We start from the raw sequence: 70,865 nt of genomic DNA, 5'->3' as shown, positions 1-70,865 counted from the left end.
CATTTATTGGACTGCTGCATTTCAATTAAAAAACCCCTGTGAATGAACACACACACACACACACACAGAGAGACAGAGAGAGAGACAGAGAGGAACCGTATGCCTATTTATTCAGAATCCCATCCCACAGTATCTGCAGCAGGGGTAGGGAAGGAACCTTTTTCATCCTGAGGGCCACATTGCCTTCTGGGCAACATTTTGAGGGCCGAACACCGAAAACCTGGAAGGGAATGCTTCTGTTTTCGAACACGCCTCGGAAGTCAAAAGGTTTCCAAGACGCGTTTTTCATTTTTTTCTATTGACTTTGCAGCCAGCCCTTTGATCCTTGGTTTTCAAACGTTTTGGAAGTCGGACGGACATCCGGAATGGATTACGTTCAAAAACCGAGGTTCCACTGTAATAACTCCCTTCCAAGGCGATGTGCAAGATATAATAAAGATGGTTAAAACAACCGAAAGGCAAATGTAAAACAATATGAACCAGACATCCCGTGGCAGTGATCTATTCTTCCTGCTGGGAAAGCTTAAGTGAAGATATTTCCCGAAACTGCAGGCTGTGGGCACCTGTCTTATCTCCACAGGAATGCTCTTCCACAGAATAGGGGCAGCCGCACCAAAAGCCCTGCTCTGAGTTCGTGCAGAGCGGCCTTTCTCCGCAGACCACAGCAACCTAGATATCGCTCCATCTGTGAGGCGAACAGGGCTGGGTCTTGGATGTGAGACTGTCCTAGAAACCACCAAGACAGCTGCCCTCAGCTCCAGGAAGGAAGACGGGGGATCAAGCGCCATGAGTCAGCACCCAGAATAGCACAAACCTGCACTCCTGGGAGATCTTGTGGGGAGAATGTGGGTGGCCCTTTTTGGAAGGGCCGAGTTCACGGAGTCACAGTCTTCAGGGAGAGATGTGTCTATGTGTTTGGTTAGACGGTGGGCGCTGTGTTGTTCATTGCATTTCTGTGCCTCACTTTTTCTCTAAGGAGCTCAACATGGTTCTTCCCCTCCTCGTTCAGTCCCCAAAACAGCCCTGAGAGATAGGCTAGGCTGAGAGAGGCAGGGACCAGCCCGAGGTCACCCAAGGAGCTTCATGTTCGAGTGAGGATTTGAAGTCTGGTCTCCCACGTCCTGGTCTGATGCTCTAACCAGGCATGTCCAAAGTCTATTCCGGGGGCTTAATCCGGCCCACCAGCTGGTTAAATCCAGCCCCTGTGGCAGTTTATTTCTTGGGGTAAAATCCTAAAAAACCCTCAACAACTTCAATCCTAAGAAAAGGTCAACAACTTTGGTCAGCCCCCATGGCCCTTCACTTCATCAAATTTGGCCCTCTTTGAAAAAAGTTTGGACACCACACACCAACTTCCTAGCAGAGCTTACCCCACTTACCATCTACCCGCCCCCTCTAATTGTCACAGGGAGCCATGGCGCTGGTCTACCTCTGCGTAGAGGACATCTTCAAGCTCATCAATTACTACAGCTTCAGCTACTGGTTCTTTGTGGGCCTGTCGATCGCGGGGCAGCTCTACCTACGCTGGAAGGAGCCGTCGAGGGAACGTCCCCTCAAGGTAGGGCAGGGAAAACCCTCAAAACTCGTCTTTAAAAAGAAAAAAAGGATCCCGCAGCCAGCTGTTTTGCGCTTAAATTCACAAGGAACGATGCATGCTGTCCCTCGAATGCTCATTTAGGCGTTCTGCAGTGCTGATCACGCACCCTTTCCTGTGAACGGTGCAAAGCCTTTTGCTGCATTAGACCAAAGTCCACCTCGTCCGGTATCCTTTGCAACGGTCCCAGCCAGCAGGAAGCGGTCCACAAGAAATCAGCCTACGGTTCTTTGGGCTGCCTTCCTAAAACCGAGCTGCCTCTCTTGCAGAGCATATGCGTTCTGCCTGTGCCCCAGCATCCTTTGCAACACGTCATGGCTGTGGGCAGGTAGTCGCCGTGACTAAGATTCCTGCCAGGAGAGGGTGGGCCAGAATGGCTTTAATAGGCAGAGCAGTGAGCTCCGTGCTGGAAATCAATGGCCCCAGACTCCAAGAAAAAGAGTAGTAATGTAAGGCTGAGAAAAGTTGATGAAAAGTAAGTTCTCTCGCTCTGTATAATAGCGGTAATAATTTTATTATTTGTACCCTGCCCATCTGACTGGGTTGCCCCAGCCACTTGAAAGCGTGTGTGGCAATGACCATTAGCTTGAGATGGCTCCGGAAAGGGGATTGTTGCATTCCCAGTGTGGTTGCTGTGCTGGTAGCTAAGCAGAGCTTCCATGTTCAGGTGCAGTATACCCCGAGGACTAGTCGGCTGGAGGCGAAGAAAGTTCATGGCTTCCTTATGATCTCACCCAGCTGGCTGCTTATTGGAAAGAGACTGCTGTACCCGGTGAACTGAGCTTGTTCCCCCTCAGTTCTTCGGAGGAGAGCCTGAGGTAAAGGCAGGGAGGTAGTTTGAGATGCCAAGTGCCTGCTTGACGCCCCTTTTTCTTCCCCCACCAGCTCAGCATCGTCTTCCCCATCATCTTCTGCCTCTGCACTGTCTTCCTGGTAGCCGTCCCCCTCTACAGCGACCCCATAAACTCCGCCATTGGCATTGCCATAGCAGCTTCCGGACTGCCCGTCTACTACCTGGTGGTGAGGGTGCCTGAGCAGAAGAGGCCGCACTTCTTGCGCCGGGCCGTGGGTGAGTCAGAGGGAGAAACACCCTCCTCCATTTCACCGGTGGCTTCTTAGCTCTCCCTGCCCCACTGCTAGGACAACTACGCTTAAACTGCAGAACAGAAATTAGCGTTGGGTCCTGATAGCGGAGGGAGCTTTGTACTTTCCCCCACAATGTCGATAACAGCAAACAAATGTGCTCCGTCTCTCCAACACCCCTTCCAGGTCTTTGAAGAGAGCTACCGTGTTGTCTCTTAAGTCAGCTGTCTTCTCTAGGCTAAACATACCCAAACCCTCCGAAGTCCCTATGAGGAAATGTCAAAGGGAGTCTGGTGCATTTAGTCTTGGAGATGAGTAAGAGGGGACACGATAGTCATCTTAAACTGGGCTGGTTCTCCCTGAAATATTTACAGTGGTACCTTTGTTGTCGAACTTAATCCGTTCTGGGAGTTGGTTTGATTCCCGGAATGGTTCGAAAACAAAGACTCGGCTTCCGATTGGCTGCAGGGACTTCCAAAAAACGTTTGCAAACTGGAACACTCACTTCTGGGTTTATGGTGTTCAGGAGCCAAAACATCTGAGTACCAAGGCGTTTGACAACCAAGGTACGACTGTATTAAAAATGCAGAATCCACGTTGCCTAATTAGACTGTAATGCATAGGCAGAGTTGGAGGGGGATTTTATTATTATTATTATTATTCTAACAATAACCCTCAAAACCACCTGCTGCTTGAGGCTTGGACTGCAGGGGTTGCCAACCTTTCTAGGGCCCATTTGCAAACTGGAGAAACTGCTGCATCACTCACTGACGTAGAGCCTGCAGGATCAGACCAACGGCCCCTATGGTCCAGAATCCTGTTCTCAGGATGGGGCCAACCAGATGCCCAAATGAGAAGCCTGCAAGCAGGATCTGAGCGCAAGAGTCCTTTTTTCCTCCTGTGCTTTCCAGCAACTGGCATTTTGAAGCATTTATGTCTCTGACCGTGGAGAGAGAAAGCATAGCCACCCCACATATGCTCCCTGGCTCTCTCTGGCCTCAACCTGACGTGTCCCTATCCTCCCTCCGCAGCCTCCATGACGCGACTCATCCAGCTCGTATCCTTGTGTGTCCTGACGGAGATGGATCCCGACACAGAAGCGAAGGATCAGTGATGCGGACGCTGCCCAGGGGCAGTGGGGAGGCCGGCTTCTCCCCCTCGCCTGCTCCTTTTGTAACAGACTCTTTGGTGACCTCTAATTTATTGTTTGCTACTTGGCCAGACCCATTCACAAGGAAGTCCTTGGGGACTTTGCCGGGACGGCTGTTGCAGGAACTGAGAGACTCGCTCGCCTATTTTTGTTCTCGTCTGTGAAACGTGGGAGTGTCTGTGTGTCCTTTCGCCCTCAGCAGCTAAGTCCCAATAAACCCTCAGAGTGCCACAGGTTTGCCTGTGGACGTTTATTCTTATCTTCACGCCTGCAACCTCCGAATTCTTGGGCCTGCCGTCAAATGAGCCTCAAGGCAATCTTAAGACACCACCTTAAACAACCAGACCAATGGCTCACCCAGTTCAGGCCTGCAGAATTCTCTCCCTGGGGATTGAACTTGTGACCTCCCACATGCGAGGCAGATGATCTAGCTCCGAGCTCTGCCCCTTCCTGTCCACGCTTAGGTTTTGCCGCCTCCTTCCTTGAGTTCCTCCCCTCCTTGCTTTTGTTTCATTCTCAGTGATCCCTTTTCCACAGCCTGCCAAACCTATTCCTCTGGATTCCACTGGAATGTAAGTATATGTGGAATGTACAGAAGACGAGCCTGGTGGATCAGGCCCACGGCCTATCAAATGCAGCATCCAACCAGGTGGCTTTGGGACCTGAGGGCAAGAGCACTCTCTGTTCCTCTTTCCAGCAATTGGCATTCAGAAGCAGCGCTGCCCCCAACTGTGGAGGCAGCAAGCAGCCACAGATAGCCTTATCCTTGCCTAATACACTTTTAAAAACCATCACTGCCTCCTGTGGCAGTGAGTTCCATAGTTTGACTATCCACTGTGTGGAGAACTTTATCTGTCCCTGAACCTTCTGACATTCCGCTCCACTGGGTTTCCACGAGAGTCTAGTGTTATATGAGAGAGGGAGAAAACCTTTTCTCGGTCACCTCTCACCTTTTCTGTAAACCAAGTGCTCCTTCTTGATTATTTCGGTTGCTCTTTTCTGAACCTCAAAAATCATAGAGTTCGAAGGGACCATGAGGGTCATCCAGTCCAGGCAATCTCCGCCCGCCAGATGTTTTGGGACTACAACTCCCATGATCCAAGACAACAGGACACTAGTCCTGGTCAGGGATGATGGGTATTGTAGTCCCAAAACATTTGGTGGGCCGAGATTGCCTATGCCTGATCTAGTCCAACCCCCTGCCACGCAGGAATCTTTCACTCAATGCAGGGCTCTTTATATTCTTGCCCCAGGCTCATGGCCTAAGTTGGTTTTGGAATACTGAAGGTTTGCTTTAATCCCTCTGAAAGCGAGGGCAGGGAACTGGCATGCCAGGACTACAAGACAAGACCCCTAGCAGGATCAGACCAAGGAGTCTGTCGTACTAATCCTGCATCTCATGGAGGGTTGCTTGGATCTTGCCAGGGAGGCAACAAATGAGGCAAATAAGGCAACAGCCCCCTCCTGTGTTGGGCTCTGTTCTCGCAGCCCACACTTCCAGTATCTAGAAAAAGGATAGGGAACCCATGTCCCACCTGATGTTTTGAAACTACAACTCCCATCATTCCTGACCTTTAACCCGGGAGGAGTTTAACATCACCTGGAGGGTTCCTCCATCCCAAATTCAGAGGCTTACAACTCTTCTGCTAGTCTACATTCCTGTGTGGAAACTTTGCGGGACAAAAAGTGAGGTTGAGAGAAAAATCTGGGAAGCACCAAACGTGGGAGGAGGAAGTTCCACATCCTTTTATTACCTAGTCTCAGAAAACAGAGGAGTGGACCAGGGGTGGGGAGGCGGGAAGGGGATGGAGGCTCTTTTCCCTGTGCAAAGTCTTTTGGTTTGGTGGCGTTCGCTGCTCAGCCTAACGTGTCCTCCCAGGGCCTCTTTCGTGGCGCCGGCTTTGCAGGACCCGGCTGGTGCTGCTCCAAAGGGTTGTGGGAAAAGGTCTGGCGCAGCGGCCCTGAGCGGAAGAGAAGCACACATTTTGTTAGTTTGTTTCCGGAAAGCGGGCAAGGAGACTTGTCAGCCCCCGCCAGGGAACTGTGTCGAGAACAGAATAAACACAAGCAGAGCTGGGCTGAATAAGCAGAACACCTGTCTATCCAGCCCACTCACACAAATAGGGTCTGAAGGCGATGCCCCTCCCTGCTCATGTTCCCTAAAAGGATACAGCCGCCCACTGAGTCTGAACCCGGACCAAAGCAGTGGGCAACCTGAAGCCCTCCCCTAAGTCCTACCATCCCAAGCCAGAATGACTGACAGCATGGAATAAGGGGAGCTGGGAGCCCACTCTGACCTGTTGGGGCACAGATACTGCAGCCCCTGCCTTAGCTACTAGCCCACAACGCATCTTGTGGCAGTGAGTTCCATAAGTTAATCATGCGCTACGAGTTCTTCTGGCTGTCTTGAAGCTACCACAAAGTCAGTTTCATTGGTCTAACCAGAGTTTCTATTATGGTGTGAGAGAGAAACCTACTCTCTCCAACCCATAATTCCGCAAACCTCGATCACCCCTCCTTGCTCATATCTTGAGTTGCCATTTTGCTCAGCTGAAAAGCCACAAATACCGCAGGCTTTTCTAAGAGGGAAGGGGGTTCAGATGAAGCAGCCAGTCCCACTCCCCCAAATGATTTCGGCTGCCCTTTCTGTATGCTCCCCCCCGCCCTACAGTACCATGTTTTTAAGATGTGGGGGCCAGAATTACATTATGTAGGATCAAAAAGCCCACATGTAATTTGCAAAATGTATTCTGATGGCAAAATAGAGGTTCTTAGCACACCAGATTCCTTTCCTTTTTCCTTTCCTTTCCAAGTGAGCTTCTAGAATTTATACCACCTCAGACAAAATGTACAGGCACTTTTCTCATTTTTTTTAGTTATAGATTGGCCTAATCATTCCACCCCCCCCCTTTCAGTGTTTTTATTTTCCCACTGGGAGAACATGCCTCTTACCCCAGGAACTATTCCTGCAGACGCCCATGCTAGCAGCACACAGAATGTTACCCTGGACCTGCTGTGAAGGCCCATTTTCTGCAGGGAATGGAGGGGGGGGGCGCAATCCTGGAACGGGCTGTCCCTTCCCCTTGCTCCACTTGGCAGGTCAATATTCAAATTATATGTCACTTACTCATGTGGGAGGCTGACCTTCCCACAGTTGCTAACACAACTGCAGAGGCCCGAGTGAAATAAATGAAGGTGAAGAACCGCTAACTTATGAATAGGAGACGTATCAAAACAGTCGAGAACCTGCATAAAGGGCCTCTTCTCAAGCGACAAGATGACAGCAGAGAACTGGGAAAAGTAGTGCCCTCTGATTTGCACATTGACCTGCTGGGCAGAGCAAGTGGAAGGAACAACCCATCCCAGGATCCCCTCCTCCCTGCAGGAAAAGGATCGCACACAGGCCTAGCGGCTGTGGATGGCGGCAAATGAGGACGAGGGGGTGAAGGATTACCTTTAGCTGCCAAATTCAGGTGGTTTTTGATGCGCCGCTCCCTCTCTTCCAGCTGCTGAGCCATTTGTGCATTTTTCCAGCCTGGAAAAGGGGGGGGGCATGTGGAGACGCAAGTGAGTTAACCCCGTAGGAGCTGCAGGCCTTTGAGAAGCCCTTATCCCCTCCCTCGCACCGCAGCAGCCTTCGACCACCCTGCTCCTCCCAAGTCAGCTTTCTTTTTTGTTTTCTGTTTTTAAGTAAAAATAAAAAGTGGAAAAAAGGGTATACTACATCATTATAAGAGCTAACAATTACAGTTTTCTATATCTAGTATACAGTCGTGCCTTGGAAGTCGAATGGAATCCGTTCCAGAAGTCCGTTCGACTTCCAAAACTTCTGGAAGCCAAAGCGTGGCTTCTGATTGGCTGCAAGAAGCTCCTGCAGCCAATTGGAAGCCGCGGAAGCCGAATCAGACGTTTGGCTTCCAAAAATAGTTTGCAGACCGAAACAGTCACTTCCGGGTTTGCAGCGTTTTTGGGAGCCAAAATGTTCAAGAACTAAGCAAGGTACAACTGTATAGGTATGATTACCATCCAAATCCATATATGTTTATTTTTAACCTACTACGGGGCAATGACCATTTATGTTATCAAACTCCGTATGTAGTTCAAAAAAACATTTTCCTCTGAAAAATTTAGTTTTTCCAGCACAGTCATATTGATAAAATCTGCTCCTTTCTCCCCAAACCTAATAACTGTAGGACATTGTAAAAACGTGTGTTTTAAAAAACACCACTATCCTTACTGCATCTCAAACAACGTACTGCCTTAATCACCTTTCTTGAAGTTCTTTATGAAGCCTCCCTGAGCAGGCAGGAGGCTGGGGTCGTGTTGCACCCGCTCAGGGATGCCAAGCCGGGCGCGAACTGCGGGCAACCGCAGAAAGGCCACTTGCACCAGCGAGAAGAGGTTGGATGTCAGCCAGTAGGTGAAAACGGCCTGCAGGGAGGGAAAGAGAGAGAATCAAAAACCCCTTTCCTTGCCCCACCCTGTTGCAACAGGACAGCTGCCCTGTGGCATGAGAGGGGCTGGAGAATTGGGGGTCAGCGGGGAGGAAGTGGGAACAGCAGCCCCACAGGAAAAGGCGTTTTGGGTTCCCCTCCCGGTGATAAAAGTTCAGGAAAGTCCCCCACAGCTCCCATCTGCCCAAGCAAGCATAAGTAAAGGTAAAGGGACCCCTGACCATTAGGTCCAGTCGTGACCGACTCTGTGATTGCGGTGCTCATCTCGCTTTATTGGCCGAGGGAGCCGGCGTACAGCTTCCGGGTCATGTGGCCAGCAGGACTAAGCCACTTCTGGCGAACCACAGCAGCGCATGGAAACACCGTTTACCTTCCCGCTGGAGCGGTACCTATTTATCTACTTGCACTTTGACATGCTTTCGAACTGCTAGGTTGGCAGGAGCAGGGACTGAGCAACGGGAGCTCACCCCGTCGCAGGGATTCGAACCGCCGACCTTCTGATCAGCAAGTCCTAGGCTCTGTGGTTTAACCCACAGTGCCACCTGCATCCCGCCGAAGCAAGCATAGCCGATGGCAAAGAATGATGGGAGTTGTAGTTCGGCAACATCTGGAGGGCAGAATATTCCCTGCAGCAGCCGACGAAGAACAGATCCAGCTGAGCCCGCGAAATGGAAGCTTTATTTACACTTTTATGTTTCTTTTGGACTGTGTAGGTTAAATTGCAGGTTTCTGAATCGAACGGGAGCCAAGCCTGAGACAAAGGAACATGGGTTTGTGCAGGGCAAGTCAGAACTGGCCTCGATATGTTTCGTAGGAAATACGTAAAAAGCAATCGCAATCTGTGTGCGGCGGCACCTCACCGTCGGGAAGGAGATCGTGAGAGGCAGGATAGCGAGCGGCATCACCCGGAAAACGGTTTTCATAAGGTGGAGGTTCGGGTTCGACACTCCAGATTCTGCTCCTAGCTGCAGAGAAGGTGGACACTGTTAATTAACACTCCTGCAATTTCCCCCATTTTTCATTGCATTGTCCTCTCCTACATGAGGTTTTCTGCCAAGCAGGAATTTTGAAATTGTGGGGGTGGGGAAAATTTCTAGCGAGGGACAGGATCCCATCCCTCCAACAACTGGCTTTAGGAGGTTGACTGCAGCCTTATTATCTAGGCCCCAACCCCCCCCCCCAATTTATTTTGGGATAAAGCAAATTCCGAACATTCAGCTTTCTCCTTACAATCTCCTTTGGGTGGGACAATTTCGGAGCTTTAGGGACAGACCAGAGAAACACTGATCTATTCTCTTCTCACGCTAGCGTCAGTAATAATAATAATAATAATAATAATAATAATAATAATAATAATAATAATAAATTTATATCCCGCCCTCCCCAGCCAAAGCCGGGCTCAGAGCGGCTAACAACAGTAAAAATAACAACGTTTACATCGGCAAGCCGTTTCCCCACAGGTTCTTGCATGAAGGAGCTAAGGAATAATAAAAATAATATGCTGGCTAACTTTTCTGGGAGGCTGGCATCAGCTATGGTTGTCCTCTGGGTGCTGATGCCGGGCCTGCCAGCAGGGCCCTCATTGTGGTTACTATCTTGTAAACAACTTAAAATAGTCTTTGTCGCTACCCCTGTCTAATACAGACCCATAATATTAGGGGCACCAAACCAATTCACACATCTGTTCCTGTCTAAGCTCTGTTTCAGAGCCCATGAGGCTTTTGGTCTCTTTATTTCCTGTTTGTTCTGTGATATGCAGTCACCTCAAATTTCTTCATTGGTCCACTAATTCAGTTGCCTACCCCACACCCTCTGCCCCCATAGCATAGGGGCTAGTACCCAAAGAGAGGTTTGTTCTCCACAAACCTCTCTTAATCCCCATCATTGCCTCTTGCAGGATCCAATGCCTAACTATGCACTGTGTGAAAAAAACACTTTCCTTTGTATATTTATAATAAAATAAATAAAATAAAATAATAATAATATTTCATTTATACCCTGCCCATCTGGCTGGGTTGCCTAAGCCACTGTGGGCGGCTTCCAAGACATAAAAACATAATAAAACATCAAACAGTAACAATCTGATCCAATATAAAAGTCACAATAACTTTAAAATAAACCTCTTATATCAAACAAAGCAACATTCAACAACCCCTAACAGTAAACAGCAAAATTAAACATCAGCAAATAATACTCAAATAGTTCAACCACAATTAAGAATTACCAATCTATAATCAATAAAAATAACAGCAAATCACAAAACATAAAATACCACAAAACATACAAAAGGATCAAACTGAGAAACAAAGAAGCACAACTTATAAAGCTATTTTTTAAAAAATATATATCCCTGAACTCCTCTCTTCCCAGCTGCTGCTGCTGTTCTCAAAGTCATAGTCTGGGAAAGACTGGGTGGGGCAAGGCAGCTGGAATAGCCATTGCCTGATGAGGAACAGAAAGTCTCTCTCCCCTCACAGTTCTTCCTCTCGAGCAGCTCTCCTAGGAAGCTTCCAGAATTGGAGGTTCAAACGTTCAGCTTTGTTGCGTGCCCATGAATTCAAGCGTTATGGAGAGGGAGAAGAAGGGTCTCCCTAACTTACTTCCTCTACACCGGCGGTGGAGAACCTTATCGGCTCCACAGGCCAGATTCTTAACCCAGATTGGCCACGTGAGGCAAATCTGACAGCAATGTGATGTTACATGTGGGCAGGCAGCTGTCTCTAGTCAAAATCCATTGTATCCATGAATGCAGTAACAAAAGGACCTCTGGAGGGCCCCAAAGACTTACTTCCAAGATGGCCCACATGGTGACGGTCACTGTCAGGGGCAAGACATAGTAGGGATCGGCAGCCGTGAGATCTGAGAACCACCACAGACCCCCAGTTTGAAGGCTGGGCACAGGGAGCTCCGCCATTTTGCGCAGGGCAATGAAGAACGAGATGAAAATGGGTGCCTGAGAGAGAGAAAGGGAGAGAGGATGAGTGTGAGAAGGGGAAGACGCAGAACTGGGAGTAATATTCATACACCACACACACAATTTAAATATTTATATTTATTGACAATTCATGGTTTCCCCCCACCCCCGTAATTTCTATTTGCATCGCACGAATTGCTTCAGGGCACCCTGGTGTGAAAAGTGGCAAACAAATACAGTGAGTGATAAATAAACGAACAAAACAGATGTGAAATTCGGGGTGGGAAGCTTGTTTCAACTGATTTTCGTATCTGGTAGCTTGCATTAATTGCTGTGACTTGCCCTGAAGTCTACAGGCAAAGGGCAGGATGTAAGTTCGTAAAAATAGAACAAAAACAAGCCGGCCTAGCAGTGGGGCAGAGACTCACTTGGACCAAGGGAACAAGAAAACCTCGCAGCGGGTTGACATCGTGGGTTTTCTGGTAGAGGTTCAGGTCCGTATAAGCTTTGGCAACTGTGGGAGAAAAGCGGAATGATTTGCGGGGAAGGCAAAGGAGATTATCGCCCACAACCTCCTTCTACAAGCCCCTTGCCCTCCCCTACAGATCAGGCCCCACCTGCTGACAAAATGTGGGCAACCCTATTCCTTGAGAGCTCCCCTCTCTTGCCTCCCCAGCCCTGTCTCCTCCTATCACCCCAAGCACCACCTCCTCGATTCATTCAACGTGGTCCCTTCCAATTTGGTTTGTTTGCAACCCCAGCTGTGCCCCTTTCCCCCAGAGCCCTGCACTTTGCCCCATACACCGGCCAACTCACACTCAAATTTGTTCCCCGAGCGCTTGGCCTCGTTCATGCGGGTGGTCAGCTCTGAAATCTGCGGCATGTGGTTGTTGAGCTTCACTGCCTCCCTCTGGCCCTTCACGATGAGCGGGAAAACCAAGCAACGGGCCACAATCGTCCCTGAGGAGTTTGGTGGGGAGAGAGGAGGACACCCGTTACTCTCAAGTGCAATGCCTGCGACGTTACCCACAATGCAATGCCAGAAATCACTACCTTACCCAGAATGCACCTGGGTACTTCTGTTTGGAGGCTTGTGCAAAAAGGGTAGGCGGGCGAACTTCTCCTGCAGAGGATGAAGGCATCATTTACCCAGAAGGCAGTACTGTCATACCTCGGGTTACAGATGCTTCAGGTTGCGATTTTTCGGGTTATGGACCCGTCGAAACACGGAAGTACCGGAATGGTTACTTCTGGGTTTCGGGGGTCGCGCATGTGGAGGAGTGCTAAATCAGGCTTTGCACATGAGCGCCGAATCACAACCCATGCGTGCGCTGATGCGCCGCTGCAGTTTGCGAACGTGCATCCCACATAGATCACATTTGCCACCCGAGTGTCCACTGCAGTGGTGATCATTAGGTTACTAGCCTGTCTTATTAAACCCAGAGGTTTTCTACGTTACATATCTCCAAGCGAGCTAGAGGACACATTCCAGTCAAGCCAAAGAATGAGACAAAATGAGGAGCAGGGCAGGTGAGGGTATGCGGGCTTTGGGGAAGGAGTCCTGAGGGGTGCAGAGAGAAGCCTGGAAAGCTGAATTTGGCCCCAGTGCCCAAAGTTCAGCTGCGGTCTCCATCTCAGAGAACAGGTTGTACCTTTCCTGCTGTGTTCCTTCTCCGTGGGGCCGAGTCACCGCGGTGAAAGAGCCGAGGATGCTGGCTTAGCACTGCATCCGGCTATTTGTCTATCCAGCCCAATACGGTGGAACCTCGGCTCGTGAATGCCTTGGGACCCAGAACGTTCTGACTCCCGAACGATCGAAAACTGGAAGTGATTGTTCTGGTTTACGAACGTTCTTTGGAAGCTGAACATCCGGCGTGGCTTCTGATTGGCTGCAGGAAGCTTCTGCAGCCTATTGGAAGCTGCGCCTTGTTTCCAGAACTGTTTTGGGAGTTGAATGGACTCCCAGAACAGATTAAATTTGAGAACCAAGGTTCCACTGTAACCCCCAGGAGCAGCCCCCCAGGATCTTTGGCAGAGATGCTTCTCTCTCATCAGCACCAGTGACCTCATTGTTTTAACAAGAGATGCTCTAGGCTAGGGAACTGAGCTTGAGGTACAAAGTTTGTGTTTGGGGTGTGTGTATCACCTCATGTCTCTCTCTGGGCTGTGCACAATTTCTGGCAAGAGCATGTAACCCGCCAAGTGCTAAGCTCAGACTCTACTGCCAAGCTCTGGCCCCTCCCGGCAGCAGCATGCCCCAAGCCACGGAGCCAAAGTGCCCACTCCTCTGATGAAGCTCTCTGCCAGCCCAAATCTCCACCCGCTTCCCAAATACAGCAGGCCCCTTCACCTGCCACGATGGCTCCCCACCACGGCAGCCCAATATCCACGTGGAGGGACTCCAAGAAGCTCTGGATCAGACCCACCGGGGTGTGGGACCCCAAGCCCAGTTCTGCAAAACTCTGCTCTTGGACAGCCTGGGCAAGGTCCCCCGCAGAGAGAGCGCCCTCTAGCGGCGGGGAGGATACAGGCTGAAGAACCTGAAGAAGGAAGAGGCAGGAAAGTAAGTTAGCACTGATTAATCTGAATGCTCTCAGCTCCCAACTGCTAGGTTCTCTTCACTACCGTCATTTGCAACCCTCCACCGTCACCTTCCAAATTTCACAGCCATGCTGCTCTTACCTGTGTGCCAGCAGCAGCTGCTGTGCTTTGACATCTGTTTGTTGGCCTCAACAGGAGAACGTGGCAGCCATTTTGAGGACGCGGGTGAGGGGCAAAAGGAGATTTAACTCTGAGCCACGTGAATGGGACAGACGTTCTGTGGATCTGGAAGGCAAGTTTTGAGAATCAGCATCCTGACAATGGCACTTGCTAGGAAGATGACTACTTCTGTGATATACAGGAACGTGTGCAGAACAAATTCCTCAGATTTGTTATCAACGCTGTCTGATTCCGTTTTTTTTTTTTTGTGGGGGAACCACTTTAAATTTACAGGGAATCAAAATTCAGTTGTAAAACCATTTTCTCTCTTTTGTAAGTTTTAGGGAGCAGGATGTAATCATAGTTCGAAGTTAAGAAATTATTTTGGGTTGGGTGGAGGGTGGGGCAACTTTGGGCAACCACAGTCTCTCATTCTAACCTAATTCACAGGGTTGTTGAGAATAAACTGGGGAACATGGGAGAAACAAGTATGCCACTGTGTGCATTTAATATGTATATTTTTATAATTTTATAACTGTTTCTTCTATCTACACACAAGCACATATATTAATAATCTATTAATTCTGGACAGAGTTTAGAAAGCAATAAAACACAATAGGGCAGAAAGGGTGAATTATATTTTGATGGACAGCAGATGTAAATAAAATACATAATATAGATAAACCTACCCAGGTGTTTACGAAGTTGAAGCACTTTTAATTCCTCCCCCCAGCATTTTAACTTTTGTATATTTTATAGTACAGTTGTACATTTGTAAACTGCTTTGAGGTTTTCTTTTTTACAATCAAGCGGTTGTGTAGGTTTTACGAAACAAATAAAAGACTAGCGCATCTTGCGATTCATAGAAGGAATACAAACGTATGAAATGAGCTAAAAAGGAGGAACGAAGAGGCTGCACAAAACCCCTCCATCAATATAGCGCCACATAATCCATGCCATTTTCACATACATCTGCTAAGGAAGCTCTGGCCTGTTTGAATACCGCCCCCCCTTTATATCATATGGTAAATGTTTATTAAATACATCAATTGTTCAGACTGTTAGTAGAATAGTATTTATTATTACGGTCGGAGACCAGCTCGTGAAACACAAATAGAACTACAATCCCAAAAGCAAAACAAACATTTAAAACAATATACAACAATGGATTTTAAATTTTAAAATGCGGTAGGCATATAGAACATAAAAAATTTAAGATAGACTACTGTAGAGAAATGACCCAGAGTCACCCTTGGATCAGAGTTTGGGAATGTTCTTAACAAACTAGTTTGAATCGGGGGATGGTCTGTGCCTACAGATCTGTGCTCAGGATCTGGTGACCGTCCGGGTCGTCTTACGATCTTTGCCTAACAGAGGAAGATCGAATTTTTGCTTTACCGGGAGGTCAGCAAGCCTCACCAGCAGGGGGTCAATGGTTTCTCTATGTGCCTCATCGTAAAAGGGACATCTAAAAAATATGTGTTTGGAGCTTCCTATATCCCCCAATGGGCAGGTGCAAATTCTCTGGTCATATGGGACTTTTAAAAAGGATCCCTCCAAGTCCGGCGAGGGCAGAGCTGAGCTTCTGGCAAGTGTAAAAGCCCTTCTTGCATTTTTGGATACAAGAAAAAAGAGATATGCTGCCGGTGCAGCTATATATCTCTCGGTTTCTACAATTTTGTAGTCAGGGCACCTTAAGCAGTCCTGTTGTCTCTCGGTATCTATAATTCTTTGCCTAACCATAGCTTTTGCTTGGGCCAAGCCCAGACTTAGAAGGGCTTGAGGGGCAAAACCCAGTTTCTGAAGGGTGTTTAGGACTGCTGTCTGCCAGCCCGGCTGGGTACTGGTCGCAAAGGATCAGTGGGGCTATTCCTCAGGGGAGCAGTTTCAGTGACAGCATTCAAAGATTGTTGTTAAGCTGATGTGGGTATATTCACTGAGATCTCTCCAAGCTGCCCTGGAGGCTTTTGGCTTTGTCCTCCTAGCAGCCAAAGACTCTTTACACCCCAGCTGGTATTAACACCTGCCTCTCTCTCAACCTCGGGTCCCCAGGTGTTGTGGGACTACAATTCCCACCATCCCTGACTACTGGTCATGCTCGCTAGGGGTGATGGGAGTTGTAGTCCACCAACATCCGGGGACACAAGGAAGGCCTCAATCCCCCTCTCCCCCCCCCGCAAAAGAAAACGTCTTCTTCAACAGCTGCGCCGCAGGACGCTCCCCCTCCAATGAAACTGCACCAAGCTGCTAGTCCCTGGGGTTCCGGCCCGCAAGGTCATGACCCCGAAGCCGGGGCAGCGCCGCAGAGGCGTAGCGCCCGCTTCCCTGCATCACCCACCTGTCTACGGAGGCTCCCCGCGAGGGGCATCTTCCCCGGCAGCCCAGACCGGCTCCACGCTCTCCCGAACGCCGCTGCGGAAGCCGCCATCGCTCCTGGGCCCCACCCCCGGTCGCGTCACGCGCAGCTCTCGCGAGGACTGAGGGGTCGGACGCGTGACGCCCGCGCAAGGCTGCCATCTTTGTTAAGGGCGAACAAAAACCCTTCGACTTAGCGCGAAGGGTCGACATCTTGAGTGAGGGCAACTCTCCTCTCGAGACCCTGAAGTTCCTTTTTTTGGTTTCGGGCGCAGGCGTGTGGGGGGGGAAAGGGCATGTAACCGCTGAAAGGGAGGCGCCAGTCGATTCTTTTCCCGGCTATGTTAAAAAAAGGGGGGGACTAGAGCAAAGTGGGCTGGGGCCATGTTTAAAAATAGCGATGCTGTTCTTCAATTTAGCAGTGGGAGAGAGGCGGGGTTGCTGATGCGGCCATGTTGGTTCCGGGCAATATAGAAAAAGCGGAAGCGCGGCCATGTTGGTTATGGGCGATGTGGGAAAAGAGGAAGCGCGGCCATGTTGGTTATGGGCGATGTGGGAAAAGAGGAAGCGCGGCCATGTTGGTTACGGGCGATGTGGGAAAAGAGGAAGCGCGGCCATGTTGGTTATGGGCGATGTGGGAAAAGAGGAAGCGCGGCCATGTTGGTTACGGGCGGTATGGGAAAAGAGGAAGCGCGGCCATGTTGGTTATGGGCGGTATGGGAAAAGAGGAAGCGTGGCCATGTTGGTTATGGGCGGTATGGGAAAAGAGGAAGCGCGGCCATGTTGGTTTGGGGCACCACGAGAAAAGAGGAAGTGCGGCCATGCTTACTTTGGACAGTCATGTATCGCAGAGAACCCTTTTGGGAGAAAGTTTTTTTTTAAAAACAACTATCTTCGCTGATTGGTATAGAGCTTGGTCAAGTTTAGCACGTGTTTAATTTTACTTCATTTTCACAATAATTCTATAACGCTTAATTTAAATACGCGCGCACACATTTAAGCAGTTTACGCAAAACAATATTCAATTCAAATACCAATAAAAATGTTAAAAACAAGTTGACGTCAAACTGATCAAAATAGAAATAAAACCTGCAGTCTCAAAACAAATACATTTCATAAAACCTCATGTTAAATTTACGTTTTACAAAATCACACTGTTGTTAGTATGATTATTATTCTCATCTCAATTTATTGCCCACTGTAATCCCAGGTACGATGATGATTTCACATGGATGCACTGGAAAAGACCTCATACAGTATTTGCTAATAGCATTATTTGTTAACAGCAGTGCTGAGCTGGAAGAAATTCCATTGAGGAACCGGGTGCATTCATCAGAAAGGTCACAGGAGGGCAGCAGAGAGCAAGGTCTGGAGGAGCCCCTTTGATCTTGACACTTTCATCCAGTTTTCTAAAACCTTGTTGTCCTCTTCACATTCTGCAGAGATGGGAAAAGATGGACATAGAAAAACACCTCCTCTTTTAGACTTAGGGACCTGACACCCGGGGCCCCCACAGCAGAATTAAAGCTGCCCCCTTTTCTTGTTCCCTTTAAAAACAATCTCACCCCCTTCTTCATCTTTAGTTATACCCACAACCCCCCTTTTTCTTATTAATACATTATCAATCATTATTAATCCATTTTTTATTCACTTCTTATTCATTTCTTACTCATTTTTCATCATTATTATTACCCATTAATTCACTTAATTTTTTAAAAATTCTCATTAAAGAATCTTATGTTACTTTACTTCTTTTTTCTTTGCCCCTTTCATCCCTATTTTATTTTTTAGATCTCACCACTTCAACATTTTGAATTATTATTATTATTATTATTTTAAGTATCTACTTCTCCATCGCCTCCTTCCCCCTTTCCCTCCTATTTACTTACTATTATGGTCCCCCCTTGTCTTTTCTGAATAAACAAACAAATGAATAAGAATACTATATATCTATATACATATAGGGGGTGGGTTATTGGGTTGTTTTTATTTTTATTTTTTATTTTATGGTTTTATATTTTGATTTTGTTCTGTGACAACTGCCCTGAGACCTCTGGGTATAGGGTGGTATATAAATAATAATAATAATAATAATAATAATAATAATAATAATAATAATAATAATAATTTATTCCCCCACCAACTTTCAAAAGGACTTTCCTCTCTTTCTTCTTCTCTCTTTTCTTTTTCTTTCCCTTTTCTTTTCTGTCTTCTCCTTTATCTCACACTCTAACTTGAATCACTACCACAACTTTTGATTTTTAAATATAATTACATTAGCCTTTAATTTTTTTTAACTCTTATCTGTGAACTCCCAATCCCATCTCCCACCCTTAACTTGACTCCACCCCCTCTTGTGTGTGTATGGATGTGTGTGCACAAGTCAGTCTACCTGTAAAAAGCCTCCTACTGCCCTCATGTGGACTTAACTATTTACTACAAGTGTCTTAAAAAGCAGGTGGTGCTGTGGTCTAAACCACTGAGCCTAGGGCTTGCTGATTGGAAAGTCAGTGGTTCGAATCCCCGCGACGGGGTGAGCTCCCGTTGCTCGGTCCCTGCTCCTGCCCACCTAGCAGTTCGAAAGCACATCAAAGGGCAAGTAGATAAATAGGTACCACTCCAGCGGGAATGTAAACGGCATTTCCGTGCACTGCTCTGGTTCGCCAGAAGCTGCTTCTTCATGCTGGCCACATGACCAGGAAGCTGTATGCCGGCTCCCTCGGCCAATAAAGCAAGACGAGCACTGCAACCCCTGAGTCGTCCGTGACTGGACCTAACGGTCAGGGGTCCCTTTACCTTTACAAGTGTCTTAAAATCAAACCATGTTAATTTGCATGCCAGGCTGTTGCACTCAGGTAGTGCTTGTGGGGCATTTGGTTGGCCACGAGGAGAACAGGTTGTTATACCAGATGGGCCTGATCCAGCAGCCACCATTTTCTTAAGTTCTCTTTCTCTATATTGAAGTCTCATGGAATGATAGAACGATGGAGTTGGAAGGGACCCAGGGGTCATCTAGTCCAACTGCCCTGCTACGCAGACATCTCAGCTAAATTGCTGAAAAAAAATGTGGCAAATAGTTCCACTTTTTTGCTGGTTTTTTTGCCAGTTCCAGGGACACTGGAAGGTGTGCTATAGCTTACCCACTGTAGCACAATTTAACTTCTTAAAAAATGAACAAGATAGACTTCTATTTTTGTGTGTGATGTCCTTCAGAGAGAGGCCACACCTGCATATCAGAAGGGTACACCTCTGCTCTCAGTTTCCTATCTTGAACCAATATGCTTATGTCCCATTGTCAGGGAACTGCCATCAACTCAGAGGCGAGAGATGGAAGGGCAGTTGTGTTATAGGGAGCATTTGAAAATCTTGCGAAGCAGTTCTTCCTCCGGCGAGGAGGAAAGCCCCACCTCCAGTGGAGAAGAGGTGAAGGGACCAGGGAATGCTAGGGAAAGCCTCAACACCGATCCTGAGCAAACTGGAGAGGCGGGAAGTACGCCCCTGCCAGCGCCCATTCTGCGCACTAGGCTTCGGCGCAGGGAAGGGCGGAAAAGGTTGGGTGAAATATACTCGAGTATATATATATATACTCGAGTCGAGTGTGAATTTCATGCTCTTTATTCAGCTCATAGTAGTGAGGAATGAAAGTTTCCCCAAAATATCTGCTTTATATACATTATTTACACAATGGGCCGCACGTGATTGGCTAATTCTGGGATTCTCCTGTAGGCCAATCAGGTTGCGGATTCACTTCCACCTGGAGCTGGATTGGGTGGCTCCTGCGGACCAATCATACTGCTGCATTGTTCTAGGACCAATCAGACTGCTGCGTTCTGAATCCTATTGTTCTAGGACCAATCAGACTGCTGCCTTTTGAATCCTATTCAACTCAGTACATAACATTGGCGGTGACGTGACTTTTATACTGGGGGAGGTACAAAGACCAACCACTCCCAGATTCTGCTAGCGATTGAGCCAGACATGAATTTACGACGCTCTTCACTGTAAATAGTTTGCACCAAGAATAAAGCCTGGAAAAGACAGGTCAGAGTCTTGCCTGTTTACTCTCGAGCAACCACACCAGCATCAGACACCCATGATATAGAAAGAAACATGGAATGGGCCTGATTTAATTCATTAATTAATCTCAATTCATTAATTAACCCCCTTTATAGATTACCGGTAGTTAAATGAATGGTGTTCACAGCAAATGCTGCTTTTAGTATCCTCAGATATGAACCAGACGGATCCTTGTATTAGTTTAGGTTTTGATAACAACTTTTACCCAGATACTTTTTTTTATATTTGATGTTTGTTTATATTTGATGTAGTTTCATTTTGCTTTGATGGCAGTAGGCTATCCTGAATCAAAATTATAGCAGAAGTTGATTTAGCCCATGATTTATCAAATGAATTTATGTCGTGGCCTGACGCAGATTGTGGCATTGGACTAAAGGGAGGCCCTCAAGGGGCTTGTGGGTGTTGATGGGAAACTGTGCTAGAGATAGATAAAGCAAAAGTCTTAAGTAATGTTACAGAAGCCTCTTTGCTCTTTTCATCACCAGACACTAAAAGGAGAGCTGAGTATGAGCATGTTGTATGGAGGGAAGATACTGTGAAGCATATGACAGGATATTGGACTTGAGCCCGGTGGAATGTGACCCAGATTCAAATATGAAACTCTCCAGTGGCTGTTCTAAGGATTACATGGGATGGCCACATATTCAGTGGTACCTCAGGATGCGAACGGGATCCATTCCGAAGCCCCGTTCACATCCTGAGCAGAACGCAACCCATGTTTGCGCATGCATGGGCTGCGATTCGCTGCTATTGCGCATGATGTCATTTTGAGCATCTGCGCATGCGTGAGTGGCGAAACCTGGAAGTAGCCTGTTCCGTTACTTTCAGGTTGCCGTGGAACGCAACCTGAAGCATATTTAACCCGAGGTATGACTGTATACAGAACTCAGAATTCTGCAACCCCCAACTTGGTTACAACTGGTGGTCTATCATTTTTCTTTATTATTAAATTCAAATCCCACCCTTTTACCAAAGAGTTGAAGGTGGCACAGATACGCCCTCCAAGCCTCCTGATTTTCCAGGGACAGTCCTAGAATTATGAAAGCCACCCCAGTTTCTGATTTGATCCTAGAATGTCCCAATTTCTCCCCACCAGTGCCGAGTTCGGTGAGGAGGTTGAACCTGCACACGTCCCGAATGAGTGAGGGAGCATCGCGTTGCCTCTCCATGGCTTCTCATAGAGCGCAGGCAAGGAGGAGGAGAAACTGCCACCAGCACGGCCCGGCCTCATGTGATGTGTCAGCTCTGAGGGGAGACAGAAGGCCGGGACACCCTGTGTGGGACGAAAGGGGCAGTGGAGCAGAGCGCATTGAGTCTTGACTTTTTTAAGAAAAAAATGTTTTGTGCATCCGCGTTTGATCTTGCTCCTTTCGGAATTTTGTTTATTGGTGCGTGTGTCTTTTTCTTGTTAAATCTACCACAAAGGATAAAATCACAATAGAAAAACACCAAATACATAAGCAAAATAGAAATGAAAATAACCTTATAATCTGTTTTTTTTTAATAAAATTTTTATTAGGGTTTTTACATTACAAAATAGAAAAAGAAAAAATACAAAATACAAAATAAAAACAGTTAAAAACAATCAATCTTTTCATCACATTATTTTTCATTTACTTGTTTCCCGGACCTCCTCGTACCTCCCTTTTTTGTATTCCAGTTCAATTTATTAGCTCAGTGGTTTCTTTCCCTCTTTATTCTACCCAGATCTTTAATCTTAAATTGTTATAACATTAAATTTTTACTTATAAAAAACCATTTTTTCATACTCTTTTATACCATTAGCTAGAAACCACTTAATTTCAATCCAACATCATTCTAACATTCATTAATTTTACAGTATCTCTGTAAATTTCTTCCAGTCTTCTTCCACTGACTCTTCTCCCTGGTCTCGGATTTGGCCAGTCATTTCCGCCAACTCCATGTATTCTATCACCTTCATCTGCCGTTCTTCCAGAGTGGGTAAATCTTGTGTCTTCCAATACTTTGCAATAAGTATTCTTGCTGCTGTTGTAGCGTACATAAAGAAACTTCTATCCTTCTTTAACACCGATTGGTCAACTATGCCCAGCAGAAAGGCCTCTGGTTTCTTCAAGAAGGTATATTTAAATACCTTTTTCAATTCATTATATATCATCTCCCAGAAAGCCTTAATCCTTGGGCACGTCCACCAAAGGTGAAAGAATGTACCTTCAGTTTCTTTACATTTCCAACATTTATTATCGGGCAAGTGGTAGATTTTTGCTAGCTTGACTGGGGTCATGTACCACCTGTATATCATTTTCATAATATTCTCTCTTAAGGCATTACATGCCGTAAACTTCATACCTGTGGTCCATAACTGTTCCCAGTCAGCAAACATAATATTGTGTCCAGCATCTTGTGCCCATTTAATCATAACAGATTTCACCGTTTCGTCCTGAGTATTCCATTTCAACAGCAAGTTATACATCCTTGACAAAGTCTTAGTTTTGGGTTCTAACAGTTCTGTTTCTAATTTTGATTTTTCCACCTGGAAGCCAATTTTCTTATCCAAATTATATGCCTCCATTATCTGATAATAATGAAGCCAGTCTCGCACTTTGTTCTTTATTTTCTCAAAACTCTGCAGTTTTAGTCTATCTCCATCTTGTTCCAAAATTTCCCAATATTTCAGCCATTTAACCTCCATATTGAGCTTTTTCTGAGCTTTCGCTTCCATCGGTGACAGCCACCTTGGGGTTTTATTTTCCAATAAATCCTTATATCTTATCCAAACATTAAACAATGCTTTTCTAACAATATGGTTTTTAAATCCTTTATGCGCTTTGACCTTATCATACCACAAATATGCATGCCATCCAAATACATTGTTAAAACCTTCCAAATCCAAAATGTCTGTGTTTTCAAGAAGTAGCCATTCTTTCAACTAGCAAAAAGCTGCTGATTCATAATAAAGTTTAAAGTCTGGCAGGGCAAATCCACCTCTTTCCTTTGCATCTGTTAATATTTTATTTTAGGCTTCTTGCCCTGCCAGACAAATTTTGAAATATCTCTCGCCACTTCTTGAAACAGTCCACCTTGTCCACAATTTGCAATGCCTGAAACAAAAACAACATTCTAGGCAATACATTCATTTTTATAGCAGCGATACGGCCCAGCAATGAAAGCTTCAAATTTGACCATATTTCTAAATCTTTTTTCACTTCAACCCAGCATTTTTCATAGTTATCTTTAAATAAATTCCCATTTTTTGCTGTCATATTGATCCCCAAGTATTTAACTTTCTTAACCACTGTTAAGCCTGTCATGTTCTGAAACCTCTCTCTCTCAATTGGTGCTAAACTTTTCTCTAAAACCTTGGTTTTTGACTTATTCAGTTTAAACCCTGCGACCTGACCAAATTCTTGAATCAGTTCTAAAACCCTTTTAGTACTAGATTCTGGCTCCTGTAACGTCAATACTAAATCATCTGCAAATGCTCTCAGTTTGTACTGTTTGGCTCCGACCTGTATACCTTTAATCAACTGGTCCCTTCTAATCATGTTCAGCAAGACCTCCAGGACCGATATAAAAAGCAATGGGGAGATTGGGCAACCTTGTCGTGTCCCTTTTTCTATTTTAAATTCTTCCATCACCACATTGTTTACAATTAATTTAGCCTTTTGTTCTGAATATATTGCACTTATACCGTTTTCAAAACCTTGGCCTACCCCCATACCCTGTAAGTTCTTTTTCATGAAAGTCCAAGAAATGTTGTCAAATGCTTTCTCCGCATCCACAAAAAAATAACCTTATAATCTGGTCAGAACACGTTTTAGAAGGGCATTGGATAGCAACCAACCAAAGATCAGGTTAAAGAGGAACATTTCTGCCTGGTGCCTTAATGTGTATAATGGAGGGCCATTAACAACACAAGAAAACTCCTTTCCCCTTGCCCTGAGGTGTGAACAGAGGCAAGGATTTCAAGTGATGGGCTGGGGTGTTTGAGGGGACAGGAAAAGGCAGTTTTTCAGCAAGGTTCCCTGGGAAGAAGCGGCAGGAGGGGAGCTGAGTTCCATCTTGGGCAGGCAGGCTGAAGGATGCCTGCGCTGCTCCTCCATGAAATGACCATGCTGTAAGATTTACACTCCCACCATGCAGACTGAAGGTGTAAATAGGTGAATAAACCATGAGTTTGACCAAACTGCGGGAGGAAGTGGAAGACAGGAGTGCTTGGCGTGCTCTGGTCCACTGGGTCACAAAGAGTTGGACACGACTAAACAACAACAACAATAGTTTTTACTGCGTTTTCTATTCCTCCAAAGGGACACAGACCCTGTGTGAGTGCCAGGGACCCCATGGACTCTTGCCCCCACTCGGCAAAGAGAAGGGCAGGCATTCAACTTTTGTAACAATATTTTAGGTCACACCATAGATTTGTATAACAGCATTACAATATTGGCTGTTTCATTTTCAGTTTTTTTTTTACTAATGTGGCTGCAGGGATCTGTTTTAAATGAAGGGGTTCCCAGCAACCGGTCTTCTTAACCCCAATCCGGTTCTTCAAGCTGCAATGCATGGAGTCAGGACACAGGATGTGGGCTTGTATACAGGGGTGCCATCTTGCCCGCAGGATTGTGGGTGCCCACAGCCGTAACATGGAGGTGTAACATCACACGCACACGTCTGCACATAGTGCTCATTGACTTTGTGGGTGCCCAGTCCCTGCAAATTACATTATTGTGGGTTCCCAAGCACCCACGCCCCCCTGGAGTTGACTCCTATCCTTGTATATTTCCTTCTCATTCTTGCTGGTGCTATTGTGATACACCACACAGGGCCATACCCATGTATTTTACAGGTTTCCAATTAGCGTCATTTTTTGGATTTGAGCCAGAACACAATTCTGCCATATTTGTAGGTGAGGAGATTTCTGCAATTTTTCAGCAGGAGGGAAATGCCAGTGAAATGGAGGATCTTGCTGGCTGTAGCGGAAGCAGACAGAGGGAGGGGTTACCAGCTGACTGCAGAATCTACACAGAAGTGGGCTTTTGTGCTACACTGGTGGATGGCCGTGGCCTGTGAACATGGCTCTAGAGTAGAACTTGGTTCAAAGGACAGCAGCCACGTGAAGACAAGCAGGATTGAAGTGACACTCTGGGGGTCATGGAAAGCAGGGCAGGGAACATTGCAATATCACATGCTGCTGATTGTAGCAGCTGCCAGAGGGCAGGCGAAGAGGAGGAGAGACTGCCACCAGCAAGGCCCAGCCCTGTGTGGGATGCGCCAGCTCTGAGGGGCAGGCGGAGGGTAGGGCCAGCCTGGGTGGGACGAAAGGGGGACTGGAGCAGGTTTAATCTTGCCCCTTTCTTAAAAAAAAATTTATTGGTTTGTTTGTGTTTGTGTAAATTTACCAAAGAAAATCGGGACTAAGGTTTTTTGTCAGGGTGGTGGAGGGACTGTGTGTGCGATGTCCAGGGCATACAGTGTACTCTGCCTCCCCATTTTATCCTCAAAAAACCCTGGTGAGGTGGGTTATGTGGATATGTAGCACCCTGCTTGTGGTTAACGCTTAGCTGGAATGAAATATTCAACGCAGCACTAGAGAAATTAAAATAATAACTTATTTGTCAGACAAATAAATGAGAGGCACAGTGGTATATGGTTACCAAGCTCTGGCCTGCCCTCCTGCCATTATGGCCAGCACTTATATTTCCTCAATCCAGCCCCCTTTCTCCTCCCTTTGGCTGCCTCTGTCCAATCAGCCTGGTTGAAATTCCTATTGGCTGTTTACTAGAACCAATCATAAAAGATACACCCATTTCCTATTACCTTTTATGGGAGACAGAGAGCTATATTTTCTTCTATTTATAAATGGCAAATAAGTAGTCATATATCTTACATTTACCTCGACCAGCCACCTTAATTACCAGATAACCTTTGGCCCCTCTTGCCCTATTCCCTGCAAAACAGATGGCTAATGGTTCTAATTTTATCTTAAACAGAGATCTTGGGTTTACCTTCTCACACACCATCTATGAAAGATCTCCTTCTTTGGAGGTCCCTAAGCAGAGGCTCGACAACCATATGTCAGGAGTGCTCTGATGGTGTTTCCTGCTCGGCAGGGGTTTGGACTCGATGGCCCTTGTGGTATCTTCCAACTTTATGATTCTATGATTCTATGAAATAAGAATCTAACATTTCTTACTTTCTAAATCCTTTGCATAATTACATTTAAGCCAATATATTTCATAACATATATAGTTTTTTTAGAAGAAAGGGAACTTAGTAAAAGCTAAGCTAAATTCTAAGTTCTCTAAAGCTTCAAAGCAGTTTCAGAGAGCTGCTTTGCCTAGTCCAGCTGCTGTTTCTATTTGCCCTTTTAACCTTATGAAAATGTGGCTCAAGTCTCTAATGGGAGGCACAATAATTCTTACTATTTACCAACTTAATTGCAGCTTGATTGTATTCTGTAATATGTAGGGTCAGTGACCTCAGCCTTTTTATGACCGCAATAAACCAGAGGGGCCCTCTGTCTAGAGGTTGCCAGCTGCCTGCTGGTTTCCTGCCTCGAAAGAAACATTTGTGAATTTAAGCTCATTTTTAAGATACAACCTTAATCAAAAAATATAAGCCTTGATCAAGAATACAGGCTTTGATCAGATGCCTCAGATAGACAGTGACCAGCCAAAAGCATTCTAGTGAACTTCATGGTTATGTGCTAAACACACTTTGGTTCTACAGTAATCAAACTTCAACACGATTTTGCAGGGAGATTAATCCGTTCCCCACTTCTTTCCAGAACCCACCCACCACCTCAATCAAGTGATCACATCAAGAGATATCTGCGAGTTTGCTCACTTTTATTCAGCCTTAGGCTACCTAATTACATGGATATTATTGAATCAGGGATAGGCTGAGGAGGGAAAACTGAGACAGGTTGAGAAAGGGGTGTGCATCACTTTTCACCCTGGGATTTCTCCTCAGGCCTCTGGGTGGGCTCCACAGTGCCCGCTGTGCGGGTAAACGTACAGGAGTATGAAGTGCTGTTGTTCCAGTCAGAGTAGGGGACTACCACCTGGCTGAAGGCCAAGAGGGAATCCTTGATGCTGCCCTTCAAGACTCGGGGATTCACATGGTGACCTTCAAGGAGGCCAGTCTTCACCCACTGGACAGAAACTTCACTTGCCTTGGGCCCTATGACCATGCCGGTGAGGATTGTCTGCGCTCGCTGAAGGCTTCTTTTTTTACGGTTGGCGCGATAGAGGTTCTCACGGAGACCGGTCCCTTTGTCTTTTTAAGTTTTGGGGTAGGGAAAGTATGAGAGAAAGGGAGAGGCAACAGCTATTAATTTTAGACATAATTGATGGATAACATTTATGACACCATTTAGTGCTGATTATTTTCTGCTGGATTCTCTGACAAACATTTTTAATCTGTAGATAGAGGGCTGTAAATCCTTAATGAAAGCTTTAAGGAGCAAAGGGGATTTAACTGAAGTTCTTGTGTGTGTGGACCTGAGTAGGAAGATCTGTGGCACATACATGGGGCTTCCTTGAGCTGGATGAGGACACGGTGGGATAGTGGAGATTCCAGGAATATTTACACAGCTCTTTCCCCCAACATGTATAAAGAAAGCGCCCAGCACAAAAAGCACCCCAGCCTTCCCAGAGAAGGTATTGGTGTATAGGCCGGGTTTGAAAACCAAGGATAGATAAAAACTTCCCAATATCCAATGATACCATCTCTGCACAGTTGCTCCTGGAAACAATCATCCCCCTCCCAAACCATGCTTTTCAAAGGAAAACTAAGTCCCAACTGTGTCGAGAGTTTTTACCTTCAGGTTCATTGACTTTTGTTTGGGACTCAGGGAGGGATACTCGACAGACGAAGACGTCACCCTCCGAATTGCCTAGTGGTTTAAGGCTGAAGTGTGCTGTGTTACCAGTGCTTGCACTTATGATGCCGGAGGTGTTATCTGATTGGCCACCTTCCTCCCACATAATCGCCATGTCCATGGGGACATAGTCAGAGATAGTGCACAATAGTATTTCACCTAAGGGAACAAAATAGATAGACAGACAGACAGACAGACAGACAGACAGACAGATGAAATTCCTGGTTTTTTAATTACTTTATATTACTGTTTTTATGGTTCTTCTGATATTGCTTTACAGTTTTTATGTTGCTTAGTGCACTGTTTAAGATTTAAGCAGCTTAGAAATGATTTAAAAATCAGCAAATGAATAAATGCCGTAGGTTAAAACCTCTGCTTTTCATCTCACTCCTTCCAGTCTTGCTTTTCTCTGTTCTTCTCTACACCCCTGTGATTTTCCTTCTCTCCGACCCTCTTTCCCATGCATATTCTCTTTTCGTGGAATCATAGAATTCTAGAATTGGAAGGGACCCCAATGCTCATCTAGTCCAACCCCCTGTAATGCTTACTTACTTAAGTCATCAAAACTTTTCTAGGCATTACAAATATAGGGCATCCTAAAACAATATATATACAAATAAGCAGGCATGTAAAATATATAATGATGAGGAATTTCATTGGGATTTCTTCCTGCTAAATAGTGCCATTTAGCACTCCAAGAGATACTATTAACAAAACCTCAGCCCCCCCCCATGCAGTTAATTCCAGGTTAATCGGATATTTTCATTGTGCCCAAAAAGGGGGAGTAGCATGCGTTTGCATAGCAGGTTGTAAAATGGACAGTAGAAAAGGATATGTTCTACAGTGTCTGGCACATTCAAAGAACATCCACAATGTCTATCATTTCTGGGGATGTTTAAAAATCTGCCCTTGACAAAAGTTGAAGGAAAAACATTCAGTCGGGCTAAGATAAAGGTCCTGAGTTGGACAGAAATTATTATTTTTGAGAAATGTGACCCTGTTATCTTGGGGGAGCAAATTATATTTACACCTGGCTTGATGTTGTTTCCCCCCCAATGTACCTTGATCTGTTTTGACTATTGCAATAAATATAATGCTCACTCAAATTATACAAGGGTTTCAAAATCTGATTTGAATACCAATAGATCTGATTTTCCTATGTAAGAGTTGGAACTTCTGGATTTATTAGAGTCCGTAAGTAGGTCAGAGAGTAGACTCAAAGGTTGGCAACAAAATGGAAATGCAACCAGTATTTTATAGTGCTAGCCCATACCCAATATTCCATCATGTGTATACCTCGTTCTGCACACATTGTCTCATACATGATTGAACTTGGGAGCCCCAGGAGACGTCTCAAGACGGATGTGAGGGTGATCCGACTGAGACATGTCACCTCATTGATCGCCAGGGCTGATCTGGCTGACCTGGCTGGCTAGGCAGGTGTCCCCCTGTTTCATGTGCGTCCCTCCCTAAGCTGCACGCTCGGTGGAAGAGGAAGACCATCCCAGATAGGAGTGTACCGTTCTTCAATCAAGGCTTGATGATAGCTGTGCTCCCTGTATAGATAGAACGTCCCTGATAGAACCTCCCCCTGAAATGCAGGAATCTCAGCTAAATAATTTCAGCTACATAGTTTGTGAGAGCCCTGCCTTCTTTGTCCCTATCAGAAGAATGTCTCTTCTGTCCCCTAAACCTACAAAGATCTCAGCACACAGAAACAGGCACTTACAAATGTTAATAAAAGGGTATTTGTTTTGGAACCATGGGATCCGTCCCTTTGGAATGACTATCCCGTTTACTGCTGGCAGATAAGCAGAAAAGTTGGAGCAAGAGAATCCAAGGGTTGTTATTGCTCTGTTTCTAAGGGTGGTTCCAGATGCCCAGATTTCAGGTACATGCCTGAGAAGGCTGCAAAGAGGAAGGAAAGAGAATCAAACTCACCTGGAGCAGCCTGGGAAGAAGTCAGTGGCAGGCTGGCCCCGCAAAGGAGTCCCACAAATGGTAAGAAGATCTTGGCCCACATTTTAGGATTCAGTGTGAGTGGCATGTGGGCTACCAGGCCTGCTTATATAGCATCCTGGGAGACTTTGGTGAGATATGTTTCCCATTAGTAGCTCCACCCAGACAATCCAAGAAGAGGCTATTCTGTGAGGTTCTCAGAAAGTCCTTCTGGAAACTTGAGTGTAATTGGGATTTGTGGGAAATCCTTATAGCTATGCGGAAGTTCGTCTATTGTTATTATTTCATTTGTATACCACCCTTCATTAGCATCCTTATAGCTGCGGAAGTTCGTCTATTGTTATTATTTCATTTGTATACCACCCTTCATTAGCAGATCACAGTTGAGGATGTTTCACCCCTCCCATTGCAAGAACCTGCTGACAATATTTCAGAAAGGAGGGGGTGGATTTTGCTCATCGCTTCTTCTGCTCCAGCCTGTGGGAGTCTGAGTGTTATCTGTATATAGATAAGGTGACTGCTGAAGCAACTGTAACACTCATGCAGTCCAGCGTCTCCGATTAGTCTTTAGTTAGTTTATGCAGTAGCTGTAGATAATAAAAGAAGTTATACTTCAGAGCTGTCGTTCGTGTGGTTCATACTCTGCTGTGCTCCACTGACTTTTGGAACTGAGTTTGGTGCTCACTGTTTCTAAGGGTGGTTCCAGATGCCCAGATTTCAGGTACATGCATGAGAAGGCTGCAAAGAGGAAGGAAAGAGAAGCAAACTCACGTAGCTCCACCCAGACAATCCAAGAAGAGGCTATTCTGTGAGGTTCTCAGAAAGTCCTTCCAGAAACCTGAGTGTAATTGGGATTTTTTAATTTTGCCTATTGTTATTATTTAATTTGTATACCACCCTTCATTAGCAGATCACAGGCAGTTCAGAACATAAAAGTACAACATGAGAACACAAAATATATAAACTTCTTCCCTGATCTTCTTTATTTATTTTTTTGGTGTACAACTTCTTTTTATTATTATTAAAGATTTTCTTGTTTTACAGAAGTATGTGTAATGTCTCTTGTATTTTTTCCATGTAACATTTTTACAAATCAGTTTCATTTGTTGAGACATTAGTGGGGGGGAAAGGGGTGGAGGGGGGGAAGATGTGTGGGGGTGGGGGTGGTGTCGGGCGGCGATGTTTCTATTTTGCTTAATGTATGTAGGGTTTCGTGTCAGCGTTACTCGTGCCGGTTCTCTGCTGTTCATTTGTGTTTCTTTGGTGGTGAGAGAGATTGGGGTTGGTCTGTGGTGTGGTTGTTTGTTTGTGATTGGCTGTGGTGATCTTTGTTTTCATGTGTGAGTGCGGTGTGTGTGTGTGTGTGTGTGTGTTTTAGATCAGGTTAGCCATACTGATTTGTATGCTGTTGATGGGTTATTGTCATTGTCTTGTTGGGCTGTGTATGTGATAAAGGGGTGCCATACCGGGATAAAGGCGTCTTCTTCTGTTTGTCCCCGTGTCAGTTTCAGTTTATTGGTGAATTTTTCTAGTAAGGCTGTTTCCCATACTATTTGGTACCATTGGTCCATGCTTACTCCTGACAGGTCTCTCCAGTGTCTGGTTATGGTGTTTCTGGCTGCTGAAAGTAGGTGGGTTATGAGTTCTTTGTGGTGTAAATGGGCATTGTTGTCTTGGAAGATGTTTAGTAGGGCCAGTTCTGGGGTGGTGTCTAATACTTGCTTAGTTATTTTACATATTTCTTGTGTGGCTGTTGTCCAGAATAGTTGGATTTTGGGACACTCCCACCACATGTGGAGGTATGTGCCTGTGGAGGTGCACCCTCTCCAGCATTTTGGTGAGATTCCTGGGCGTATTAGCGCTAGTTGTCTTGGTGTTAGGTACCACCTGTAGGTGAGTTTCAGAGTGAGTTCTTTTCTTTTGGTTGATACAGATTTAAAGGGGGGTTTAGACCACATTCTGGTCCATTGAGTGGGGTTAATCTCATAGCCTATGTCATTCTCCCATTGTTTTTTGATTGCGTCTAGGGGGTTTGTGGGATTTTGGAGTAGTATTTTGTATATTGCGGATACCACCCCTTTACCGTTTCCCTTTGTTGTTAGGAGGAGGTTTTCGAAGGTTGTCAGGGGCCTAGTTGCTGCTGATTTTACTGTTGGGTTGTTTAAGAGGGCGTGTAGTTGTTGTTGTGCTAACCAGGGCATATGGGTGTCTTCTAGTTTGTCTTGTATTTCTTGTGTTGACAAAGGTTTGTTATTTTTATAAAAGTCTATTAGGCGATATAAACCTTTGGTTTGCCAGGTTTTTATCTGGAGGTTTTGTGCTGCATGGTGGAATAATGGGTGGTACGCCAGGGGGATTGGTGGGGATGGGGTTGGGGGTAGTTTGCCTATTTCTGTTTTTTATGTGAGAAGATAAAAGAGTGTAGCTTTCTCTGCCAACTGCAGAGTTGGGTTAGGGGGATCCAGATTGGGAGGGTTTGGAATAGGTAGGTTAGTTTTGGGAGGGTGATCATTTTGATCATGGCTATTTTTTCTGAGAGAGTGAAATTCATGTTGTTCCATCTCTTTAGGTCTTTGTTAATTTGTTGCCACAGGGGCTTGTAGTTGTGGAGGTACAATTTATTGAGGTTTCGGTTATTTGTACCCCTAGGTATCCGAACTTGGTGTGGCAAAGTTTTATTTTGGTGACCTTCGTGAGTTCATTTTGGGTGTGAGGAGGGGTGTTGAAGCACATAGCTTCTGACTTTGTAAAATTTACCTGTAGGCCCGATACCATTGCAAATGTGTTGAGTTCTCTGATTAGGGAGGTTGCTGTGCTTAAGGGGTCTGGTGTTGTGACCATTAGGTCGTCTGCAAAGAGCCCTAATTTATAGGTTCTGCCTTTTATTTCCACTCCCTTGATGTCTGTGGCTGCTCGGATTCGGATTGCTAAGGGTTCCAGAGGCAGGATAAATAAGAAGGGAGACAGTGGGCATCCTTGTTTCATGCCTCTTTGGATAGCTATAGTATTAGAATCCATATTGTTAGTTCTGCATTTTGCTGAGGTTTGGGAGTATATTTGTTTGAGGATTTGTAGGAAGTTGGGGCCAAATTTCATGTTAGTTAGTACTGCTAATATGTATTTCCACTCTAAGCAATCAAAGGCTTTGAGGATGTCTAGGGACATAATTGTCAATGGCAGTTTAGTTGCCTTGCTGTGTTCGATCAGGTTCAGTAGTTTCCTGATGGGGTCTGTTATATTGCGGCCAGGGACAAAGCCAGTCTGGTCTGGGGCTATTAACTTGTGTAGGAAGATTTTTAGGCGGTTGGCCAAGATTGATGTGAATATCTTGTAGTCTTGGTTTATTAATGAGATTGGGCGGTATCATTCTACTTTGAGGCTGTCTTTGAGTGGTTTGGGCCATACCCATGTATTTTACAGGTGTGTCTTCCACTGCCTCCCGCAGTTTGGTCAAACTCATGTTGGTAGCTTCGAGAACATCCTAAATTAGCTATTTAGGGAGGTCTTGAAATGAATCATAGAATCATAGAATCATAGAGTTGGAAGAGACCACAAGGGCCATCGAGTCCAACCCCCTGCCAAGCAGGAAACACCATCAGAGTGTTTCATGTGTGGACTGGGCCTCCAGGGCAAGTGTCTGAACCTTCAACTGATAGGAAATGTTTTGCAGCAGTGGGCAACAGATAAAAAACGTGACATTGAGGAGGGTCATATGGCGGAGGGAGTGAGACTGAGAAATGTCCTTATTTTCAAATGAGGAATGTTGGAGAGTATGCATACAGTGTACTCTGCCTCCCCATTTTATCCTCAAAAAACCCTGGTGAGGTGGGTTATGTGGATAGACAGTGACTAGCCAAAAGCATTCTAGTGAACTTCATGGTTATGTGCTAAACACACTTTGCTTCTACAATAATCAAACTTCAACACGATTTTGCAGGGAGATTAATCCGTTCCCCACTTCTTTCCAGAACCCACCCACCACCTCAATCAAGTGATCACATCAAGAGATATCTGCGAGTTTGCTCACTTTTATTCAGCCTTAGGCTACCTAATTACATGGATATTATTGAATCTGGGATAGGCTGAGGAGGGAAAACTGAGACAGGTTGAGAAAGGGGTGTGCATCACTTTTCACCCTGGGATTTCTCCTCAGGCCTCTGGGTGGGCTCCACAGTGCCCGCTGTGCGGGTAAACGTACAGGAGTATGAAGTGCCGTTGTTCCAGTCAGAGTAGGGGACTACCACCTGGCTGAAGGCCAAGAGGGAATCCTTGATGCTGCCCTTCAAGACTCGGGGATTCACATGATGACCTTCAAGGAGGCCAGTCTTCACCCACTGGACAGAAATTTCACTTGCCTCGGGCCCTATGACCATGCCGGTGAGGATTGTCTCTGCTCGCTGAAGGCTTCTTTTTTTACGGTTGGCGCGATAGAGGTTCTCACGGAGACCGGTCCCTTTGTCTTTTTAAGTTTTGGGGTGGGGAAAGTATGAGAGAAAGGGAGAGGCAACAGCTATTAATTTTAGACATAATTGATGGATAACATTTATGGCACCATTTAGTGCTGATTATTTTCTGCTGGATTCTCTGACAAACATTTTTAATCTGTAGCTAGAGGCTGTAAATCCTTAGTGAAAGCTTTAAGGAGCAAAGGGGATTTAACTGAAGTTCTTGTGTGTGTGGACCTGAGTAGGAAGATCTGTGGCACATACATGGGGCTTCCTTGAGCTGAATGAGGACAAGGTGGGATAGTGGAGATTCCAGCAATATTTACACAGCTCCTTCCCCCAACATATATAAAGAAAGCGCCCAGCACAAAAAGCACCCCAGCCTTCCCAGAGAAGGTATTGGTGTATAGGCCGGGTTTGAAAACCAAGGATAGATAAAAACTTCCCATATCCAATGATACCATCTCTGCACAGTTGCTCCTGGAAACAATCATCCCCCTCCCAAACCATGATTTTCAAAGGAAAACTGTGTCCCAACTGTGTCGAGAGTTTTTACCTTCAGGTTCATTGACTTTTGTTTGGGACTCAGGGAGGGATACTCGACAGACGAAGACGTTACCCTCCGAATTGCCTAGTGGTTTAAGGCTGAAGTGTGCTGTGTTACCAGTGCTTGCACTTATGATGCCGGAGGTGTTATCTGATTGGCCACCTGCCTCCCACGTAATTATCATGCCTCCGGGGACATAGCCAGAGAGCGTGCACACCAATATTGCACCTAAGGGAACAAAATAGACAGACAGACAGACAGATGAAATTCCTGGTTTTTTAATGACTTTATATTACTGTTTTTATGGTTCTTCTAATATTGCTTTACAGTTTTTATGTTGCTTAGTGCACTGTTTAAGATTTAAGCAGCTTAGAAACCTCTACTTTTCATCTCCGTCCTTCCAGTCGTGCTTTTGTCTGCCCTCTGTTCTTCTCTACAACCCTGTGATTTTCCTTCTCTCTGACCCTCTTTCCCATGCATATTTCTCTTTTCGTGGAATCATAGAATTCCAGAATTGGAAGGGACCCCAATGCTCATCTAGTCCAACCCCCTGTAATGCTTACTTACTTACTTCATCAAAACTTTTCTAGGCATTACAAATATAGGGCATCCTAAAACATTTAAAATATATACAAATAAACAGCCATGTAAAATATATAATGATGAGGAATTTCATTGGGATTTCTTCCCGCTAAATAGTGCCATTTAGCACTCCAAGAGATACTATTAACAAAACCTCAGCCCCCCCCCATGCAGTTAATTCCAGGTTAATCGGATATTTTCATTGTGCCCAAAAAGGGGGAGTAGCATGCGTTTGCATAGCAGGTTGTAAAATGGACGGTAGAAAAGGATATGTTCTACAGTGTCTGGCACATTCAAAGAACATCCACAATGTCTATCATTTCTGGGGATGTTTAAAAATCTGCCCTTGACAAAAGTTGAAGGAAAAACATTCAGTCGGGCTAAGATAAAGGTCCTGAGTTGGACAGAAATTATTATTTTTGAGAAATGTGACCCTGTTATCTTGGGGGAGCAAATTATATTTACACCTGACTTGTTGCTTTTCCCCCCAATGTACCTTAATCTGTTTTGACTATTGCAATAAATATAATGCTCACTCAAATTATACAAGGGTTTCAAAATCTGATTTGAATACCAATAGATCTGATTTTCCTATGTAAGAGTTGGAACTTCTGGATTTATTAGAGTCCGTAAGTAGATCAGAGAGTAGACTCAAAGGTTGGCAACAAAATGGAAATGCAACCAGTATTTTATAGTGCTAGCCCACACCCAATATTCCATCGTGTGTATACCTCGTTCTGCACACATTGTCTCATACATGATTGAACTTGGGAGCCCCAGGAGACGTCTCAAGACGGATGTGAAGGTGATCCAACTAAGACATCTGTCACCCCATTGATCGCCAGGGCTGACCTGGCTGACCTGGCTGGCTAGGCAGGTGTCCCCCTGTTTCATGTGCGTCCCTCCCTAAGTTGCACGCTCGGTGGAAGAGGAAGACTTTTTTTTTTTAATAAAATATTTATTGAAATTTTACAAAAACATAAATTTACAAAATACAAAAAAGGAAAAAAAACATACAAAAATACATAAAAAATAAAAAATAAAAATACAAAGTACAAAAAACATAGATACAAAAGAGTTAAAAACAAACCCATTCTTTGTAACTTTAAACTCATTAGCTTGTTTCCTTGACTTCCTCACACCTCCCCTTTTTGTATTCCCATTTATATAATCAAATCAGCAAATCCTTACCCTCTTTCGTTTATCTTAACTCTATATCTTAACATATTATAGCTCTATATTTTCATCCATTATCAACTCATTTTTGCATATTCTCATTAACTTTGTTGCTAGTGCCTTTTATTTTCAATCCAACATCATTTTTAACATTCATTAATTTTACAGTGTTTCTGAAGATAGTCTTTAAATTTCTTCCAATCTCCTTCCACCAACTCTTCTCCCAGGTTTCGGATTCTGCCAGTCATTTCTGCTAATTCCATTTAGTCCATCACCTTCATCTGCCACTCTTCCAGGGTGGGTAAATCTTGTGTCTTCCAATACTTTGCAATGAGTATTCTTGCTGCTGTTGTTGCATACATGAAGAAAGTTCTATCCTTCTTTGGCACCAATTGGCCGACTATGCCCAGGAGAAAGGCCTCTGGTTTCTTCAGGAAGGTATATTTAAATACCTTTTTCATTTCATTATAGATCATCTCCCAGAAAGCCTTAATCTTTGGGCACGGCCACGAAAGGTGAAAGAATGTACCTTCATTTTCTTTACATTTCCAACATTTGTTATCGGGCAAATGATATATTTTTGCAAGCTTGACTGGTGTCATGTACCACCTGTATATCATTTTCATAATGTTCTCTCTTAAGGCATTACATGCCGTAAATTTCATACCGGTGGTCCACAACTGTTCCCAGTCCGCAAACATAATGTTATGACCAATATCTTGTGCCCATTTAATCATTGCAGATTTAACCGTTTCATCCTGCGTATTCCATTTCAACAGCAAGTTATACATTCTTGAAAGTATCTTAGTTTTGGGATCTAACAATTCTGTTTCCAATTTTGATTTTTCCACCTGGAAGCCAATTTTTTTGTCCAAATTATAGGCCTCTCTTATTTGATAATAATGAAGCCAGTCTCGCACTTTATCTTTTAATTACTCAAAACTCTGCAATTTTAATTTATCTCCTTCTTGTTCCAGTATTTCCCAATATTTCGGCCATTTGGCCTCCATATCGAGCTTTTTCTGAGCCTTCGCTTCCATTGGTGACAACCACCTTGGGGTTTTATTTTCCAGTAAGTCTTTGTATCTTATCCAGACATTGAACAATGCTTTCCTGACAATATGGTTTTTAAATGCTTTATGTGCTTTAACCTTGTCGTACCACAAATATGCATGCCACCCAAAAACATTGTTAAAACCTTCTAGGTCCAAAATGTCCGTGTTCTCAAGAAGCAGCCAGTCTTTCAACCAGCAGAATGCTGCTGATTCATAGTAAAGTTTAAGGTCTGGCAGGGCAAATCCGCCTCTTTCCTTTGCATCAGTTAATATTCTGAATTTTATTCTGGGCTTCTTGCCCTGCCAGACAAATCTAGAAACATCTCTCTGCCACTTCTTGAAACAGTCCATCTTGTCCAAAATTTGCAATGATTGAAATAAAAATAACATTTTTGGCAATATATTCATCTTTATAGCTGCAATTCGACCCAACAAGGAAAGCTTCAAATTTGACCATATTTCTAAGTCTTTTTTCACTTCTGTCCAGCATTTCTCATAGTTATCTTTAAATAAGTTTAAGTTCTTAGCAGTCATATTAACCCCCAAATATTTTACTTTCTTAGCTAATGTTAAACCAGTCTCCTTCTGAAACCTCTCTTTCTCAATCGGTGTTAAGTTTTTCTCAAGAACTTTAGTTTTTGACTTGTTCAGTTTAAATCCTGCCACATGACCAAATTCTTGAATCAGTTCTAATACTCTTTTCATACTAGATTCTGGCTCCTGTAACGTCAAAACTAGGTCATCTGCAAAAGCCTTCAATTTGTATTGTTTGGCTCCAACCTGAATACCTTTAATCAGACGGTCCCTTCTAATCATATTTAACAAAACCTCCAGGACCGAAATAAAAAGCAATGGGGAAATTGGGCAGCCTTGTTGTGTCCCTTTCTCTATCTTAAATTCCTCTGTCATCACATTATTGACTATTAGCTTAGCCTTTTGTTCTGAATAAATTGCACTTATACCATTTTCAAACCCTTGACCCACCCCCATCCCCCGAAGATTTTTCTTCATAAAATTCCAAGAAATATTGTCAAAGGCTTTCTCCGCATCTATAAAAATTAAAACTGCTTTAGTATTAATGTTCACTTGCAACTTCTCCAATATGTTAATTATGTTCCTCGTGTTGTCAGACAAGTGTCTACCTGGGAGAAAGCCAGCTTGGTCCTTATGTATCTGTTCCACTAATACTTTTTTTAATCTATTAGCCAAAATATCAGCAAAAATTTTGTAATCCACATTGAGCAGGGATATGGGGCGGTAGTTCTTAAGATGTGTCTTTTCAGACTCAGTTTTCGGTATAAGTGTAATGTAGGCTTCCTTCCACGACTCTGGCGCTTTTCCCCCCTCCAAAATTTCATTACAAACCTCCTTTAGTGGCGGAATTAACCAATCTTTCAAAGATCTATAGTATTTTGAGGTTAAGCCATCCGGCCCTGGAGATTTACCCAACTGCATATTCTGAATGGCACCTTCTACCTCCTGTTCTGTAATTTTGTAGTTCAGCATTATCTTATTTTCTTGAGAGATTTTTTGTAATCCATTTGTTTTTAAAAATTGGTCTATATCAAACTCTTTCTGTGGCCCTTGTGTATATAACTCTTTAAAATACCTCTGGAAGCATTTTCTAATTTCCACTGGATTCTGAATGTTCTTTCCTTCCACTTCCAAATTAGTGATAGTATTGAGCTTTTGTCTTTTTATCACAGGTAGAAGGAGTGCACTGTTCCTCGGTCAAGGCTTGATGATAGCTGTGCTCCCTGTATAGATAGAACCTCCCTGGTAGAACCTCCCCCTGTAATGCAGGAATCTCAGCTAAATAATTTCAGCTACATACTTCGTGAGAGCCCTGCCTTCTTTGCCCCTATCAGAAGAATGTCTCTTCTGTCCCCTAAACCTACAAAGATCTCAGCACACGGAAACAGGCACTTACAAATGTTAATAAAAGGATATTTGTTTTGGAACCATGGGATCTGTCCCTTTGGAATGACTATCCCGTTTACTGCTGGCAAATAAGCAGAAAAGTTGGAGGAAGAGAATCCAAGGCTTGTTATTGCTCTGTTTCTAAGGGTGGTTCCAGATGCCCAGATTTCAGGTACATGCCTGAGAAGGCTGCATAGAGGATGGAAAGAGAATCAAACTCACCTGTATCAGCCTGGGAAGAAGTCAGTGGCAGGCTGGCCCCGCAAAGGAGTCCCACAAATGGTAAGAAGATCTTGGCCCACATTTTAGGATTCAGTGTGAATGGCATGTGGGCTACCAGGCCTGCTTATATAGTATCCTGGGAGACTACGGTGAGATATGTTTCCCATCAGTAGCTCCACCCAGACAATTCAAGAAGAGGCTATTCTGTGAGGTTCTCAGAAAGTCCTTCCAGAAACTTGAGTGTAATTGGGATTTGTGGGAAATCCTAATAGCTATGGGGAAGTTCGCCTATTGTTATTATTTAATTTGTATACCACCCTTCATTAGCTGATCACAGGCAGTTCAGAACATCAAAGTACAACATGAGAACACAAAATATATAATCTTCTTCCCTTATCTTCTTTAGAGGACAAGATGCAGAATTGGCAAAATGGAGAAGGAACATTGTGACCTTAATTCTCTGCTGCCTTGTGATGAGGGAGCACTGATTGGCTAATGTTTGTCTGAGCCCCTTATTCATGTACAACATCCCTATATGTGAACTGGCACTTTTACCAGTGCTACGTAAGGTATGTTCTGCACTTGCAAGGAATTGGTTCTCTCTGCAGCCGGCACCACCACTTTCTTGTTTAACGTTCAAGGATTTTGAAAGGAGACTGGTTTCTTTGGGCCTGTCTTTTTAATTAAAACCAGTGCAGCAAGAGACTGAACAGGCTCTGTTCTGCCCTGGCAGGTGGGCAGCCAATGGCCTTTCAGCAGCGAGGCATCCCCTCTCAGCTGAGCAGGCCTCTCATTGGCCAATTCAAAGTGCAGGAGCTGGTGGGAACTCCACCTGGGCCCTATCAGCACCATGCTTTAAGCAACTGATGTATTCAGCATGGCAGGGTTATTACGAAGGATGTGCCTCCTTTCTTTATTTTTCACACCAGCTTCACAGCAGCAAGACGTCCCCAAACTTTATCCCAACTCGTTGATCATATTATCTGAAACTACATGAGGCTTTCCCAGAATCTACCTGCATTCTGCTTTCTGGTCAGGAAATATTGCTCCTCTCAATGACACATGTTCCCCAAGGAGTAGAGGAGGCCCTGTCTTGTAACATTCACATTCATCAGTAGTGGTAGAAAAACTGCTTTAAAAATGAATCTGTAAGCCTCCTCAGTAATTCTAACGCCTCTCTCTTTTATATCCAGGTTACAATCCCTGCAAAGGTTTAAATGTCATGGTTTCTCCCCAGAGAATCATGGAGGCTTGCAGTTTGGCAGGAGCGCTGATTATTATCTCTTAGATTCTCTGACACTTCAAATCTCTACAGAAGACCAGGGGTGGGGCTCCTCAGTGTAAATGGGATATGGGGGTGCCCCGCAAGACACATGTTTACGCAGACAGCCCACCCCGTATCCCCTCATGCAGGGTAGTTGACTGACAATCTTTCAGTGTATGGCCAGTGACACCCTCTTATCACCTTGTGTGCATCATGAGGTCAAGCCCCCTTCCCAATCTCAATGTCAAGTTAGCGCCCAGGGAAGATGGGGAGCCAAGTGACTCTTCAAAGGGACGTGGGCTAAATTGCAGCTACGCTACAAAGTGAAAGGTAGCTGCAAGCCCATTGCCTCTTTAAGACCAGCTTAAGGAAGAATCCGTGATGGGTTAATTGCTTCCATAAAGCAAGAAACAAAAACAAAACAAAACAAATCAAAACATGCACAAAAAGTCTGACTTGAAAATTCATTTTATGTGAATGGTAGTGTGTTGTTGTTGTTTAGTCGTTTAGTCGAGTCCGACTCTTCGTGACCCCATGGACCAGAGCACGCTGGGCACCTCTGTCTTCCACTGTCTCCCGCAGTTTAGTCAAACAAATGCTAATGAGCAAAAAACATGGAGTAGCTAGCATGAAACACCTGTTTCCAAATACTTCCTTCCTCAGTGTATTGCTGTAAAGCTGTCAGGGGCTGGCCAGCATTGGATGCCAGAGACTGGTCTGACTCTGACCAGGAAGAAAGACAGTCCCAGACAAAGCAGCCTTTAACAGAGGAGGAAGAGAAGACCTGGGGCCCCCTTCCTTCAAGATTCCCAGTAACAGGGAGAATAGCAGATTCAGAAGTATCACAGTAGGAGGTTGAGAGAAATAGACAGCCCTGATAACTTTGCTAGGTAACCAGGAGGGAGGGAGCGTCTGGAAGGCTCTGCCTCTGAGAGCAGCGGTGATGCTGCTCCTTCCCCTCGGATTAGGAGGCAGGAAAGGGTTAAGGAGCAACGGAAGCACAGGGGCAGGATGATGGGGAACTGGCTCATCCTGCTGCAGAAGGGCAGGAGATTCAGACTGAGCAATGGATGTCTTGAGAGAAGTTGGCTCGATGCCACTCTCTGTGTGTTATTGTAAATAAATGGACTATAAACCTGTCGGAGACTCATTAATTCTTATCGGAAACTTCCGTGCATGCCTGCAGACCTGACAAAAGCCAAACACACACAAAATATTGCTGTCTGTTCAATATACGATGTATAAACATTTTTAAAACAATGAGACCCTGCTCAAATAAATAATCAATTCCATCAATAGAATAAAAGTTGTATTGTAAATATTGAACATAGATTACGACCAAGGGAACCTTATATATAAAGGTACCCTTCAAAGACAATGATTCCTTCAGGTCTAAATTCACATCTTGACCTGAGTTCTTATACTTAAAGGTTGTTTAATCAGCTTAACCCCTTTTATGGGCATTTGTATGGTAACATTTACATAAGCGGTATTTGGCAACATTTCCAGTATGAATGGTAACAGCATACCTTTAAGGTGTGTTTCAGGGGTAACCAACAGACATTTGATGCTGAATACACTGCCGTTCCCATAAATTAAATTTTCAAATCAGCCTTTCCGTGTACATTTTGTTATTTTGCTTTAGCTTATACATACACGCCATGTTTTTTGTATTTAATTGCTTTCAAGGCAGCCTCAGAAACTTCAGGACAGTTGACGTGTATGTTATTCCTTTCTCACAAATGAGTCTAGTCACAAGGCAGCGGAGGTGTAAGGTCAGAGTGTTCCTTCTCTGTTTTGCTAATTCTGCATCTTGTCCTCTAAAGAAGATTGGGATAGTCATTTCCAAGGGAAAGGTCCCTTGGTTCCAAAACAAATATTTCTTTATTAATATTTGATACCAATCTAGCAGAATTAGCATGCAGCAGAGCAAAAGGCAAGGAACAGTCCAAGGATCATCTCATTCTTTGCCAGATGCCAAGTCACAACGATCGTCAGACACTGGTCACAAGACTTTCATGTGCAAGAAAAGGGTACACATCTCGCATGTACACCAGGTTTACCGGCAGTTAAAAACCTCAACCTGTTCTCCAAGCCCTTCACAAAAAGGAAAGCAATGAGGGGACTAATAAAAATCAAGGCACATTGTCTTCCTTTGCATTTTCTGGTATCTTAAATTTGCACTTAAGTCAGTAATAATGTACTACGCCGTTTATTTCCAGAGAAGTCACCCTGTTTGCAGCATCAACAAAGAGCCTCGGGATGCTTTAAAACGCAACACATTCCTCCGTTTAACCAGAAAAAACTCCCATTAATGCATTAATACATGAGCATTTGCTTACTTTTTACACACTGGCTAAAGTAAGCAGAAGAGGAGAGAGAAAGAGAAAACGAACTGTTTGCTCCCCACAGATGAAGAGACACTGTGTCTCACGCCCTTTCCCTACACATCCAACCTCTCCTTCTTTGAGCCTTCTCTTTAAGCCAGAGGTTTTCAACTTTTTTGAGTCCATGGCTCCCTTGACCAACTGCATTCTTTCTGCGGCACCCCTGTGGGGCTCAGAAGCCCATTTATGTCACCCTTGCCTGCAGAGCTGGCAGCTTCTCACCCTTTTTCCCTCAGCCTCCTCTCCTATCTCCTCTCTTAGGGAGAACTCTGGGTAGCCGCTGGTGCCGCTCCTGGTCTCAGAGCTGCCCCCTTCCTGCCCTAAAGAGAGGCGCCTCCTCACACAGCCCCATGGGGGCCTGGGAAGAAGATGTCCCCAGACTTGGTGGCTCAACGGAAACTGGCCAAAGGTGAAAGTGAGGCCAGCATCTTACCCAGACAGCAGCAATGGCAGCAGTGGGCCCTGCCAGGCCTGCATGGAAGAAAGGCTCCCCTTCAGGACTGGGCACTCAGCTTCCAGGCAGGCATTGCATACAGCAAGCACAATAAAAGCCAGCATGGTGCCTGCCTGCCTGCCCAGCTTCCCACTTGTCTGTCCATTCCCAACAGCAATGGCTGGCAGACTGGCCGGCTTGGCTCCTTGCCCGCTTGCTTGCTTACTTCAAGGCTGCCTCACCTCCTGGCAACCAGCACCCAATGGCCAGCCCCAGGGGCAGCTTTCGCTTGTATTAGGGTTGCAACAAACAGCTGTGCCCGACTTTGAGAGTCAGAAATGTGAGAGGACATCATAGGGGGGAGGGAAGGAAAGAGGGACAGAGGCCAGTGTTGCCCGCGGCACCCCTGACCACAATCCAAGGCACCTCAGGGTGTCACGGCACACTGGCTGAGAACCACTGCCTTAAGCAATGGGTGCCTGTCACCCTGCTTAGACCATGCAGGCGTGTGTGTCCTCCCCCACCCACCAAATCGCCCATGTAGAGCAAGCGGAGGCCACCGGTTAGGGAGACCCAGCCAAGGCTGCTTGCCGAGAGCCAGAGAACAAGGAAGCTCTCCACCCTGTTTCTTTTTAACCCAACTTCAGGATTTGCCTGCGTGGCTTAACTTTGTCCTCTCTCTCTTTGCCCCCTCCCACCTGTGAAACGACAAGTTGTGCAACGGTGAGGTATGCTGTGCTACCAGTGCGTGCACTTATGAAGTTGGAGGTGTTACCTGATTGGCCACCTGCCAGTCACATAATCATCATGCCTTCGGGGACAGAGCCACACCAATATTGCACTTAAGGGAACAAAATAGATAGATAGACAGACAGGGTTAGGGTTAGGGTTTAAAAATCAGCAAATGAATAAATGCCGTAGGTTAAAACCTCTGCTTTTCATCTCCGTCCTTCCAGTCGTGCTTTTGTCTGCCATCTGTTCTTCTCTACACCCCTGTGATTTTCCTTCTCTCCGACCCTCTTTCCCATGCATATTCTCTTTTCGTGGAATCATAGAATTCTAGAATTGGAAGGGACCCCAATGCTCATCTAGTCCAACCCCCTGTAATGCTTACTTACTTCCTTCATCAAAACTTTTCTAGGCATTACAAATATAGGGCATCCTAAAACATTTAAAATATATACAAATAAACAGCCATGTAAATTATATAATGATGAGGAACTTCATTGGGATTTCTTCCCGCTAAATAGTGCCATTTAGCACTCCAAGAGATATTATTAACAAAACCTCAGCCCCTCTTGCAGTTAATTCCGGGTTAATGTCAGACAGATAGAATCGGATATTTTCATTGTGCCGTGATTTTTGACTAGCCAAAAAAAGGGGGGGGGGGAGTAGCATGCGTTTGCGTAGCAGGTTGTAAAATGGACAGGAGAAAAGGATATGTTCTGCAGTGACTGGCACATTCAAAGAACATCCGCAATGTCTATCATTTCTGGGGATGTTTAAAAATCTGCCCTTGACAAAAGCTGAAGGAAAAACATTCAGCTGGGCTAAGATAAAGGTCCTGAGTTGGACAGAAATTAATAATTTTGAGATATGTGACCCTGTTATCTCGGGGGAAATTATTAATTTTGAGATATGTGACCCTGTTATCTCGGGGGAGCAAATTTTATTTACACCTGACTTAATGTTGTTTCCCCCCAATTTACCTAAATCTGTTTTGATTATTGCAATAAATATATCGCTCACTCAAATTATACAAGGGTTTGAAGATCTGATCTGAATACCAATAGATCTGATTTTCCTATGTAAGAGCTCCTGTGTAAGGTTGCCAACAAAATGGAAATGCAACCAGTATTTTATAGTGCTAGCCCACACCCAATATTCCATCGTGTGAATTCCTAGTTCTGCACACATTGTCTCATACATGATTGAACTTGGGAGCCCCCGGAGACGTCTCAAGACGGATGCGAGGGTGATCCGACTGAGACATCTGTCACCCCATTGATCGCCAGGGCTGATCTGACTGACCTGGCTGGCTAGGCAGGTGCCCCCCTGTTTCATGTGCTTCGCTCCCTAAGCTGCACGCTCGGTGGAAGAGGAAGACCATCCCAGATAGGACTGTACCAGTTCTTTGGTCAAGGGTTGATGATAGCTGCGCCTCTGGTGGGCTCCACGGTGCCTGCTGTGAGGGTAAACGTACAGGAGTATGAAGTGCTGTTGTTCCAGTCAGAGTAGGGGACTACCACCTGGCTGACGGCCAAGAGGGAATCCTTGATGCTGCCCTTCAAGATTTGGGGATTCACATGGTGACCTTCAAGGAGGCCAGTCTTCACCCACTGGACAGAAACTTTAAAGGAGCAAAGGGGATTTAACTGAAGTTCTTGTGTGTGTGGACCTGAGTAGGAAGATCTGTGGCACATACATGGGGCTTCCTTGAGCTGGATGAGGACACGGTGGGATAGTGGAGATTCCAGGAATATTTACACAGCTCCTTCCCCCAACATATATAAAGAAAGCGCCCAGCACAAAAAGCATCCCAGCCTTCCCAGAGAAGGTATTGGTGTATAGGCTGGGTTTGAAAACCAAGGATATCTAAAAAGTTCCCATATCCAATGATACCATCTGTGCACAGTTGCTCCTGGAGCAGCTAACTAAGTACGGAGCTCCTTAAATGTGTGGACTTGGCCACCAGGGCAAGGATATAAAAATCTGCCTCCAATAGAAGGGCACCATCTGTTCATCTAGGTCACCCTATGCTGGGTAAACATGATCAACAGGCAGATGAAGGTTACAAGGATCCTTGGCTGGAGTTGGGAATGGTTTTTAATGGGGGTGGAAATTATTGTGGGAGGCACCTTGGCCCCTGCAGGGTACACATTCTTTCCTTTCCTTCTCCCATTGTTACTTTCTTATAAAAACATGCATTTAGTATTGTTCAAGAACGGTGAAAACCTTTCTGCAGAGACAAGAGGAGAATTACTGTTCAGACCTCCACCGGACTGATTGCAGTTTCAAGTTGTGTCTCTAGTCAATACTAGCACCGATATCATGGCAACTGGTGGGGAAAGTCTTATCTCAACAGGCCATAATGGAAAGCAGAAATAAATTTCTGAATTAAGGAGGAAGCAATCTTGAAATGGTCAGTCCCTGAGAGGATGTTAAGCAATCTGGAAACAACCATCCAGCTCCCAAACCATGCTTTTCAAAGGAAAACTAAGTCCCAACTGTGTTGAGAGTTTTTACCTTCAGGTTCATTAACATTTGTTTCGTACTCAGGGACGGTTAATCGACAGACGATGTAGTTCACCACCGCAATGATTTGGTCTACAACGCTGAGGTTTGCTGTGCTACCAGTGCGTGCACTTATGATGCCGGAGGTGTTATCTGATTGGCTAACTGCCTGCCATGTAATCATCATGCCTTCGGGGACAGAGCCAGAGGCAATGCACCCCAATATTACACCTAAGGGAACAAAATAGATAGACAGACAGATGAAATTCCTGGTTTTTTAATGACTTTATATTACTGTTTTTATGGGGGGGGGGTTATATTGCTTTACAGTTTTTATGTTGCTTAGTGCACTGTTGAAGATTTAAGCAGCTTAGAAATGATTTAAAAATCAGCAAATGAATAAATGCCGTAGGTTAAAACCTCTGCTTTTCATCTCCTTCCAGTCTTGCTTTTCTCTGTTCTTCTCTACACCCCTGTGATTTTCCTTCTCTCTGACCCTCTTTCCCATGCATATTCTCTTTTCGTGGAATCATAGAATTCCAGAATTGGAAGGGACCCCAATGCTCATCTAGTCCAACCCCCTGTAATGCTTACTTACTTTCTTCATCAAAACTTTTCTAGGTATTACAAATATAGGGCATCCTAAAACATCCTAAAACATTTAAAATATATACAAATAAGCAGCCATGTAGAATATATAATGATGAGGAATTTCACTGGGATTTCTTCCCGCTAAATAGTGCCATTTAGCACTCCAAGAGATACTATTAACAAAACCTCAGCCCCCCCCATGCAGTTAATTCCGGGTTAATCAGATATTTTCATTGTGCCCAAAAAGGGGGGGTATAGCATGCGTTCGCGTAGCAGGTTGTAAAATGGACATTAGGAAAGGATATGTTCTACAATGTCCGGCACATTCAAAGAACATCCACAATGTCTATCATTTCTGGGGATGTTTAAAAATCTGCCATTGGCAAAAGCTGAAGGGAAAACATTCAGTCGGGCTAAGATAAAGGTCCTGAGTTGGACAGAATTTATTATTTTTGAGATATGTAACCCTGTTATCTCGGGGGAGCAAATTTTATTTACACCTGACTTGTTGCTTTCCCCCCCAATGTACCTTAATCTGGTTTGACTATTGCAATAAATATATTGCTCACTCAAATTATACAAGGATTCCAAGTCAATACCAATAGATCTGATTTTCCTCTATGTAAGAGTTGGAACTTCTGGATTTATCAGAGTCCGTGAGTCCGTCGGAGAGTAGACTCAAATGCTGGCAACAAAATGGAAATGCAACCAGTATTTTATAGTGCTAGCCCAACCCCATTATTCCATCGTGTGTATTCCTAGTTCTGCACACATTGTCTCATACATGATTGAACTTGGGAGCCCCAGGAGACGTCTCAAGACGGATGTGAGGGTGATCCGACTGAGACATCTGTCACCTCATTGATCGCCAGGGCTGATCTGGCTGACCTGGCTGGCTAGGCAGGTGCCCCCCTGTTTCATGTGCTTCGCTCCCTAAGCTGCACGCTCGGTGGAAGAGGAAGACCATCCCAGATAGGACTGTACCAGTTCTTCGGTCAAGGGTTGATGATAGCTGCGCTCCCTGTACAGTGGTGCCTCGCAAGACGAAATTAATTTGTTCTGCGAGTTTTTTCTTCTTGCGAGTTTTTTGTCTTGCGAAGCACGGTTTCCCATAGGAATGCATTGAAAATCAATTAATGCGTTCCTATGGAGACCGCTTGCCAGGCTGGCGGTGCGGAGAAGGGCTTTTCTCCCCACCGCAAGCCTTCAGGACAGGTATGGGAACAGAGGGGAAGGCGCGCTGCGCTTCACCTCTGTTCCCGGGGCTTGCGGTGGGAGGAGGGTTTTTCCTCCCCACCGCCGACATTCAGAACAGCATTCTGAAGAAATGCCTTGGATTAAAACCTCTGCTTTCCATCTAGTCCTTCACTTCTTGCTTTTGTCTGCCATCCGTTCGTCTCTACACCCCTGTGATTCTCCTTCTCTCTGACCCTCTTTCCCATGCATATTTTCTTTACCTTGAATCGTGGAATTATTGAGTTGGAAGGGTCCAAAGGGTCATCTAGTCCAACCCCCTGCAAAGCAGGAATCTCAGCTAGCTACGTAGCTCCTTAATGTGTGGACTGGACCACCAGAGCAAGGATGTGAAAATCTGCCTCCAACAGAACTGCACCACCTGTTCATCTAGGTCAACTGATGCTGGGTAAACATGATCAACAGCCAGAAGACACTGGTCAGCAAAATGAATTGTTGTCACTCCACTCCCCTTTCCTTTTATAGGACATGCTCTGCTGGGGGGGGGGCGGAAAGACACAAAAATCTTTGCTTGGTTAGAGTCTAAACCGGGGTGAGGAAGGATAGGCTAAGAGACAGTGACTAGCCAAAAGCTCCCCCAATGAACTTCATGGTTATGTGCTAAACACACTATGCTTCTACAATAATCAAACTTCAACATGATTTTGCAAGGAGATTTATCCATTCCCCGCTTCTTTCAGAACCCACCCACCACCTCAATCAAGTGATCACATCAAGAGATATCTGTGAGTTTGCTCACTTTTATTCAGCCTTAGGCCAAACATGGATACATGGAAATTATTGAATCTGGGAGAGGCTGAGGAGGTGGTGATGATGAGGATGGGGCTTGCATCACTTTTCACCATGGGATTTCTCCTCAGGCCTCTGGTTGGTTCTCCACGGTGCCTGCTGTGCGGGTAAACGTACAGGAGTATGAAGTGCTGTTGTTCCAGTCAGAGTAGGGGACTACCACCTGGCTGAGGGCCAAGAGGGAATCCTTGATGCTGCCCTTCAAGACTCGGGGATTCACATGGCGACCTTCAAGGAGGCCAGTCTTCACCCACTGGACAGAAACTTCACTTGCATTGAGCCCTATGACCATGCCGGTGAGGATTGTCTGCGCTCGCTGAAGGCTGCTTTCTTTATGGTTGGCGCGATAGAGGTTCTCACGGAGACCGGTCCCTTTGTCTTTTTAAGTTTTGGGGTGGGGAAAGTATGAGAGAAAGGGAGAGGCAACAGCTATTAAGTTTAGACATAATTGATGAACAACATTTATGACACCATTTAGTGCTGATTATTTTCTGCTGAATTCTCTGGCAAACATTTTTAATCTGTAGCTAGAGGGTGTAAATCCTTAATGAAAGCTTTAAGGAGCAAAGGGGATTTAACTGAAGTTCTTGTGTGTGTGGACCTGAGTAGGAAGATCTGTGGCACATACATGGGGCTTCCTTGAGCTGGATGAGGACACGGTGGGATAGTGGAGATTCCAGGAATATTTACACAGCTCCTTCCCCCAACATATATAAAGAAAGCGCCCAGCACAAAAAGCACCCCAGCCTTCCCAGAGAAGGTATCGGTGTATAGGCTGGATTTGAAAACCAAGGATAGATAAAAACTTCCCATATCCAATGATACCATCTGTGCACAGTTGCTCCTGGAGCAGCTAACTAGGTACGGAGCTCCTTAAATGTGTGGACTTGGCCACCAGGGCAAGGATATAAAAATCTGCCTCCAATAGAAGGGCACCATCTGTTCATCTAGGTCACCCTATGCTGGGTAAACATTATCAACAGGCAGATGAAGGTTACAAGGATCCTTGGCTGGGAGTGGGAATGGTTTTTAATGGGGGTGGAAATTATTGTGGGAGACACCTTGGCCCCTGCAGGGTACACATTCTTTCCTTTCCTTCTTCCATTGTTACCTTCTGATAAAAACATGCATTTAATATTGTTCAACAACAGTGAAAACCTTTCTGCAGAGACAAGAGGAGAATTACAGTTCAGACCTCCACCGGACTGATTGCAGTTTCAAGTTGTGTCTCTAGTCAATACTAGCACCGATATCATGGCAACTGGTGGGGAAAGTCTTATCTCAACAGGCCATAATGGAAAGCAGAAATAAATTTCTGAATTAAGGAGGAAGCAATCTTGAAATGGTCAGTCCCTGAGAGGATGTTAAGCAATCTGGAAACAATCATCCCGCTCCCAAACCATGCTTTTCAAAGGAAAACTGTGTCCCAACTGTGTTGAGAGTTTTTACCTTCAGGTTCATTGACATTTGTTTGGGACTCAGGGAGGGATAGTCGACAGACGAACTTCAGAAAAAATTCAGCTGCGAAAGTTCTTGTGTTCACCTGCGGAATGGATAGTACTTCAGTGCTGAAGTGTGCTGTGCTACCAATGCTTGTACTTATGATGTCGGAGGTGTCACCTGATTGGCCAACTGCCTGCCACGTAACCATCATGCCTTCGGGGACAGAGCCAGCGACAGTGCACACGAATATTTCACCTAAGGGAACAAAATAGGCAGACAGACAGATGAAATTCCTGTTTTTTTAATGACTTTATATTACTGTTCTTATGCTTCTTCTGATATTGCTTTACAGTTTTTATGTTGCTTAGTGCACTGTTGAAGATTTAAGCAGCTTAGAAATGTTTTAAAAATCAGCAAATGAATAAATGCCGTAGGTTAAAACCTCTGCTTTTCACCTCACTCCTTCCAGTCTTGCTTTTCTCTGTTCTTCTCTACACCCCTGTCATTTTCCTTCTCCTGACACTCTTTCCCATGCATATTCTCTTTTCGTGGAATCATAGAATTCTAGAATTGGAAGGGACCCCAATGCTCATCTAGTCCAACCCCCTGTAATGCTTACTTACTTAAGTCATCAAAACCTCTCTAGGAATTACAAATATAGGGCATCCTAAAACAATATATATACAAATAAGCAGGCATGTAAAATATATAATGATGAGGAATTTCATTGGGATTTCTTCCTGCTAAATAGTGCCATTTAGCACTTCAAGAGATACTATTCACAAAACCTCAGCCCCCCTTGCGGTCAATTCCGGGTTAATCGGATATTTTCATTGTGCCGTGATGTTAGACTACCCAAAAAGGGGAGGTAGCATGCGTTTGCATAGCAGGTTGTAAAATGGACAGTAGAAAAGGATATGTTCTACAGTGTCCGCCACATTCAAATAACATCCATGTCTTTCATTTCTGGGGATGTTTAAAAATCTGCCCTTGACAAAAGCTGAGGGAAAAACATTCAGTCGGACTAAGATAAAGGTCCTGCTTTGGACAGAAATTATTATTTTTGAGATATGTGTCCCTGTTATCTTGGGGGAGCAAATTTTATTTACAGCTGACTTGATGTTGTTTCCCCCCCCCCCAATGTACCTTAATGTGTTTTGACTATTGCAATAAATATAATGCTCACTCGAATTATATAAGGGTTTCAAGATCTGAGTTGAATACCAATAGATCTGATTTTCCTATGTAAGAGTTGGAACTTCTGGATTTATCAGAGTCTGTAAGTAGGTCAGAGAGTAGACTCAAAGGTTGGCAACAGAATGGAAATGCAACCAGTATTTTATAGTGCTAGCCCATACCCAATATTCCATCGTGTGTATACCTCGTTCTGCACACATTGTCTCATACATGATTGAACTTGGGAGCCCCAGGAGACGTCTCAAGACGGATGTGAGGGTGATCCGAGTGAGACATCTGTCACCCCATTGATCGCCAGGGCTGACCTGGCTGACCTGGCTGGCTAGGCAGGTGCCCCCCTGTTTCATGTGCGTCCCTCCCTAAGCTGCACGCTCGGTGGAAGAGGAAGACCATCCCAGATAGGAGTGTACCGTTCTTCAATCAAGGCTTGATGATAGCTGCACTCCCTGCATAGAAAAACCGCCCTGATAGAACCTCCCCCTGTAATGCAGGAATCTCAGCTAAATTATTTCAGCTACATACCTCGTGAGAGCCCTGCCTTCTTTGCCCCTATCAGAAGAATGTCTCTTCTGTCCCCTAAACCTACAAAGGTCTCAGCACACAGAAACAGGCACTTACAAATGTTAATGAAAGGGTATTTGTTTTGGAACCATGGGATCTGTCCCTTTGGAATGACTATCCCATTTACTGCTGGCAAATAAGCAGAAAAGTTGGAGGAAGAGAATCCAAGGGTTGTTATTGCTCTGTTTCTAAGGGTGGTTCCAGATGCCCAGATTTCAGGTACATGCCTGAGAAGGCTGCATAGAGGATGGAAAGAGAAGCAAACTCACCTGTATCAGCCTGGGAAGAAGTCAGTGGCAGGCTGGCCCCGCAAAGGAGTCCCACAAATGGTAAGAAGATCTTGGCCCACATTTTAGGATTCAGTGTGAATGGCACGTGGGCCACCAGGCCTGCTTATATAGTATCCTGGGAGACTACGGTGAGATATGTTTCCCATCAGTAGCTCCACCCAGACAATCCAAGAAGAGGCTATTCTATGAGGTTCTCAGAAAGTCCTTCCGGAAACTTGAGTGTAATTGGGATTTGTGGGAAATCCTAATAGCTATGGGGAAGTTTGCCTATTGTTATTATTTAATTTGTATACCACCCTTCATTAGCAGATCACAGGCAGTTCAGAACATCAAAGTACAACATGAGAACACAAAAGATATAATCTTCTTCTCTTATCTTCTTTAGAGGAGAAGATGCAGAATTCGCAAAATGGAGAAGGAACATTGTGACCTTAATTCTCTGCTGCCTTGTGATGAGGGAGCACTGATTGGCTAATGTTTGTCTGAGCCCCTTATTCATGTACAACATCCCTATATGTGGAGCTGGCACTTTTACCAGTGCTACGTAAGGTATGTTCTGCACTTGCAAGGAATTGGTTCTCTCTGCAGCCGGCACCACCACTTTCTTGTTTAACGTTCAAGGATTTTGAAAGGAGACTGGTTTCTTTGGGCCTGTCTTTTTAATTAAAACCAGTGCAGCAGAAGACAGAACAGGCTCTGTTCTGCCCTGGCAGGTGGGCAGCCAATGGCCTTTCAGCCGCGAGGCATCGCCTCTCACCTGAGCAGGCCTCTCATTGGCCAATTCAAAGTGCAGGAGCTGGCGGGAACTCCACCTGGGCCCTATCAGCACCATGCTTTAAGCAACTGATGTATTCAGCATGGCAGGGTTATTCCGAAGGACGTGCCTCCTTTCTTTATTTTTCACACCAGCTTCACAGCAGCAAGACGTCCCCAAACTTTATCCTAACTCGTTGATCATATTATCTGAAACTGGCCCCGCAAAGGCTGGCCCCGCAAAGGAGTCCCACAAATGGTAAGAATATCTTGGCCCACATTTTAGGATTCAGTGTGAATGGCATGTGGGCCACCAGGCCTGCTTATATACCATCCTGGGAGACTTTGGTGAGATATGTTTCCCATCAGTAGCTCCACCCAGACAATCCAAGAAGAGGCTATTCTGTGAGGTTCTCAGAAAGTCCTTCCAGAAACTTGAGTGTAATTGGGATTTGTGGGAATGTTATGTACTGAGTTGAATAGGATCCAAACTGCAGCAGTCTGATTGGTCCTAGAACAATAGGATCCAAAAGGCAGCAGTCTGATTGGTCCTAGAACAATAGGATTCTGAATGAAGCAGTCTGATTGGTCCTAGAATAATGCAGCAGTATGATTGGTTGGCAGGAACCATCCAATCATGCTCCAGATAGAAGTGAATCCACAACCTGATTGGCTTACAGTAGAATTCCGGAATTAGCCAATCATGTGCAGCCCATCGTGAAAATAATGTATATAAAGCAGATACTTTGAGGGGACTTTCATTCATTCCTCCTCACCACTATGAGCTGAATAAAGAGCATGAAATCACTTTGCGACTCTGAGTATATTTCACTGGCGATGAGGATGGGATCCTGCTGAGCTGACTGCCACACACAGCACCGCAGCACCGCCACCTGCTGCACCGCTGCCTCGCACCGTGTATCCAGGCTTCAGCTCCTTGACACAAGGAACTCAGAATGGCAACCGACAGCAGCTTCTCGCCGTTCAACCCAGCATCTGGAGACTGGGAAGCGTACGCCTCCCGTTTCACCTTCCTCCTAGAAGCCAAAGGGGTCACCGATGAAGAAGACGCCAAGAAGAGGGCAATATTCTTCAGCATCTGCGGAGAGGAGACGTTTGAAATCGCCCGGGCTCTCCTTGCGCCTGAAGACGTTGCTACTGTTCCATACAAAACAATAATGGAACAGCTGAAGGGGCACTTTTCACCACAGCCCTCAGTGGTGGCTCGTCGAAATGCCTTCTACGCAAAGCGGCAAGCCCCTGGAGAAACCATAACTGGGTTTGTGACCTCTCTCCGCCAAGCTGCCCGGTTCTGCAACTTCTCAGAGCTGGAGAACATGCTTCGTGACTGCCTCGTCGGTGGCCTGAAGGATGAGAAGCTGCAACGACGCCTCTACGCTAAGAAGAACCTAACGTTCCAGGTCGCTCTGGAGGAGGCCCTGGCAACGGAAGCTGCCGAGAGGTCGACGCAAGAGGCACGGCCGAGCCAGCCGTCCCAACCGAGGGTCCACCACGAAGACTTCACCGACGACTCAGGATCCAACAGGGAGGAGGTGCACTGAGTACAGCAGTGCACTCAAGCAGCCCACATACCACAGCTGCCTCGACGAGAAGGAGGGAACTGCGCAAGCTGTGGAGAAAGTCACGAGAGGAGGACCTGCCGTTTCCGCAACGCAGACTGCAGGCAGTGCAGAAAATCGGGACACATCGCCCGGGTGTGTCGGGCTCGGCCCACCTGATGCCAGGCATCAGATGACCAATCCAAGAGCCCCAGGTCCCGGGGCCCAACACACCAAGGCAACTCGACAGAGCTCACGGACTTCCAGGTATACCAGTTGCCTCACCCCAACGTAGAGAAAATTTATGTAGAGGTACAGATAGAGGGGGCCCCATGCCGCATGGAGCTTGACACGGGTTCAACTCTATCCATAATCTCGGCAAGGACCTTAAGGAAACTGTGTCCTACTGGGGGTCCCAAACTCAGGCCGGCCCCATTCACCCTCCGGGACTTCCAGAAACGTAAGGTCCCCACAATGGGGGTGGGGACCTTCAGGGTGCAATACCGAGGGCGGACGCGGCAACTGGACTTGCTTGTGGTCAAGGGCCCCTACATTAGCTTCCTGGGATTGGCATGGTTTGGACCACTGGGGCTAGCTGTCACCGGGGTGAACCACACCAGCTTACAAGTGGACGTGGATGCCATATGCAAAGAATTTCCGGGGGTTTTCGATGGGAAATTGGGACAGTATACGGGCCCCCCCATTGCTCTACAACTTGACCCCGCAGTACGACCGGTCAGGCTCAAGGCCCGCCGGGTCCCATTCGCCCTGAAACCCCGTATAGACGAGGAATTGGACCGGCTCGTGGAGCAAGGAGTGCTGGAGCCGGTGCCTAATGCCCCCTGGGAAACCCCAATCGTCACACCTGTCAAGCCTAATGGTTCGGTCCGCATCTGCGCAGACTACAAATGTACCATAAACAAGGCCCTCACGGCCCATGCATACCCAGTGCCAGTGGTCAGCCATGTCCTTGCTACCCTGGCTGGGTCGAAAATTTTTGGCAAGCTGGACCTGGCCCAAGCATATCAACAGCTGCCAGTAGATGAGGCCACAGCAGAGGCGCAGACGATTGTGACGCACAGAGGAGCGTTCAGGGTAAAGCGGCTGCAATTCGGTGTCAGCGTGGCACCAGGCATATTCCAGAATCTAATGGACTCTCTCCTTAAAGGGATTCCTGGTGTCACCCCCTTCTTCGATGATGTGTTGATTGCCGGGCCCACACCCGAGGAGTTTGAGGATCGCCTCCGCACCGTTCTGCACCGTTTCCAGACGGCGGGTCTCAAGGTGAAGCGGGAAAAATGTCTACCAGGAGTGCCTCAGGTGGACTTTCTGGGATTTATGGTGGACGCAGAAGGGGTCCACCCGACTGGGGACAAGGTACGGGCCATTTATGATGCCCCAGCGCCCAAGAGCAAGACTGAACTTCAGGCCTTCTTGGGACTATTGAACTTTTACTATTCCTTCCTTCCCCACAAGGCGGCGGTAGCGGAGCCCCTACACAGACTCCTGGACAAGCGGGCCCCTTGGGTGTGGGGCTAGCGCCAGGAGGCCGCATTCCAGGCAGTCAAGGACTTGCTTGTCTCAAACTCGGTCTTGGCACACTTCGACAAGAGGCTGCCGGTGGTGCTAGCATGCGACGCCTCGCCCTATGGCATCGGCGCTGTCCTGGGACACCAACTCCTGGATGGAAGAGAGGTACCGGTGGCATACTTTTCCCAGACCCTCAACGCAACCGAGCGGAACTACTCGCAAATCGACAAGGAGGGTCTGGCAATCGTGAAGGGAGTAAAAAAATTCCATGATTTCTTGTACGGGCGGCCCTTCACCGTGGTGACTGACCACAAGCCGTTGCTTGGCTTGTTTGCCCCCGAAAAGCAGACTGCCCAAGTGCTGTCTCCTCGCGTCCTCAGGTGGTCAATTTTCCTTGCCAGCTACCAGTATGCACTGATTCACCGCCCTGGGAAGGCGATGGGCCATGCGGACGCCCTCAGCAGGCTACCACTACCGGAAACAGGCCCCGACCCAGCACCTGCACAAGAGGTTATGAGCCTGGAGCTGCTTCCCGACCGCCCCATTCAAGCACAAGAAGTTGCACACCATTCCAAGAAAGATAGGGTCATCTCCCGGGTCCTGGACTGGGTGTGGAGGGGATGGCCCAGCAGCAGCCCCGGGCCAGAATTCGCCGGCTACACAACCCACAAACATGAACTGTCGGCCCACAAGGGGTGCCTGTTATGGGGAAGCAGGGTCATTGTTCCCCAGCCCCTCCGCAAAAGGGTCCTCACAGCCCTACACGAGACACACCCAGGGGTAGTAAGAATGAAGGCCCTTGCCAGGAGTTACGTGTGGTGGCCGGGGATCGACGGAGAGATAGAGGCCTGGGTCAAACACTGCCAGGCCTGCCAAGAATCCCGCCCAGGTCCCCCAAGGGCCCCAGTCCAGTCCTGGGAGTCCGCCCGAGCACCATGGTCACACCTGCATGTGGACTTCGCTGGCTCCTTTCAGGGGAAAACATTCTTCATAGTGGTGGACTCCTACACCAAATGGCTGGAAGTCGCACTGGTACTGTCCACTTCTACGTCTGCAGCCATCCGGGTACTACGCAGGCTGTTTGCAACCCACGGGCTCCCTGACACTCTCGTCTCAGACAACGGGACTGCATTTACGTCAGGAGAATTCCAAATCTTCACAGCGCAGAACGCCATCCGTCACATCCGTTCGGCGCCATTCCACCCTGCCACCAATGGCCAAGCAGAATGCATGGTGCGGACCACCAAGGACACCCTTTGCTGCATGACGCAAGGGGATTGGGAGTACTGCCTTGCCACATTCCTTCTAGCACAGCACAGCACCCCCAGCTCAACGACTGGCCGGAGCCCCGCTGAACTACTAATGGGTCGGCGCCTTGCAATCAGTTTGGACCGCCTTCACCCCGATAGAGCTCAGGATGAGGTAGTGGTGGGGGAAGGCAGGAACCCCCGGACCTTCGAGGCCCAGGACCCAGTGTATGCAAAGAATTTTGGGGCAGGCCCTGCATGGGTACCCACCACAGTCACCAGGGTCACTGGCCCCGTGTCGTACGAGGTGCTAACAGATGGGGGGCAATGCTGGCGCCGCCACTGCGACCAGATACGGCGACGATTCCCGGGAGAAAACCAGGAGGAGGAGGACAGGTCAGAGGAGTCCCAAGGGAACAGTGGGGCAGTGAGGCCCATAGAGCAGCAGGGGCAAGCAGGAGAGGCAGAATCAGTAAATACAGAGAGGACCCGTGAGGCCGAAAGGACACCGGAACCAGAACCACGACTGAGTGAGCCGGTTGCACCAGACCAAACAGCCCCATCACAGCCAGCATCCTTGGAACACGAGCCAGAACCTGAACCCCGGACCAGGGAACACCCCAGGCCGCAACGCACACGTAGGCCGCCGGTGTACCTTGAGGACTATGAATGCGACCTCCCGGGCAGGACTGGAACTTAGAGGGGAGGGGTGTTATGTACTGAGTGAATAGGATCCAAACTGCAGCAGTCTGATTGGTCCTAGAACAATAGGATCCAAAAGGCAGCAGTCTGATTGGTCCTAGAACAATGCAGCAGTATGATTGGTTGGCAGGAACCACCCAATCATGCTCCAGATAAAAGTGAATCCACAACCTGATTGGCTTACAGTAGAATTCCGGAATTAGCCAATCATGTGCAGCCCATTGTGTAAATAATGTATATAAAGCAGATACTTTGAAGGGACATTCATTCATTCCTCCTCACCACTATGAGCTGAATAAAGAGCATGAAATCACTTTGCGACTCTGAGTATATTTCACTCTGTCTGAATCTCCTGCCCTTCCGCAGCAGGAAGCACCACCGCTGCTCTCAAAGGCAGAGCCTTCCAGACGCTCCCTCCCTCCTGGTTACCTAGCAAAGTTATCAGGGCTGCCTATTTCTCTCAACCTCCTACTGTGATACTTCTGAATCTGCTATTCTCCCTGTTACTGGGAATCTTGAAGGAAGGGACCCCCAGTTCTTCTCTTCCTCCTCTGTTAAAGGCTGCTCTGTCTGAGACTGTCTTTCTTTCTGGTCAGAGTCAGACCAGTCTCTGGCATCCAATGCTGGCCAGCCCCTGACAGCTTTACAGCAATACACTGATGAAGGAAGTATTTGGAAACGGGTGTTTCATGCTAGCTACTCCATGTTTTTGCTCATTAGCATTTGTTGCTGAATACGCTACTATTCACATAAAATGAATTTTCAAGTCAGACTTTTTGTGCATGTTTTGTTTTGTTTTTGTTTTTTGCTTTATGGAAGCAATTAACCCATCACGGATTCTTCCTTAAGCTGGTCTTAAGCTTGCAGCTACCTTTCACTTTGTAGCGTAGCTGCAATTTAGCCCAAGTCCCTTTGAAGAGCCACTTGGCTCCCCATCTTCCCTGGGCGCTAACTTGACATTGAGATTGGGAAGGGGGCTTGATCTCATGATGCACACAAGATGGTAAGGGGGTGTCACTGGCCATACACTGAAAGATTGTCAGTCAACTACCCTGCATGAGGGGATACGGGGTGGGCTGCCTGCGTACACATGTGTCTTGCGGGGCACCCCCATATCCCATTTACACTGAGGAGCCCCACCCCTGGTCTTCTGTAGAGATTTGAAATATCAGAGAATCTAACAGATAACAATCAGCGCTCCTGCCAAACTGCAAGCCTCCATGATTCTCTGGGGAGAAACCATGACATTTAAACCTTTGCAGGGATTGTAACCTGGATATAAAAGAGAGAGGAGTTAGAGTTATTGAGGAGGCTTACAGATTCATATTTAAAGCAGTTTTTCAACCACTAGTGGTGAATGTGAATGTTACAAGACTCCTCTACTCCTTGGGGAACATGTGTCATTGAGAGGAGCAATATTTCCTGACCCGAAAGTAGAATGCAGGTAGATTCTGGGAAAGCCTCATGTAGTTTCAGATAATATGATCAATGAGTTGGGATAAAGTTTGGGGACGTCTTGCTGCTGTGAAGCTGGTGTGAAAAATGAAGAAAGGAGGCACGTCCTTCGGAATAACCCTGCCATGCTGAATACATCAGTTGCTTAAAGCATGGTGCTGATATGGCCCAGGTGGAGTTCCCGCTAGCTCCTGCCCTTTGAATTGGCCAATGAGAGGCCTGCTCAGGTGAGAGGGGATCCCTCGCTGCTGAAAGGCCATTGGCTGCCCACCTGCCAGGGCAGAACAGAGCCTGTTCTGTCTTCTGCTGCACTGGTTTTAAGTAAGACAGGCCCAAAGAAACCAGTCTCCTTTCAAAATCCTTGAACGTTAAACAAGAAAGTGGTGGTGCCAGCTGCTGAGAGAACCAATTCCTTGCAAGTGCAGAACATACCTTACGTAGCCCTGGTAAAAGTGCCAGTTCCACATATAGGGGTGTTGTACAAGAATAAGGGGCTCAGACACACATTAGCCAATCAGTGCTCCCTCATCACAAGGCAGCAGAGAATTAAGGTCACAATGTTCCTTCTCCATTTTGCCAATTCTGCATCTTGTCCTCTAAAGAAGATAAGGGAAGAAGATTATATATTTTGTGTTCTCATGTTGTACTTTGATGTTCTGAACTGCCTGTGATCTGCTAATGAAGGGTGGTATACAAATTAAATAATAACAATAGGCGAACTTCCCCATAGCTATTAGGATTTCCCACAAATCCCAATTACACAAAAGTTTCTGGAAGGACTTTCTGAGAACCTCATAGAATAGCCTCTTCTGGGATTGTCTGGGTGGAGCTACTGATGGGAAACATATCTCACCGTAGTCTCCCAGGATGCTATATAAGCAGGCCTGGTGGACCACGTGCCATTCACACTGAATCCTAAAATGTGGGCCAAGATCTTCTTACCATTTGTGGGACTCCTTTGCGGGGCCAGCCTGCCACTGACTTCTTCCCAGGCTGATACAGGTGAGTTTGCTTCTCTTTCCTTCCTCTTTGCAGCCTTCTCAGGCATGTACCTGAAATCTGGGCATCTGGAACCACCCTTAGAAACAGAGCAATAACAAGCCTTGGATTCTCTTCCTCCAACTTTTCTGCTTATTTGCCAGCAGTAAATGGGATAGTCATTCCAAAGGGACAGATCCCATGGTTCCAAAACAAATACCCTTTTATTAAGATTTGTAAGTGCTTGTTTCTGTGTGCTGAGATTTTGTAGGTTTAGGGGACAGCAGAGACATTCTTCTGATAGGGGCAAAGAAGGCAGGGCTCTCACAAACTATGTAGCTGAAATTATTTAGCTGAGATTCCTGCATTTCAGGGGGAGGTTCTATCAGGGACGTTCTATCTATACAGTGGTGCCCCGCAAGACGAACGCCTTGCAAGACGGAAAACCCGCTAGATGAAAGGGTTTTCCGTTTTGGAGGCGCTTCGCAAAACGAATTTCCCTATGGGCTTCCTTCGCAAGACGAAAGCCCATAGGGAAATCTCCGGGACAGCGGGGAAGCGCAGTGCGTCTTCCCCACTGTCCTCAGACCTCCTCCGAAGGCTGGTGGTGGGGCGGAGAGACCTCCTCCTGCCACCACCTTCGGATGGCTGCTCCGAAGGCTGGCGGTGGGGCGGAGAGACCTCCTCCCCCTGCCAGCCTTCGGATGGCTGCTCCGAAGGCTGGTGGTGGGGCGGAGAGACTTCCTCCCGCCGCCAGGCTTCGGAAGGCTCCTCCGAAGGCTGGCGGTGGGGCGGAGAGACCTCCTCCCGCCGCCAGCCTTCGGAAGGCTGCTCGAAGGCTGGCAGTGGGGCGGAGAGACCTTCTCCCCGCGCCAGCCTTCGGATGGCTGTCCTGAAGACTTGCGGTGGGAGGAGGGTTTTCCTTCCCACCGCCAACATTCAGAATGCTGTTCTGAATGTTGGCGGTGGGGAGGAAAAACCCTCCTCCCACCGCAAGCCCCGGGAACAGAGGAGAAGCGCTGCGCGCCTTCCCCTCTGTTCCCGTACCTGTCCTGAAGACTTGCGGTGGGGAGAAAAGCCCTTCTCCGCACCGCCAGCCTGGCAAGCGGTCTCCATAGGAACACATTAATTGATTTTCAATGCATTCCTATGGGAAACCGTGCTTCGCAAGACAAAAAACTCGCAAGAAGAAAAAACTCGTGGAACAAATTAATTTCGTCTTGCGAGGCACCACTGTACAGGGAGCGCAGCTATCGTCAACTCTTGACCAAAGAACTGGTACAGTCCTATCTGGGATGGTCTTCCTCTTCCACCGAGCGTGCAGCTTAGGGAGGGACGCACATGAAACAGGGGGACACCTGCCTAGCCAGCCAGGTCAGCCAGGTCAGCCCTGGCGATCAATGGGGTGACAGATGTCTCAGTCGGATCACCCTCACATCCGTCTTGAGACGTCTCCTGGGGCTCCCAAGTTCAATCATGTATGAGACAATGTGTGCAGAACTAGGAATACACACGATGGAATAATGGGGTTGGGCTAGCACTATAAAATACTGGTTGCATTTCCATTTTGTTACCAGCATTTGAGTCTACTCTCCGACGGACTCACGGACTCTGATAAATCCAGAAGTTCCAACTCTTACATAGGAAAATCAGATCAATTGGTATTGACTTGGAATCCTTGTATAATTTGAGTGAGCAATATATTTATTGCAATAGTCAAACCAGATTAAGGTACATTGGGGGGAAAAGCAACAAGTCAGGTGTAAATAAAATTTGCTCCCCCGAGATAACAGGGTCACATATCTCAAAAATAATAAATTCTGCCCAACTCAGGACCTTTATCTTAGTCCGACTGAATGTTTTTCCTTCAGCTTTTGCCAATGGCAGATTTTTAAACATCCCCAGAAATGATAGACATTGTGGATGTTCTTTGAATGTGCCGGACATTGTAGAACATATCCTTTTCTAATGTCCATTTTACAACCTGCTACGCGAACGCATGCTACTCCCCCTTTTTGGGCACAATGAAAATATCCGATTAACCTGGAATTAACTGCATGGGGGGGGGGCTGAGGTTTTGTTAATAGTATCTCTTGGAGTGCTAAATGGCACTATTTAGCGGGAAGAAATCCCAGTGAAATTCCTGATCATCATATATTCTACATGGCTGTTTATTTGTATATATTTTAAATGTTTTAGGATGCCCTATATTTGTAATGCCTAGAAAAGTTTTGATGAAGGAAGTAAGTAAGCATTACAGGGGGTTGGACTAGATGAACATTGGGGTCCCTTCCAATTCTAGAATTCTATGATTCCACGAAAAGAGACTATGCATGGGAAAGAGGGTCAGAGAGAAGGAAAATCACAGGGGTGTAGAGAAGAAGAGATGGCAGACAAAAGCAAGACTGGAAGGACTGAGGTGAAAAGCAGAGGTTTTAACTTATGGCATTTATTCATTTGCTGATTTTTAAATCATTTCTAAGCTGCTTAAATCTTAAACAGTGCACTAAGCAACATAAAAACTGTAAAGCAATATCAGAAGAACCATAAGAACAGTAATATAAAGTCATTAAAAAACCAGGAATTTCATCTGTCTGTCTGCCTATTTTGTTCCCTTAGGTGAAATATTCGTGTGCACTGTCGCTGGCTCTGTCCCCGAAGGCATGATGGTTACGTGGCAGGCAGTTGGCCAATCAGGTAACACCTCTGACATCATAAGTGCAAGCATTGGTAGCACAGCACACTTCAGCACTGAAGTACTATCCATTCCGCAGGTGAACACAAGAACTTTCGCAGCTGAATTTTTTCTGAAGTTCGTCTGTCGACTATCCGTCCCTGAGTCCCAAACAAATGTCAATGAACCTGAAGGTAAAAACTCTCAACACAATTGGGACACAGTTTTCCTTTGAAAAGCATGGTTTGGGAGCGGGATGATTGTATCCAGATTGCTTAACATCCTCTCAGGGACTGACGATTTCAAGACTGCTTCCTCCTTAATTCAGAAATTTATTTCTGCTTTCCATTATGGCCTGCTGAGATAAGACTTTCCCCACCAGTTGCCATGATATCGGTGCTAGTATTGACTAGAGACACAACTTGAAACTTCAATCAGTCTGGGGGAGGTCTGAACTGTAATTCTCCTCTTGTCTCTGCAGAAAGGTTTTCACTGTTGTTGAACAATATTAAATGCATGTTTTTATCAGAAGGTAACAATGGAAGAAGGAAAGGAAAGAATGTGTACCCTGCAGGGGCCAAGGTGTCTCCCACAATAATTTCCACCCCCATTAAAAACCATTCCCACCTCCAGCCAAGGATCCTTCAAACTTTCATCTGCCTGTTGATAATGTTTACCCAGCATAGGGTGACCTAGATGAACAGATGGTGCCCTTCTATTGGAGGCAGATTTTTATATCCTTGCCCTGGTGGCCAAGTCCACACATTTAAGGAGCTCCGTACCTAGTTAGCTGCTCCAGGAGCAACTGTGCACAGATGGTATCATTGGATATGGGAAATTTTTATCTATCCTTGGTTTTCAAATCCAGCCTATACACCGATACCTTCTCTGGGAAGGCTGGGGTGCTTTTTGTGCTGGGCGCTTTCTTTATATATGTTGGGGGAAAGGAGCTGTGTAAATATTCCTGGAATCTCCACTATCCCACCTTGTCCTCATTCAGCTCAAGGAAGACCCATGTATGTGCCACAGATCTTCCTACTCAGGTCCACACACACAAGAACTTCAGTTAAATCCCCTTTGCTCCTTAAAGCTTTCATTAAGGATTTACACCCTCTGTCTACAGATTAAAAATGTTTGCCAGAGAATTCAGCAGAAAATAATCAGCATTAAATGGTGTCATAAATGTTGTTCATCAATTATGTCTAAACTTAATAGCTGTTGCCTCTCCCTTTCTCTCATACTTTCCCCATCCCAAAACTTAAAAAGACAAAGGGAACGGTCTCCATGAAAACCTCTATCGCGCCAACCGTAAAGAAAGCAGCCTTCAGCGAGCGCAGACAATCCTCACCGGCATGGTCATAGGGCTCAATGCAAGTGAAGTTTCTGTCCAGTGGGTGAAGACTGGCCTCCTTGAAGGTCACCATGTGAATCCCCGAATCTTGAAGGGCAGCATCAAGGATTCCCTCTTGGCCCTCAGCCAGGTGGTAGTCCCCTACTCTGACTGGAACAACAGCACTTCATACTCCTGTACGTTTACCCGCACAGCAGACACCGTGGAGAATCAACCAGAGGCCTGAGGAGAAATCCCAGGGTGAAGAGTGATGCACACCCCTTTCTCAACCTGTCCCAGTTTTCCCTCCTCAGCCTCTCCCAGATTCAATAATTTCCATGTATCCATGTTTGGCCTAAGGCTGAATAAAAGTGAGCAAACTCACAGATATCTCTTGATGTGATCACTTGATTGAGGTGGTGGGTGGGTTCTGGAAAGAAGTGGGGAATGGATTAATCTCTGTCAGGGAACTGCCATCGGAAAAACAGGAGGTGAAAGGGCTCACAGAGGCTGAGAGAGACTTATCAGCTGAGGAGGGAACCAGCAGGGGGAGAGGAGGAGCTCCAAGGGAAAGTGAGTCGGAGGGATGGCTCAGAGACACTTCCAGCGAAAACAGTGGGGAGGTTTCAGGACCTCCTATAGGGACACCTACTCCTCGCCGGAAACTGTCGCGCCGAGAGTCCAGAAGACGCGTTTCCGTTAAGGAACTTTTATGCTGGAAGAAGTTCCGTAAACGCCCACTGTCGGATTCTACAAGCGACTGACGAAGCCATGCTTAAGGAGCTCCGTTACAGACAGAGGTTTGTGGACTTAGCCAAACTCTGAGGGACTAGGAATTTCACGCACAAGCAGCTCATCATCCCATCACAGCAATCCGACAGTCCCTGAAAGCAGCTTGTGCAGAGAGGCATCATGAGCAACCCAGCCGGAACCGGAGAAGCGGGAGGAGCTGGAGCGGGTCCAAGCCTGGAAGAAAGGTACCGGGTGTTGGAGGTCCAGCTAGCGCTGCAAACGGCGAGGCTCGAGGAGAGGAGGGCGCAGGATGCAGAAAAGGCAAAAGGCACCCCACTGGCAAGAAAGATGCCAGGATTGGTGCAGAAGTTTGGGGGGACCCCAGGAACTATCAAGCCTTTAGGACAGAGATGCAGTATGCTCTCAATCTGCAGTTTGACGACTTTCCTGACGAGGAATTGCGAGTGGCGTTTGTGGTTGGCCATCTCGAAGGGGGGGCGAGAGACTGGGTTAGACCCCTGATGGCAGGGAATAATGAAATCCTGAAGGACACGAGGAAGTTTTTTCGCGCCATGGACCTGATGTTTTCCAGCGACATTGAGCAGGGAGTGGTGCGCAGACAGTTGATGGCTTGTAAACAGGGGAGCCGATCTGTCCGTGAGTACTGGACTGAGTTTACCATGTTGATACATAAATTGGGCAAAAGCCTTTCTAGCAGGGACGGAAGTAACGGACAAAGGGAAGGTGCCCAAACAATACGCTGACCTGAGCAATGTCTTCAGCGAAAGGGAAGCAGATAAACTACCACCGCATAGAGCCTTTGACTGCCAAATCAATCTAGTCCCTGGGGCCCAGCTCCCAGTGGGCAAGCTGTACGCCATGTCAGACAGGGAAATGCAGGAGTTAAGGGAGTTTATTGATAAGAACCTGAAGAGAGGTTTCATCAGAGAGTCCAGAGCGGTGGGGGGCAGCCCAGTGTTTTTTGTGGACAAAAAAAACACGGATAAACCGAGACTTGTAGTGGACTTCCGGGCCCTAAATGCAGTGTCGGAACCAGTGGCTTTCCCCATGCCCAGAATTGATGACATTTTGACCAGGGTGAGGAAGGGAAAGATATTTACTAAACTGGACCTGAGGGGGGCATACAACCTGATACGGGTAAGGAAGGGGGATGAATGGAAAACCACCATGTTCACCCCTTTGGGGGCTTTTGAATATCTCGTTATGCCCTTCGGATTACAAGGAGGCTCAGCATGTTTTCAATCGTTCATGAACCACGTCCTGGGACCTCTGCTCTACAAGAATTGCGTGGCCTTCCTAGATGACGTGTTAGTATATTCAGAGAATGAGGAGCAGCATGTAAAGGATGTCAGGGAAGTGTTGAGCCAACTGCAAGCAAACCAGCTGTGGGTGAAATTGGAGAAGTGTCAGTTTCACACCAAGGAGGTGGAATTCCTGGGGTACCGCTTGTCAGACAAGGGATTAGCCATGGATCCAGGCAAGGTCCAGGCGGTGCTGGAATGGAAGACACCGAAAACGAAAAAGGATGTGCAAAGATTCTTAGGGTTTGGGAACTTTTATCGTAAGTTCATCAAGAACTTTGCCCACTTAACGGCTCCCATCACGGACTGTCTCAGCAGCAAGAAGAAATTTGTTTGGACGGCGGAGGCGGAGCAAGCATTTGAGGAATTGAAAAGGGCATTCGCTTCGGAAGAACAGCTCCTGCATGTGGATTTACAAAAACCAATGAGAGTGGAAACTGATGCATCAGACCGGGCGGTGGGGGCGGTGCTTCTTCAGCCGGGGAAGAATAAGTCGGAGTGGAGACCGTGTGCCTTCTTCTCGCGTAAGCTAAACAAATCCGAGAGGAACTACACGGTATATGACCGAGAACTACTCGCCATTCACGAAGCGTTCCGGAGATGGAGACACTTACTAATTGGTGCACAACATAAGGTGCAAGTGTGCACGGACCACAAGAATTTAGAGTATTGGAGAACGGCACGAGTGCTCAACCAACGACAAGTGAGGTGGGCCCAGGAGTTCTCCAAATTCCATTTTGAAATTTGCTATGTGCCAGGTCCAGAAAACGTCAGGGCGGACGCTCTCTCACGCAAACCTGAATATTTGGAGGGGGAGGGAGCACCCAAAGAGAGACATATCATCCCAGAGGACCGCTGGGTGTGTGGGGCGGCCTTGGTGGGGCAAAGGGAACTGGTAGAGGGAACGGAGAATGATGAATATGCCCAGAATAAGCTCAGGTGTTTAAGGAGAGAGGGAGAAAACCCCAGAGGTTTTGAAGAAAGAAACGGGGCATTGTATTACAAAGGGGCACTATATATACCCGAAGGGGAATTGAGAGGGAGAGTACTCAAACAGCTGCACGACAGCCCCACAGCGGGGCATTTTGGGCAACACAAGACCATGTGGTTGGTTACCAGGGAATTTTGGTGGCCCAAGGTGAGGGAAGATGTACGGGAGTATGTAAGAGGATGTGACCAATGCCAGAGAGCCAAAGGAGAAAGGCGGGCGCCGGCGGGGTTATTAGAACCGTTACCCACACCAGAACGACCGTGGGAGGCGGTATCGATAGATTTTATGACTGATCTGCCAAAATCCAAGGGGAAAACCGCCATCCTGGTCGTAGTAGACCTGTTAACTAAGATGGGCCACTTTGTAGCTTGCTCACATGCAGTCACAGCGGAAGAGACAGCGAAATTGTTTGTAGAACATATTTTTAGGCTGCATGGCGCCCCCTTGAGGGTGGTCTCAGACAGATGCAAACAGTTCACGTCCAGGTTCTGGAGGAAGCTCATGAGCTTACTGCACGTAGAGGTCAATTTTTCGACTGCCAGGCACCCTGAAACCAACCGGCAGGCGGAGAGAGCAAACGGTATCCTCCAACAATACCTGAGGTGTTATGTCAATGACAGAGAGAACGATTGGGTCGAAAAGTTGGCGCTAGCGGAATTTGCCTACAATAATGCGGAGAATGTGTCCACCGGGATGAGCCCCTTTTTGGCTAATTATGGGTGCCACCCCAGGGCGTTTCCAGGGGGAGGAGGGGAGAGATGGAGTGTCCCGGCCGCCGAACATTTTGTAGAAGAAATGGAAGCGATCCATCGTCAACTCCAACTCAATTTAGAAAGGGCCAAAGAAGAATATAAGAGGCAGGCAGACAAGAGCAGAAGGGAAGGTGAAACCATTAGGGTGGGGAGTCAGGTGTGGCTGTCAACCCAAGGGTTGCCGTTCAAGGGGGGTTGCAAGAAATTGAGACCCAAAAGATTGGGACCATTTGAGGTCATTCAACAGGTCAACCCAATGGCTTTCAGACTCCGGTTACCGAACCACATGAAACTGCACCCAGTATTCCACAGGTCATTACTGTCACCGTATAGGGGGGAAGGTGAAGGGGTTTCCACACGGGGGCCAGTCTTAGAAGAGAGGGAAAGCAGCAACCATGTGGCGGAAATCATCGACTCCAGGTGGAAGGGTAATCAGGTGGAGTGTTTGGTAGCGTGGGAAGGGGAACTGGAGTCGGAAAACACCTGGGTGACGGCAGAGGAGGTCAAGTACGAGATCTTGATCGAAAAGTTCCACCAAAGGTTCCCCAGGAAACCTCAGTCAGTAGCGAGGTTCCGGAGGGAGTACTTTGGCACCACCGACGAGGAGGAGGAACTGGAAGGATTCAGGGAATCGGAGTTGGAAGAAGGAATAGACTCCGATGAGGAGGAGTACTTAGAAACCAGAAACAGCAACCGGTGGAGGGAAGTGTTCGAGACTTCGGAAGATGAGGGAGGTTCTTTCAGGGGTTTTGCTCCCTCGCCGCCCGCAGAGGAGGGGAGGGGAGGGGGTGAAGGGGGCCCTGGAGGGGAGGTGGATGTCAGGGAACTGCCATCGGAAAAACAGGAGGTGAAAGGGCTCACAGAGGCTGAGAGAGACTTATCAGCTGAGGAGGGAACCAGCAGGGGGAGAGGAGGAGCTCCAAGGGAAAGTGAGTCGGAGGGATGGCTCAGAGACACTTCCAGCGAAAACAGTGGGGAGGTTTCAGGACCTCCTATAGGGACACCTACTCCTCGCCGGAAACTGTCACGCCGAGAGTCCAGAAGACGCGTTTCCGTTAAGGAACTTTTATGCTGGAAGAAGTTCCGTAAACGCCCACTGTCGGATTCTACAAGCGACTGACGGAGCCATGCTTAAGGAGCTCCGTTACAGACAGAGGTTTGAGGACTTAGCCAAACTCTGAGGGACTAGGAATTTCACGCACAAGCAGCTCATCATCCCATCACAATCTCCCTGCAAAATCGTGTTGAAGTTTGATTATTGTAGAAGTAAAGTGTGTTTAGCACATAACCATGAAGTTCACTTGTG

General features: G+C 46.3%; 3 protein-coding genes across 6 annotated transcripts in view; 1 reads left to right on the top strand and 2 right to left on the bottom strand.

Moving 5' to 3' along the window:
• Nucleotides 1–4,086, top strand: part of SLC7A7 (solute carrier family 7 member 7) — a 16,970-nt gene extending 12,884 nt beyond the window's left edge. For all 3 annotated transcript variants that reach the window (XM_053361522.1, XM_053361523.1, XM_053361521.1), the window contains 3 exons: nucleotides 1,409–1,558; nucleotides 2,480–2,663; nucleotides 3,709–4,086. In XM_053361522.1, coding sequence (XP_053217497.1) covers nucleotides 1,409–1,558; nucleotides 2,480–2,663; nucleotides 3,709–3,791 — 417 coding nt within the window. In that variant the 3' untranslated portion in view covers nucleotides 3,792–4,086. The remainder of the gene's footprint in view (nucleotides 1–1,408; nucleotides 1,559–2,479; nucleotides 2,664–3,708) is intronic.
• A 1,472-nt stretch (nucleotides 4,087–5,558) lies between these two features.
• Nucleotides 5,559–16,363, bottom strand: OXA1L (OXA1L mitochondrial inner membrane protein). Its single transcript, XM_053361796.1, has 10 exons — nucleotides 16,234–16,363; nucleotides 13,878–14,021; nucleotides 13,546–13,735; nucleotides 12,012–12,155; nucleotides 11,624–11,709; nucleotides 11,070–11,234; nucleotides 9,142–9,246; nucleotides 8,096–8,258; nucleotides 7,282–7,362; nucleotides 5,559–5,788 (listed from the first exon to the last, which is right to left on the bottom strand). Exons 1-10 carry the CDS (start codon nucleotides 16,321–16,323, stop codon nucleotides 5,685–5,687), a joined length of 1,272 nt encoding a protein of 423 aa, XP_053217771.1. The 5' UTR covers nucleotides 16,324–16,363; the 3' UTR covers nucleotides 5,559–5,684.
• A 17,796-nt stretch (nucleotides 16,364–34,159) lies between these two features.
• On the bottom strand, nucleotides 34,160–51,774 carry LOC128400588 (uncharacterized). 2 transcript variants are annotated; one of them, XM_053362892.1, is made up of 3 exons: nucleotides 51,493–51,774; nucleotides 35,146–35,364; nucleotides 34,160–34,603 (listed from the first exon to the last, which is right to left on the bottom strand). In XM_053362892.1, exons 1-3 carry the CDS (start codon nucleotides 51,695–51,697, stop codon nucleotides 34,269–34,271), a joined length of 759 nt encoding a protein of 252 aa, XP_053218867.1. In that variant the 5' UTR covers nucleotides 51,698–51,774; the 3' UTR covers nucleotides 34,160–34,268. The 2 variants fall into 2 exon arrangements, with proteins under 2 accessions (XP_053218867.1, XP_053218868.1); XM_053362893.1 differs by lacking the exon at nucleotides 51,493–51,774 and adding an exon at nucleotides 40,092–40,558.
• Between the last annotated feature and the right edge of the window lie 19,091 nt (nucleotides 51,775–70,865).

Source organism: Podarcis raffonei, chromosome 13 (genome assembly GCF_027172205.1).
Source record: "Podarcis raffonei isolate rPodRaf1 chromosome 13, rPodRaf1.pri, whole genome shotgun sequence".
Taxonomy (NCBI): Eukaryota; Metazoa; Chordata; class Lepidosauria; order Squamata; family Lacertidae; genus Podarcis; species Podarcis raffonei.
This window is presented reverse-complemented; position numbering and strand designations above follow the sequence as displayed.

Bases quoted from the DNA above. Each gene is read 5' to 3' on its own strand.
- OXA1L (XM_053361796.1), bottom strand. From the start codon at position 16,323: ATGGCGGCTTCCGCAGCGGCGTTCGGGAGAGCGTGGAGCCGGTCTGGG. The intron at 14,022-16,233 runs GTGGGTGATGCA...CTTGCCTTCCAG, and splicing joins CGGGGAGCCTCCGTAGACAG to ATCCACAGAACGTCTGTCCC. The intron at 11,235-11,623 runs GTGAGTCTCTGC...TCTCTCTCTCAG, and splicing joins TTCTTGTTCCCTTGGTCCAA to GCACCCATTTTCATCTCGTT.
- LOC128400588 (XM_053362892.1), bottom strand. From the start codon at position 51,697: ATGATGGTTACGTGGCAGGCAGTTGGCCAATCAGGTGACACCTCCGAC. The intron at 35,365-51,492 runs GTAAAAACTCTC...TTGTTCCCTTAG, and splicing joins AAATGTCAATGAACCTGAAG to GTGCAATATTGGTGTGCACG. The intron at 34,604-35,145 runs GTAAAAACTCTC...AAACTTAAAAAG, and splicing joins AAAAGTCAATGAACCTGAAG to ACAAAGGGACCGGTCTCCGT.